Source organism: Cyphomyrmex costatus, unplaced genomic scaffold (assembly GCF_001594065.2).
Source record: "Cyphomyrmex costatus isolate MS0001 unplaced genomic scaffold, Ccosl1.0 scaffold26, whole genome shotgun sequence".
Classification (NCBI taxonomy): Eukaryota; Metazoa; Arthropoda; class Insecta; order Hymenoptera; family Formicidae; genus Cyphomyrmex; species Cyphomyrmex costatus.
This window is the reverse complement of record NW_017276692.1, coordinates 701,231-773,319: the sequence shown is the minus strand read 5'-3', so window position 1 is coordinate 773,319 and position 72,089 is coordinate 701,231. Positions and strand designations below refer to the sequence as shown.

Sequence of the window (72,089 nt, the reverse complement as noted above, 5' to 3'; positions counted from 1 at the left end):
TGCGACCCGCAAATATGCGTCATTTCAAACCTACGAGTTGGAATTTATGCATGCGTATCATGTGTTTCACGCAATTTCAATTAATTTAATTAAATTCTCTTTATACGCTCTTCCTCGGAGGACGTTCTATAGAGGTAAACAATGTAAACGTAAGCACGTGCCGGTCGATATTTCAACGAGCACAATTTGTTTTCGATGTCGGGACTTGTTTCATCTTTAATCTCCTGCGATTAATCATATTTACCGACTGTGAAAATAATTGCCGCCGTTGCAAACAAGCAACGGGCCGCACGATATGCGGCCTCCTCCTGTCTTTTCTTGGCCAAGATAGAAACTTCTCCGGGTGTAATTAATGTAAATAAGAAACCCAGGTGACTACGGATGAGATGCCTCATTTCTCTCTGCCTACCTTCGTTTCTTTTACCTCACGATCCCGCGGAAAGAGAGCCAACACCTGCGGCACTCGGCATGTGAAATGGCCGTATCTCGCGTTAAATTTTTGAAGGATTTACGAGCGACATCGAGTCTGAACGTAGAGTACGCAGAACATTTTATTTGCGCTCTTGCACAAAGCGGAAAACTTTCATTCTTGAAGAGAACATACATTTCAACGCCTGGTACTCAAGAAATAGCGCGATCACTTTTGTAATACTAAAAGTAGTACCGAGAAACTCGCAATGTTATTTAAATATCTGCAGTTGATTAGGGTTTTCTAACGTTGCTAAGTGAAATTTAATACTCTTGTTACATAAATTATCAATTGTTTTTTTCATTACGCAATTATTTTAATATTATACATGTCGCAGTATTTCAATTTCTTGGAAACTGTTAAATATTCAAATGCAATAAAGTGTCACGTGAAATATGATACTTTATGTATTTGTTAAACTCTATATTATAACTATATTGCATCTTTCCGTTACTTTTGTATTATATTATAAAACGATGATTGACAGATAAATGAAACAAAAGTAATAGAGAACTCGGAAATTTTTACATCAAATTAGGTATATTAGGTAGATGATTTATAAATTGATTTATTGTAATATATTTTGTACGCGATTTATGCAAAATAAAATATTAAAATGTTTTACAATAAATTGTCACGTAAAAATGTGACACTTATATATTTATTAAACTTTATATTAAATATATTGCAATTTTCCATTCCTTTTGTACAATATATATTATAGAAACGATGATTGATAGATAAATAAAAGCAGTAAAAAAAAAACTCGGAAATTTTTGCGTCGTATGATTGGGCAAACCGTTTACAAATTAATTTATCATATATTATGCATACAATTTATGAAAAATAAAATTTGTTTTAATGTAACAGTGCAATAAATTAATTTCGCCTTTTGACTAAATGGTTGGAGTTTACGTATATCAATAGATCCATAGAATTGTCAGGCACGAACGTGTATGATTAACAAAATTAGTTTACTAATTAATATTTCGTGAATACGTATTCCATATTCATAAGCTTCCACTAGTGAACTTCCAATGTTCGATAGTATTTGCCGAAGCAAACAGACGTACTTCCAAATGATAATTAGGAATCTACCGTATATATTATATAGAAAAGAGTATGGAAATTTCCAAATTGAAATATGTTTAATACATATTTGCCTGTAAATAGTCCATTTATAAAATTCTGAATTACATGCTTACATTCAGTGCATTCACAAAATTTAACAATTAAAAAAAGAATGAGGGGGAAACTGTAAATATTTTTTAATATAAAAATGAATTTTCATAATAAAAACTTTATACATTGTTTTCTTAATATATGTATATTTTATTATTAAAGTTTAATATAAAAATTTTATAAGTACTATTTTTTCTCCCTTTTACCTTTCTAGTTATTTAATAAAATATTGATAATAAATGCAACATGCTTTAACATCAGCTTTTGTTAAATAAATGTACATTTATTGTGTGTATACGTAACTTTTATTGTTAAATTATTATTAATTAAAATCTTGTAGAAAATGTGTGTGTTCTTTTAATTTACAAATTAAAAAAATTTTTTTAATTGTCAAGTTATATATACATTATTTATATAGCGTGTAATAAATGTCAAATAGATTTAAAAAATTAGATAAATTATTTTAATCTACGATATTATTACAATTTTGACAGATCGTTCTTCAAAGTGAAGTATATAAAAAAAGTTATTGTCCAATTTAACAATTATACAATACTCATTCAAATGTAAATTACATTTATATTCGCGGGGATTGAATTATTTAGTCAATTAAATGGAATAATAAATTTATTTAACGAGTTAGTGGCTGCGCAGCGAAAAGTGTAGAAATATGAATGCACTAAATTTAATGTCAAACTCCGAAGCGGCCTGGTAATTTCTTTCTTTTAATACACGCTTTCGCTCGAGAGGTGTGGCCGTTTTATCCCGAAAGCATAAAGTATAGCAAAAACTGCAATTTGCTTGATTTACTCGCGGAAATGTACGGTATCACGATACGATGGTGCCGTTAGTGCAATGTGAAACATAATGGAAGAAAATCGTAAAATGTTGGAAAAGGAAAACGTGATACATAACGAGATGAAGATACATAGAACAAGACAGGAAAAGAAGAAATAAAGAATAGATTGCTCGTAACTGACAAGCACGAAGCTAATAAAAACGACCAAAGCAATATTGCGCTATTAAGAAAGCTTTCGAGCGATATGAGTATCGTGCACCACAGAATTGTGCCTTGAGAACTCACTTTTGCAAATGCGGGAGCGTGTGGTTGCGGTAATTTTGGCGAAGTTAAACCCGCTTTCACTATCCCAGGTTCTATCGGTCTCATGGCAGGATTACCCGTATGTAAAGTGTAATTTATCCCCCCGAAACCTTCCAGTTGCAGCTGCAAACCTATAAAATACATTAATTGCATTATCCCTAACTGTGCACCAAAAAGTTGTTGCGAATAAACGAGTCTTTAAACATAATTGACAACTCGAATTGCTATCATATGCGTATAAATTCAATAAAAGGATAATAGCAATGGTAGCAACAATAATATTTTTACACAATAATTAGGTATAATGTCTTTTTATGTGGCGTAAAATTTAATTTCAGCTCGAATCAGCATCATGCAACATTTCCTATTTGCATCTCGTAATTTTCATATCAAGGTTTGAAGAATTTTACAGATAAATTCTTACCGAAATTGAAACGCGTTATATCACTCCGCTATTCCATTAAATTCCGGAGCGCTTTTAACGGATTACTGTACCTTCAGAGAAATTCCGGGGTGTTACGTTAAAATGTATGTTACGGTTGAAACCGAAGATAGAAAACTTACTTAGCGTATAGTGCTAGGATACCTGTGGGGTACCATGGATTTCTTGCCTCTTGAGTTGATCGTAATTGTTCCACATGATGTAAAGTTTGCCCAAAGTTCAAAGTTGGTATGTTCGCAGGTATGTCCATCGTCATGCCATCAGGTATGCTCGTTGATATGCCACCAGTTATGCTTCCAGATATACCATTGGGTGTATTTGAAGTCAGACTGTTTGGTATGCTTGCTGTGAAGTCCACAGGTAAGTCTATGTGTGTGCCTGTAGCAAAGTATAAATAAAAGATTGCAATATTCGCATTAATTATTAAAACGTTTCCCTCTAAAATATTAATATTTATATGATCTCACAAAATTGAAGAAATTGACAGAATAATTCCTTTGTGATAAATTTATAAAACCAATTAATAAAATGTCGCGATGATATAATAAGTTAGCTTTTTTTATATCGTTATCTCATATTTCAAAGAAAATGGATAAAGCTTTAGTTTATTATATACATTATTAAGATTTAATTATTACTTTTAATTATTTATATAAATAATTACAAGATATAATCATATCATACCTAGCAGAAACTTGTTCTTTGATCTCGCAGCGTTGGGCGTCATTATAGATTTTAATGGCAGCGTTGTGGAAACATCACTTTTAATTTCTATTGGCCAAGAAATGGGCGCAGTAGGTATATTCGATACAACGCGTTTTGTCTTTGTTTTTAAAAACAGCGGAGCATAACCGGAAGATGTTTCTGGTTTTGAGAATTGTTGCAAAGGCCAATGATGTTTAACTTTCACAGGCAGCGCGTAGTCCACTAAGGAGTTCTGAATATCCTTCAGTCCGGTCTTATGCTCTTCAGAGAGAATGTAGTTTAACGTGGAGCTTTGGGTTTCAACGTTCTTTGGTGCTTCTGGTTCTAGGAATTTAATGTTATGCTCGTTGATCTTGAGGCTCCTCGGCGTATGTGAAGGCATATAAGCGTGTATGTCGCTATTGTCACTCAGAGAAAGAGGATATGTAATAGCTCCATGTTTAGTAGTGTGAAAATAAATCGGTTGGAGGATACTAAATGAAAGAGAAATCAAATTTAAATATAATACAATTATTTTATAGATTAATTAGCACCGTTAGTTTTTTCTTAATATTCTCAACTTTGCGCATGACAATTCTACAATTATAAGAATTATTAAGAAAAATAAAATAAGTTGATAAAAAAATATGAGAGTTAATGTTCAGTTTATTCGCAAAGGTTATCAGTAAAAATACAGTTAAAAGGAAGAACGTTGGTATTCAATATTTTTTAATTTCACAGAAAATAAAAAAAGTGCATAAGCAACATTTTTCTATTATTTTTGATGAATGATAGAATATTTTTCCAAGACGTTCTTTAATCGAAGAATATATAAATTATTTAGAGTTATATAATTTTTTGCACTGATCTAATATTTTGAGTTCACAAATTTATACACTGTAGCAATAAAAAAGTATTAAACAAAATAGAATTAATTATGCTAAATAAATATTGCCTGAAATATGTATTGTTTGAAATTATATTAATTTTGCGCATAGCTTTGCAATGAAATAATGTGCCGCGATCGCCTCAGGTCCAACATGGTATGCGAATGACATTCTTGTTCAGCAATTGACTAACTTTACAAGTTTAGTTTACTGCATAGTTACAACGCTGTAACCAACGCGGCGGATAATAAAGCTTCGGTCAGCTATTACGTACTTTCCGGACGGCGCTATTGATGTTACCATGACAGGCGAACTGGGCTTGGTTGTTAAACTTGTTAAGATGTGACCTACAATCGAGGATTGGTTTGTTCTAACTGAGATTGATGGAACGGTTGTTGGTGAGCTGTCAACCGGCTAAAAGCAGTACAAACATTTATTAGTTCTGCGCGCTGCTGATTCGTACTGAAGGATTTTTTTTCAGTGCGTTCACTCTTGGTTATAATACTATACATTTTGTAATCTTCGATGTCCAATAGCATATTACAGTTACATACTGAAATTATTAATATAAAATTATATAAGAAAATTTGTTAGTCTTATGTTTATTCAGTACCTAGAAAATCGATACCCATATCGTTAACTTAATAATAGCTTTAATAATAAATGGGATGTAAAATATATGCATAAGATACACCAAGAAATAACATAATATGTAAATTTACATGCAATTGACATTATAATACATGTTTACGCAACATTGCAACGATTGACGTAAGCACAAAGTAAAATAAAATTGCATAAAATTGTATAATAATAAGTATAAAATTATATTTTTAAATGTCCATTTTACGCGAGTATTATTTTACGCAAGTAGATACGTAACACAAAACGTTTGACAGAACACGGTTTTCATTTACAATTGCAACTATATTCATTGCAAAAATAGATAAGTAAAATTTTCGCCGAAATAGATTTTGCCTTTGGCTAGGTATCAGATTCAACAGACAGGATTAAATTTTAATTATATAACAACTCTTGCTTTGTAAAATCGAAATATCAGCTGTCATAGGTTTTACTCACCGCATTACAGTTGCTGACCGATGTTAGCAAGTTCCATTTCGGATCGAGTTCTATCTTGGAAGCTTCTGAGGAATGAGCTTCGTCCATATCAGAGGAAGCAGAAGATATAGCAGAATTACGTCCATGCACGATAACAGGCACTGACGATGGTATCGTGGGCGTCTCGGCGTTCAACGGAAGATACTCAGAAGACGGAACTATCAGCATCGAAGACAGTTTAGGCGTGTGATTATCTATGAAAAACATTATTATCATACAAATGGCGCAGGTTACAATTTACTGTAAAAAAAAGTTCCAAAGGCATCAACGAAACGGTGATATCCTGAACGAGTGAGGGAAACAAAGTTGTCCCCTAAGGGATAATTCATTATTTTCGAGAGTTGATGTTATATGCAAGTATTAGTAAAAATTTAACGTGATAGAGCTGAAATAGCTGAAAATATTCTGTAATAATTAACGCGATGCAATCAAGTTAAAATTCCGAGGGGACAAGTTCGTTTAACGCCTCAATTAACAAATTGTTTAATAATTTAGTAGAAAATTCAATATTGAATTGTTCGCAAAACAATTTGCGCGAGTTAAATTAGAAAATAGAAGGGAAAAACAAATTGAATTGTACCTATCTTATCGGAGAAAAATTTACTCTCTGATGTAATGTTACTCTGGTAAAAACTTTTCTCAAAATTTTTTATTTAAAATTTTCAGAACTTTTTATATTAGGATCTTTAGAATTTGTAAATAAATTAAAAAATTTTTTTAGATTTTATAACTTTAAAACAATTTTTTTAATTTAATATTAATTAACATTTTTCCAGAAGTGCCGTGCGCGAAAACTAAGAAGTCTATATGTTCTCTTAGAATTCTTCATATATCTGAATTCTGAACTATTTTAAGAAATAGAAGATTTCTCGTTTTATAATTTCTGATTAAATCTTATAAAATCTTTCTAGAAATTATAAAATGAGGAATCTGAGAAATCTTAAAATGTTTCATAATTTATATATACATGAAAAATTTTAAGAAAAGTTTTACGCTTTCTCAGTATTTCTGAAAAATATTCCAGACCATATCAAATTTTCATCAAAATACATAAGAGTTCCTATTATATGTCTTCAAAAGTGTAAAAATATCTGTGAACTCACCGTACTTTGTATATATCAAAGAATTGCCGTCAAACGAAGTCAGTATATTTTTATATCGCTCGTACGAATCGATTGGTTTAATGTAGGAGTTATCTCGATAGAACTTGATCGAGTTGGAGATGGATGGAGATTCGAAAGTCTCTTGCTTCTGAAGCGTTGTTTGTTCAGTCGAGGATGATTGTCCGCGAAATAAGTTTTTAAACGGCGCGGGCGTTTCAGTTGTAAACAACTGTTCTTTGAACGGTACTTGGCTACCGTATGTCGACGATTGTCCCTTGAAAATTTCTTCCGGTGTAATCGATTGTGCTTCAGAAGAATTGTCTGTGAGGACAGCCCGTTCCCCACGCAATTCTCGATTCTTTAGTATCGCGTCTTTGTACAACAGTTTATTTCTAACTGGTATTATCTTAAAGGAATTTTGTTTGATCGGTTGATGATGAAAAATCGCTAAGCTGGTTGGATAAATGGTTCGATCCTTTAAGGGGGCATCGCGAAGGGCTCGCTGACCAGTAGTTTGATCTCTGACTGGTGCAGCGGCCGAAATTTGCAGACCAATCATTTTGTCGATAAATGGTTGATTCAAAAAGAAATTCCGCGGATGTGGTTCACGATAAGACATGACGTCCACATTGGAAAAACTGTCTCTTTTCATCTCATACGCTCCTACAGATATTAATGTCATAGCAATGACAACAGTCTGAAGACAGATAAAGACACTCACATTTAGAAATATCATGATCACGCTGACAATTTTCACGACGATTTTTTAAAAGCTCACCAAAACTTGCATTTGGTACGTGTGTTTTAAAATTAAAGAATTGGCCTATTAACTTGCAATACCCACAAATTTGACGGCGACATTGAAGATCGAACGTAATGACTACAAGTGTAAGTGATCGAGATCGACAGTCTTATATAGGATTGATGACATCTCTTTCTTTTCCAGTTTTTCACCCTTCCTTTACCAGACTGTAGGACTGGTCTGGTAAAACACGTCTAACACAAACACTTGTGTGTGCGGCACATTTTTCTTCTAATACAGTATTCGAACTTATGAGTTTTCTATGTATATGAGATACGATTTAAACCATAATTTTATAAATTGTGTATTTTATGGAAAAGATGTTAATCTCAATATGGATTACTGCTTTGATTGCTTTATTATTTTATTAGAGAGAGAGAGAAAGGAATAATATTATTTTATATCACTTTTAAGATTTAGATTTTAAATCTCAAAAAAAATCTAAAGTATTTAATAAAGCATATAGCCTACTTTAGTTTTAAATACATAAAAATACAATATTTCTAAAAAATAAAGTGATTTGAATGACTATTCTTAAAGAATTTTATGGAAAAAAAAATCTTGTATAATTAATTTTAAATTTATGTATTTTAAGAGTATCAAGATTATCATAATACGATTATATACCGATATATTTTTTTAATGTCACTATATAACTACTTGAATATTAAAAGGAATGAATATACTATCTTCTCTGTAAATCATTTTTATTTTTTCTTGAAACTGTATCGAACTTTTGCTAAGAATATAAGAATCTGAAATAGCTAAGAAATTTCTTCCATCGTACGGATCGAAAAGAGAAATAAAGATACACTAAAAGAAGAATTGCGCTCACTACTCCGCGTTTTAAGTGCAAGAAGGAGCTACTACGTCCGCCTCGAGGTTCTTCGAGGGAAATTGCTCGCAATAGATGCGGCCAATTGCAAAGGTTGCTCTTTACGCACAGATGAATGAATTTACTTTAGGAATATATCATTTCAAAGAAACTCGTTTTCCGCTAGCTCTTTCGACTTTCACCTGGAAGACAAATCGGGAAAACCAAGAGGATGGAGTTTACTGAACTTCTGCTTCAAGTCCGAGATTGGAGAATGAGAAACAAACGAAAGAAAAAAGATAAAGAATGTCTTCTTCCAAGTAGCATGCTGCGCGAAAAAACCATCTGTGTTTCAACGTTCACGTGTAAAGTTTACTTCACTTTGCGTCTTACAGATGCGGATCCGCCGCTTTCTTCGTGGCGAATAGACAAGGCAATAATCGACGAGCTAGAAGAACGAGATTAACTTCTTCTATCAGTTCAATCATTCTTGAAAAGTATATTTTTCTTTCATTATGTCACTCTAATCAAGAATATATGTTCACTTAATCATATTAAATAAATAAAATTAAAGGACTCTTATTTATTTAGAAATAAATAATATTATAAATAAATAATATACAATAGTAGAGGGCAAGTAAGAGTCAAATTAAAAAATTTTATCATGTATGATATAAAACGTTTAATATGCATATTTAAGATTAAAGATGTAAATTTAATAACACTAGTTTACAAAAAATTTTTTTTTTCAATTACTTTGGACCGATTTACATGTATCTTATAGATTTTTGGATGCTGAAAACTTGTGTAATTAATCGAATTATTACCAAGTAAAAATTATGAAGAAAAAATGTTACTTAATTTATTATTTTATTAATATAATGTAAGATTTTCCAAATATTTAATGTCAATTTAATTATCATTTTGAAAATAAAATTTGTTATTACCAATAGAAAATTATAAAAATTTATAAATAAATATTACTTTAAAAAAATATAATATGTAAATATTATACTTATATATATATTTTTTTTATAATTATACATAATTTTTTATTTTATATATAACTATAGTATTAAGTATATAATAATACATATTTATATTCAATTATATATATACCTATCATATATTAAGTACATACAATAATAACATTTTATTTAATAAATGTATAGAACTATGGTATTATATAGAATTAAAACAACAATAATAACAGAATTTATCAATGTTTAAACACATTCGAACTGTTAATGAATTTTTCATGGTTTTTAAAAATTCCTTTCAAATATTCCAAATATTATATGATTTTTAAATATTCCTTTTAAAATATTAAAAATGGTATAAAGGTATAAAAAACTGCGCAACAGTATCGAATTTTTTTAATGAATTATTTATTTTATATAAGAGATGGTCGTAATTCGCCCACTTAGTAATTTACCCGTATACAAACTCGAGGGCTAAGCTGGCGGTATAATTTTTATTACTTCCTTACTGTCGCCTCTTTAAAACTCCGGACGTTCGGCCATCCCTCCGACACCGCGGAAACTTTAAGACGATCGTATTTCACGCGTTCATGAGAGCTGCTTGGGGATACTAAAACATTACTGTTTATCGAAGGTCGATTTAAGAGCGGTGCTATGAAAATTATTACGAGACGTCTTTCGAAACGTTCAAGCTGTAAAGGTAAGCAAGGGCATCCGATGTATTAGAGTGTCACGAAGTTTTTCCACTAATGCATATAGAGAAGGGAAACTTCAAAGATTTGTATTAAAGGTAACGATACATAAAAAAAAAATGTGCGTGCAATAGAAGTGGAAAAACGAGGAATCGACCAATCATAGTGTAATTGAAGTTTCAAATAGCAGACATTCTCAGGAATGCTCACAATCTTGATCATTTGAGTCGCTGCATTGCTTGCGTTTCTTTCTATGATCTGTATCATTTCGCGAATCATTTGTAGTTTCTGAACGATATAAAACAATCAGAGCTAATCTATCACATAGTGATAGCGCATACTGTGGTACTCTTAAACAGAACACGCGAGCTACCTAGCACGCTAATGAGTTTCTGCGAATCCTCCCATAAGCACGAAACATTTAATACGCCGCACGTGATTCGATGCATTTGTCGATTAATACATACAAAAGTATTTTAGAACGCATATACAGAAACTTTAATTTGCTACAAAACAAACGTGCATTTTTAATATGTCGAAAGTAAATTTTTAAAGATACAATATAAGAATCGCAAAAGATATTGTGATATCAAAATTATAATGTAATAATACAATGATTATTAATTATAAATGTCACTGAATAAATATTTTATACCGCAAGTTAATCCGATTGCAATAGCGTTCTGACTTTAGCAAAGTGCTGGTATTGTATGTATTAAAAAATATCGAACTTCTCGGAAAAATTCATTGCTTTATGTACAACTGTCAAAGAGAAATTTAATGGGCGTATTGATATCATATAGGTAAGTTAATATTCACGCTGTAGAAAATCCAGTATCACATTTTAGAAAATATTCTGTATACCCATATAAATCTGAATATAATGGAAAAATAAGGATCGAGTTAGAAAAGCGTCTGCATAAAATATTAATAGCATATACGAGCTAAGGCAAAGTGGAATTTATTTATTTACACAAAAGGCATGATATTTAATTTCTCTATTATTCTGTATGTTATTGTTAATTAATAATTAACTAGATATTGTACTAAAATCTTTTAATTTTTATTTTACTAATGAATTTTTTAACATTAAATGAAGCTTTGAAATTTTATTAAATGAAGTTTATATTTATTATTTTTTTTATTCTTAAAATTCTACATGTATGCATTTAAATTAACATTTAAGTTAAACTATCATGTCTAAAAACATTCACTAAAGAAAGAAAACTGAACTTCAAGATCCATCAATCTAACCATTATCATTAAATTACGTTGTCACAAGTTATAAGATACGTGATAAATTATAACTAACTAATGAATAATTATAATTATTTATACGTAAATATAATTCATATGCATTCTATAACGAGTACATTTTTCATAGGTAGGTGCTTTATAGGCTCATTTAAATTGGTATGAAAATTTACCATAAAAGCTTTTAACAGAATTGCAACTGTGGACTACGCACCATTTGTTTATGAAATTCATATACAGCAGTGAGATGAAATAAGGTCTTTAGTATTATTGCTTTCATGTACAGTACCATTAGAAACATCATTTTTTAAATCATATATTAATGATACATCTTCTTGAAAAGCTTGACAATGAAATAACATCTCAATGATAATATTCTTATCTTATTGTTAGAGAACAATATTCAAGGAATCACATTTTAATATCTTAATTTAATTTAATTTTTTTATTTTATAAGCTCATGATAGAATTATCTAGTTGTTTACTAACTAAACAAAATAAATAGATAATAAAAATTTTAATTCTCTCAAAAGTGTCTAATGATTCTATTAAATGTTTACTATTTAATCAAAATAATAAATAATGAAGGAATTAAACGTCTATAACGGTCAAAGCTGGATCAAAGTGCTAATAATAAAAGGGGGGGCTACATATGTGGTATATAAGAATTCACTCATACTTATTATTAGCACTTTGATCCAGCTTTGACCGTTATAGGCGTTTAATTCCTTCATTGTTTGTAGACAATTTACGGTCGGTACAAAAATTATAGTTAGTTTAAAATAATAGATGATAAAATTTTAATAACTATTTCATAAGTATTGAAAGATCAATGTTTTTTTATATTTCTTTTAATAACTATTTCATAAGTATTGAAAGATCAATGTTTTTTCATATTTCTCGAAGTAATTATATGATATTAAAATATGTATAGATATTTAGAAAAGTTTTCTTTATTTTAAGCTGTATAGATAAATATAAATAAGTTTAGATAAAATTTGATAATTTATCATAAAATTCTAAGGTAAGATTATTAGAGCAGGAGGATGAGAAGAGGAGAGAGTTATAAAATAGCTCAATGATTTATTATGTGTATTTACCTTTCCCACTCAAATTATATATTAAAACAGTAAAATCCTCCTATTTATCTTTTGCCTGTATTTTTTCAATACTTTGCGTTCAATAGAACTGCCCGACTAATTCTAGTCGAAGAATTCATAAAAACTTTCTTTCACTTTAGAAATCCGCTGAGTCGTTGATTTAGATCTTGGAGCCTTTAGCTTCACACAACTTTAGTTTCGGAACAGGTATTTACTTAGGTACTCGAAGCAATTTGTTATCCAACCAATTCGCAAGCAAATGCTAGCTTTCAGCAGACAAGGGCGGCACGAAGATTCATCAGCAAAGGCATCATTCAGCTGTTTTATGTAATTTTCGTTAGTTATCACATAAGCATGGTAAGTGATAATAAAATAATTTATTCATACATAAAATATTCTTGCAAAGCAATATGAGTATAAAAAGTATTATTTTACACATTCACATTTTATACTGTAAGAATATATTTTTCAAATAAAATTTTGATTTTATGTATTATTTAGTATAATTATTTTCGAAGAGGAAAATTCTTTAAGTATATTTTATAACTTTTTAATAAAGAATTTAATAGAATAAAGTATATTTGTCAAGAAAGGATGCTTTTACGTAATTACGTTATCTTGTTATATTCATAATGTAAAACTCAAATTTATACCTGAATTTATACCCGGCGTCCGATTTTATTTAAAATATATGGCGTATACATATTTCATCGAAATCTGTTTCATAATACGTCACGTGTGTTCATTATGTACTAAATATTAATGTCCGCTATCTGTGTCATAACTTACGAGTATTTAACAAACATTGACGCATTTTTGTTTGATTCATCGTATTCCGATATCCGCTAGCGGAAAATTTAATTTAGTTCAGCGATATTGAAACCCGAATTGAATCAATTGGCGACCGAATTGGCGACAGAAAGCCGAAATAAATTATAGAGGATTAATTCGTCCAATCAGAATTTATCCGTCGCATCATCTACAAAGAAAAAATTCTCAAAAGCATAATACAGTATACATGGTACAGAACATATATTAAATTAAGTAATCAATTGCATGATATTGCGATTGCGCCATAAATTGTATAACAAATTATTTAATTTATAACTTTATCTTTATTGTAACTTAAGAAATAAAATGTATTTATTATACTATGTATTAGGAATATAGTTAATCGTTAATTACATATTCCAATTTATAATTTTTTATATATTAGTTATATATAATTATAATAATAGTATATTATTATACAAATGACAAAATTTTGTAACATAATTCCATAAAGGTTTGTTCAAATGTTTATATTAAGTACAATGTAAAAGGAATATATACGGATTGGATTGATATTCAAGACTCGACATTCCCTAAGCGTATCGGATAGGAGAAAAACACAGAGTCAATCCTGTTACCCGCACTTTCACACCAAATAAGCTTGCACTAGTCCCGCCTTGCACACTAGAAATTGCTAATTTTATCGCCGATCTGTGCCTACGTCACGTGACAATGGTGATTTACGGACCATTTAATTGAACGTTTTGGCCAGACCCGAAATTGGTTGGTAGCTGCGTCATTATTCGTACCGTAAGCCTCTGTTCAGCGAATGCAATCTGCCGTATCTTCTAATTAATGTTGCAGAATCACGTGGACCGCACGTGTGACATTTATCAGAAAAAATGATATAATATAGTAACAAGTACAAAGTAAAACGAAAATGCATTTTTTAATTATACATATGATAGACATTGACATTGTGACATCTTTTGTTTCAGGAACTCCTGCGGCGTAACGTACAAAGAATATTAAATAAAATTTCTCTTATGCACTGAAAAACAATTACTTTCTTTTGTCTATAGTATATGTACGTCTTACATCTTTTAAATTAGTTTTAAGAAAGTGTATCTGTAGAGAGAATGGGAGAGATCCAGTTTTATTAGATATTACTTTGAATGAAAATATGATTTATGAAATAAGATAAATGTGTTTTGTAAAATCTTTCAAAAACTATTCAGAAGGAAATAAAACAATGTCTTTCATGATATTCAGTTTTAAGCTTACAATGGGATTATCATTTAATTTATGATCTGAAGCTGAAAGCAATCAAGTAATGAAAAATACGAACAATAACATGCGCATTAATGGACAATATTCATCAAGTAAAACCGATCTCTTTTCCAACTTTTCTTTCATTTAAATTGTCATGATACATACTAAATATACTCTTAACGAAATTATTATATTTAACCAACAGAATTTTTAATACAAGTGTATAAAAGCATAGTTTATAATATATAATCTATAAATTTAGACAATTAATTTTGTCAATTTCAGATATAATTATTGTATTTAAAATAATATAATGTATTTACAATGTTAATTTTATTTTAATTTATTATTATGTAATTATCGTCTTCATTCTGAAATTAAGCGTACCTGTATTAATATTTCATAAAAGTATCGTTTATTTACAAGTTGAATATTTTCGTAATTAAAAAAATTTATACGCTATTCCACAAACGCTTTAAAAAAGTAAATTATTGACAACATGACATACTAGTGTCAGTGTTTCACATTAATACGCATCAACTTGTGAACGAGTTTACGAACAGTTGCACGATTTACATTCCGCTTTGGAAAGTCGTTCCATCTTGAGCGATCTTGAACTTGTCTGATGAGAATCCAACGCTTACAGATAGTAGTAACGAAACAGCTATCTCGTTTTTCAATCGAGTTCGATTCCTCTTATCTATCTTTCACGAAATATTTCATGCGTGTAACATCTGATCGAGAAAAGGAAAAATATTATTCCTGAAACTGTCCTATTAAAGCTTTATCTGTTTCGTTACTTGTAATCTTGTTTAATAAACTTAAAAAGAATCTGAATAATTAATTTAAAAAATTGCACAGTCGCAAATGTGTAAAGAAAATATTAACTAAATATAATGAATAAATAATAAAAATTCTTTGTATAGTTTTATAACTAATTTTTCTTTAACAAAACTTTAATTTTATAATGTAAGACATTCAATTCTATATTAAGAATTTTTGTAAATTATTCAATAAAGATATTTCTGTAAGAAAATAAAGCAAAATACAAGAAAAATTATTATTTGTATTTAAAAAGGGCCGTTTATTTTAACATACTAATTGAATAATAGTTAATTATGTGACATAAACATATGAATTTTTTTTGCTTTTGCAAATATTATATTATTATCCACTATTTTACTATATTACTATATCTATTACTTTTCAATTACATATCTTTTATTTAATTTGATAATAATTTTTTAATGGTTGATGTTTCGATGATTCTGAGAAATTGACGTTTAAAAGTAAAAACATATTTTAAAAAGTTAAAAATTGTAAGCACTTTTTTTGATATGTTTTTTGTATTAATCTATTGTCAAATGAAAAAGAGCAAAAAATTATTATAATAATAAAAATTAAAATGTTAAAATATAATAAAAAATATCTCTTCTTATAAAACGTATATAAACATTATTTAAACATTATTAAATAATATTAATTGCAAATATCAGTATTTTTATTTTGATACAATATTTTCTTCTTATACACACATAAGCATCAACATAAATAAATAAAGTAATAAGGATTACCAAAGTTAAACAGAAATGGAAAAATATCAGTTATGTCGAAAGAGTTCTATTTGTGTACTGAACAATAGACTGTAAACCTATTTATTAATGTACTACGAGCTTGAAGCGGAATGAATCATAAAGCTATCGGTATAATAAATTACACGGAAATAGGTTTGCGACAAGGTAACCTCGCAGAGATGAATTTCTTTTTATTTTAAGCAAAAGCAACAGACAATATAAATTCTCTTCATTAGTCACGATAATATTGACTAGTTTATGATTTACTAACATGATATTTGTCTTGTTCTTGAAAACTGCTTCTCTTTTTTTATTACGAATGCTGTGTCAATTTAAATTAATTTTACATTGTTTGTTCCTACTTTTTTTCAAACATTGTGTAATTTTTTGAGAAATATATAAGATGAAAAGATACTTTAGAGATATAAATTAACAAAAGTGTAATTATGACATACTAGAATTATCACACATTTGTAAGGAAAATTTTTTGGCAATTAAATATTCAATAAAATATAAAATCTTATAAAAAAATTATTATTATTTGTAATATATATTTAAATGCTATGTGTAGTCATTATTTTCGTAAAACATCATTTATGAATAGAAATATCTTGTTACATGATGTCGATAGAAACTCCAAAAGAGATTTTTTCGGTTTTATAAATATCAGTTAATACTATATAATTGAAATGTAGCTTTTTGTATTTTTTGTTATTTAACTAAAAAATATTAAAAAAACAAAGGTATAATAGCCGAAGTTAACATAAATGCTATACGTTGAAAATCAACAATCATCAAAGCCGTAATGGACGTGCAATCATTGTGGATATTAATAACGAGGCAAACGAAGCGTTGCATCTCTGTAAATTGATATGCAATGGATATGAAAGCACATCACGAAAAACGCGTAATCGAAATCGCGAAAACGAGAGAACCGTGCATCTACGTTACTTGCATACAAATATGTAAGTTGCTGCATATAGAAACAACAATAGCAGTTCTATATACGTATTTTTGCACAAACATAATTAAATAAATTTCTGGTAACAATAATTTCAAAAATTTCAAAAATAAATTTATATTGATACATGAGTGAATATGACGTTGAGTTTGGCATTTGTTTCTGTTAAACTTTTAATCTATAAAGCAAAAAAGTGGCCTAGTTTAAAAAAATTTTTTTAACAATTGTTATGCATATTACCATGAATTTTGCAAATTTATTTACAAAAATAAATAAAAAATTTGTGTAAACTTTTATATTATATATATACGACAAAATATATAATATATCTCTTGCATAATTTAAAATATCATTGTCAAAAAAGATGTTGATTCATAATTGCAGCACAATTCTTTATTTTCAATTAATTCAGAATGTCGTATGTTTAATTATCACGAAAAGATATTTGTCATTAGTTTCTATTCAACTTCTGATTAAGTTTCTACAGTAAATCGGCTATATTGCTGTTTATTGTAATTATTACATAAAAGCAATTTAATTAAGTATTAATTATAATTTAGGATATTACGATAGAGATTTGTATTATCAGCAAATTCGTCAATAGTTAAAGTCATATCTTTAATCTTTGTGAGACACATTACATTATTTCGTAGAAAACTGTATGTACGTATAAAACCAGCCACAATATGATAACGTAAGTAATGCGTGTGCAGGCATGTGCAACGGATCTCACTAATAGAAACGCACCAGCTTGAGGTTTGTCAAGCTTTTAGGTTTGTGATAATTTCTTTAGCAAGATTGCAACCAATTAAGCAGCTGTGCGAACAGTGTGCTTCTAGAATTACATCTTTTGAATACAAATTACTAACATAGCGAGAATTCGTGTAAATTTTCGCATAAAGTTTAATACTTTTCTCTCTTTCCGATTATATTATTCGTTAATATTATTGGATATTAACTACCTAATGAAAAAAGAAATTATATTTTTATCCGAATTATTATTATTTAAATGGAAAATTATGTATTATAGAAAATTGTATTTCTATTCAAATAAGTTATCATTATCCAAATGAAAAATTATATTTTTAATTATAAGATTTTATGCACAAGCAATTTAATTAAACGTGATGTAGAGTGCATCGCAAATTATTCATAACGCGATGCAAACCGCCAAGTCATGTAGCTTCAAGAATGAGGAAAAAAACTTTTACTTACGGACACAAGATCTCCGTAATATTAATTTGTTAGTTGCTAGCACTATTTTTGTTTACATACTCTGGATAATAATAATGGTAGCTGCATGCTTGCATTTCTCTCGTACCTCAGTTGGAAAATGAATACATGTTGTTTTTTACTGTGTGAATAAATTCCGTAATATAAAGTATTTCCTGTATTTATAATATAACGTTTGAATGTAAGACGATTTAGATGTAAAGTACACAGATCACAGATAAAATGTCCCTCTTTCCGCGACCGTATAAAAGATTCATTCAAAAATATACAGGCATTCGGCATAATGCCGAACATACACTGCAATTCAACAACCGAGCATATTTTTAACATTGGTATTCGAATTTAAATATTATTCAAAAATGTATTCCAATATGATTTTCTGAAACTTCTGCATTGTATGTTTAAAAAAAGTGTTTCTTTTTAAACAATGAAAAATTCTTAAAGCATTATGTATCTAAAAATTAATAAAACGTTAATCATTCAAACAATACAAATATTCAAATGCGTTATATAAACGTATTTAATAAACAAATATAAAAATTATAAACTTGTTAAAATTTACATATAATTATAAAAATAAGGTATGAATGTATACGCTTATTATAATGATATATTTTATGTATTATTTTATTACTTTAACTGTAATATAATGAAAAAACAAAGAAATAATTCCAATTTGATTTGATCAAATAGATTTGAAACAAAATTTGTCGTAAATTATTATAGATTATTATTATATAGACTATCAAATATCGTATTGTATGTGTAATTATTCTCGTATTGCACATCCATTAAATTTTTCGTATAATTATAAATTGTTATTTCGTGTAATTATTAATGAATCAATTACAACAGTTTGCAATTGTTACAAATAATAATATATGTGGAACTATTTCATATCTATAATACTTATTTTGTTTAAAATTTTATGCTTGATTTAGAATCAAAAATTGTTAAGTGTTTATAAATATTGTTTTATATAAATATCTTAAGCAAACAACTTTTTGCATAGAACTTGTTGAAAGATAATCACGTTTGAGTTTAAAGACGCGCAGAAAAACTTAAACAGTAAATAAGTTAACATGTTAAATTTACTACTACTTATATTATGGTCTTACGATCTGTACTATGATTGGCTAATTTACTTGTCATTTCTATTTTACTGCTTAAGTTTTTTTGTGTTCCTTGACCCGCTCAGTATAACAGTTTAAAACTGCCAACATCGATATTACTGGCAGTAACTAAACGATCTTTTTTCTTCCGGCGGCCATCATATCAATGAGTTCACATGTAGACTTACATTTGAATTTATAGAAAAAGATGTATATATGACACTAAAATTTATAAATTTTATTGATTTGCTTTATCAATCTGTTATAAGTCTAACATTAAGTGTTCATAGATCTTTAGATAAAAATTTCGCTACTTTCACTTTAATTTAAAGGAAAATATAATGTATATAAATAAATTTTTTAATAAATGCGTTTTTTCATATCTATGTTCTTTTTAAGTAAAAATGTGATTTCTACATAACTTGTTTATTATTGAAAATAGAGTATCGCAGTAAAATTAATGTAAATTGAATAATTTACACAAGTTATGGTATATTTTCTTAAAATAAATTTTGATACCTATACAGTAAATAAAACATTTTGTAATATATATGTTTTTTTGTTAGTTTTAATATTTTTATTCATAAAAATGTAACACATAGATAGATATATATGTATAGACAGTACACAATCATAATTATATGTAAGAGAATATAATTATTTTGTTAATTACATACATATTTTTTCTACTTATTTTCTTTATTATATCGAAAAAAAAAAAATATATATATAACACATAAAACATAATAATAATTAATTATTAAATTTTCAGGCTTTGATAATTACTTGTACAATATATAGTATATATATATATATATATATAATATTTAGTTAGAATATAATATAAGTATTTAATTTAAGAAAAATAACACAAAATAATTTTATTTTTTAAAAAATATAAATCTTTAAATTTCTAATTATTTATATAAAATAATATAGTCTAATAAGTTTATAAATTTTGCAAATGTTCAAATATATATTTAGTTGCATAAGTTGAAAATAAATTGTCGCAAACTTTATAAACTTGAACATACTATGTTACCGACCTAATGTATCTGCTAATTTTCACAGAAAGCCTCATAGAGAGCGTGGATATGTTATTCCTCTCCAAGTGCAGTTTCATATGAGTAACAAGTGTGACAAGATAAATAATACTAAATTTTACTTTCTCTGATTTTATTATCCTTTTAATATGCTATTTTATAGAGATAAATATAAAAATATAATATTGTCTCTATCTCTCATATATTACAGAGAGCAAATTTTAACTTTTTTAAATTTCCTTTATTATTTTTTTATATATCAACTATTATATACACAAAACTTTTTTATAATTATTTTCCAAATAATTATAAACATTTATTAAATAATGAAATTAATATGTTTCAATATTGTCTTTTAAAATAGTGTATAATAATATTATTATCAATGTATTATCAGCAATACCAAAATACAAAATAAAAATATACTATACAAAGCTTTATAGTTTCTGCTTATTAATTCCAATATGTAGAACTGTTGCATTATAAAAATAATTTTTTTAATAAAGGATAAAATGTTTTAATTTGTACAAAATTAGATATGGTTATATAAATTTTTAATCTCACATAAATTATATTGTATAATAATTACACAATAAATTTAATCTTCAATCTGGTTTTTTATATAGAAACAATTAAATGTCAATTTTATTTATTATATAAAACATTTTGTATAATAATAATTAAAGTTTGAAAAGGAAGTAATATATAAAGAAAAAATTTTTTACTTTGCAATTCTTTTTATCTTACCGACAGAATAAATTAGATATAAAATACAATCAACAGCATGGTGGCTAATCTTAAAGAAGATGGCAGAAGAATACACAACTGCAATTCATTAATAATTTTTATCAAAGAGATGAACAAAAAACATCGTACACACACACATTGCTGTTGCTTCCGGTTTCACTTTCTTTTGATAAAAATCTGTCACGTTTGGTTCCAAGCAATAGTATTGTATGATACATTACTGCTATTATTTTCATTGTTAGTGCAGCTTTAAGATAAGACTTGCTTGTTTATTTACATACGATTCGTTTGCGTCGTGCAAGTGTGATATTTCTATCCGATGACTCACGAGTTCATTCTACATTGGAATTTGCGATTGAGACATGTTCACACTGAAACACGCGCCTGCACTTATTTCCGACTACACTTATATCACAATACATGATGAAGTTTGCTTATCAGAAAATTAACGTTGGATCAGTGATTATAACCGACACTCACGTTTGTTTTCTAATCATTGTGCTCTTTTTACCGATTTGTCTTATAATCGAACTTTATTCCGTTCTGTTTTCATCATGTGTGTGTTTACGAAGTAAATAAAAGTTTATTGCAGCTTAATCTGATTAAATTGACTACGTGGTATAAATCGAAATGGATACGTTAGCAATAGTTTCATGAGATGCAATGAAGATTAAACTAAACATTTTTTATTTAAACTTTGCACTTTTATAAATGATTCTCTTCGATAATTAGTGAGAAGTGATTAATTTCGTCTTTCTGAACGTATCTTAGAAAGTCTGATTAATGATATTATTTGTATCTCTAATGCTGATATACGATATTATTTATTACAAAATTACCTTTCCCTATTATTATGATTTATTAGGTCTATCTGAATTGAGGTGATAAATTGAAGTAAAAAATTTCTTCTTTAAATGTTGTGACTCTGAAAAATGAATATATTATTCCATCAACATAATGCTATAAATAAATAAACGCGATCAGTGTTAGTTAAAATTAAAAAGATAAGACTTACTTATCGACGAATGTGCTTATCTATTCTGATAAGCTGTAGAACTTATCAAAATTTAATTTGCACAAAATACAATAAAAAGGAAATAATATCTGATATGCATAAGTTGAGAAAAAGGTATTTAAAAATCTATAGGCAGAATGTAATGTTTATTTTATTGAAATAAACACTGTTAAATTTATAGTATCAAATTTAACCTAATTTAAGTCGCCATAGCTCCACAAGAGCTCTAGCTCAATATATTGTTATTTTTTTTTTATACTAAAATAGTGGTTAAATTATAATTTAAATTTAAACTATATATGGATTTACAGTGAATCTTTATTTGGATAGAAAACAATTTTGTTCCTCTGGTAAACAAACCTATCTATTTTATTTTTTAAATAATTAATGAGAAAAATAAAATGTATTTTATAGAAATATATGTATATTCTGTCTTTATATTATAGTTAATATTTTCTATAACCATAAATATTAGAAATCACGTAAGTAATATTTGTTTTTAAAAATATTTCAATTTTTTTCAGTATATATATTAATGCAAATACGTAAAATCAATTTCTGTTCGGTGAAAAGATGAAATAAAAAATTTAATTCTTCAAATTTAGATTTAGATACAATGAATTGATCCAATTTTAGTACAGTTTTCAATTAATTCAAAAATAAAACAATATTCTGATAAAGTTTAAGTATAATAAATGGTCACGTAAAGGTATTATTCCGAACACATATAATTCTACAACAGATAAAAATAATCAACTTTAGTTTTTCCGTTTTTATGACATAACTTTTATCTTTACTTTTTTATTTTATTTTAAGAGTGCGAGTTTGAAAATTTTAAATCTTTTAGACTTTTAAATTTGTATTGTATAAATTTTGACGATCTTGAGAACAATTTAAAAATTAGTGTTTCTCGAAAGAAATTCGAAACGCATATTATGTTTAACAAAATTTAGAAGCAATAAATTTTATTGATAACATTTTATTTGTATTTTTCAAATAACGTTACAGCATATATATATATATATATATTCAAAATAATAATTACAATTGAAAAATTATTAAAGAAAATAAATAAGAAAAATTAATAGGCTTCAAAAACCTATACACATTCATTTAGCGTCACAAAAAGTATACGATCCTGTTATGGATCAATTCGCAAGTCGAAAGTCTTCAAGTTAGAGTAGGAAGTTCGAAGCGTTCAAGTACGTTCGATCGCCGGAATATTCCGAGCATTACTTCCGACGTGGATTACGTTCCACGCTCGTGATGCAATAGCCTCGGAACGAGCAGATCTCGTTCTTGCCGACAAGATGTAGTGGAAACTGAATGACGGTCACGAGCGGCACATGCGCGCAGGGGAAAAAGACGGTATCGAGCCAGACGGCTGGTGGTTAACAGATACGGTGCGGCAGCGTCAGTTTCTTCCATCGCGCCCGGAGGACGTCCGGCGCCGGAGCGTAATTTCACGCGTACGAGACATTCCGCGTCTGGCCCTTTATCTTCCGTTTCCACTTCGAAAATTTTCACCGTTCGCGGGTGCCCGCCGCGGAGCCGATGTGCGCGCGGAGCTCTGTCGGAGGATGAGATCGCCGCCGTCACCGCTGCCGCTTTCGTCGTTCGACGGATAATCACACGCGCGGGCGGGGAAAACCGACCCAGCGGTAAGACCGAGGAATTCGCACTGTCAATTTTTTTTAGACAATTCTATGAGACTACGCATGTACAGCTGACGTTGTCGACGTATACGCTTCAGTACGCGGTCATGAGACATGTCACGCGTGCCGCGCTCTTGCACGCGCGCATACACGGTGCACCGGTTGAAACTCCGTTTCTGTATTTTCGATTTCGTGCACGAAGTGCGTACATCCGTATTTTCTTCTGCGAACGACAGTTGTTTGCCATCCTCGTTCCTGCACCACGCATTTTTTTTTTCTTCACGTAAATCCTCACAGAAATTTTAACACTGAAAAGAGATAATTAATTACCTATTTTGAATAATAAAAACACTATTGTTTAGTTCCCTTAATATTTAAAATAAGTAATTTTCAGTATTAAATTAGCCAGTATTAAATAGATTAATTTTTATAAGTGAATCTGTCTATAATTATTCTTATATTTAAAAAATTTTGCCGACTTCAGTTCGAACGTTGCTAAATATAATTATTTGTTTTTTTTTTAATTACTTTACTTAATATAATAAAATATCGAAGCATTTGCCTTTAATGTTAAATATAGATCATTAAGAGTATGGACTAATATTTCCGTTTATCATAATCAGTGAGCGCTTCGAATTGCTTTGGCGCTCTGCGTGTAATTAATTTGCATATAAAGGGCGTACCATCATGATCGAACCGGACGGCAATGTACCAAATGCATTATCGCTTCCTATTTGCGCAGTATTAACCACTAATTACTCAGACCATTAGTAAGACGAGGACAACCACGGTTATAATTTACTTTCTAAGGTCATAATGAATTAAAACGTTTCACTTGATACTATCAATTATTAAGAGTACATTCCGAACGATGCGTTAGTTTGGCTTTTTTCTTCTATAGATGTTGGTTACTCATTTAAATTAGAAAATGTTTCAAATTAATCATATCTGCAAATAACTCATTATTGTATGCATGTATGAATAACTGGTACAGTATCAGTAAAATTAAAGAAAAAAGTGTAGAGATGTTTAATTTGAAAATCCCCCCAAAACTGCAATAATAAAAAAATGTGATTTATTGATTTTTATAGATTGTATTAGGAACACTTTTTAGTTTAGTTAAGTGGTTGTCAGTCTCTAAAAAAAAAAAGTCAGCTAAACTAACACCGTTCGGAATATATGATATATCCTAAAGGGATTCCCTTTACGGGAGATATATTGTTTGATGAAAGAATGGGTCCAATCGACACGGCAACCATTAACCAAACGCACTGTACGTGCGTATACTCGCACGCCACGCGGTACTAGCTCGCACTCCCGCTCTCGCTCCGCCTCTGTCTTTCTCTTTCTCTCATTACACTTTTCCACCTTCTCTCGCTACTCTGACGGTCGCGTATCGTATGCGTGATATCACGCGCGCAATATACGCGCATTGAGCGCCATCCGGCCGCACGCACACACTCGCGCTAGGAAGCGAGCGGCGACGAAGACTTACTAATTAACAGCGGCGTGCTATCGCTGGGAGGAGATAAACCACGAATAAGGCGCGAGATAGGTGCGCGGAATAGAGGCCGCGATGGATATTGGGACGCGACCCTGACAGCAGGCTTCCCGAGGGATTTTCGAGGTCAAGGGAACTCGGAGGCGCCGCGCCGTCGTCGTGCGCGAATGTTACGACATTCCCTCGCGAGGTCAGGCCGGGTCGACCGTCGTCGGTCCGACACCTGATCCCTCGGATTTCTCATCCGTCATCAGCCAACCGTCGTCGGCTTCGTATTCGCCGAGTCGAGACGTGTCGCGAATACCACGTATACCTGAGCTCCTCGTTATCTTGGCGCGATTGCGAGGAAATTGAATGGTGCTATAGTGTATGTTACTTTAGTGCATGTCTCAAATAGACGCCAATCTCGCAGACGCGTTTTAAATTGAAAAATAGAGCGACTGAGCTCTCTAGCAAGACATTCGGTTTTTTTTTTAATTAACAAGTATATTTTCGAACGAAGCAATTGACAGATATCAATCACGCTGAAAAAATGTTCTGTGATTAAAACAACAAAAATGGCTGCGTTTAGCAGAAAAAGGCAGTTTTGCAATTGTAAAATTCTTTAATATGATTGGTTTTATCCTTATAGTTTCTCATTAGATATAACTATTCAGTAATAAACTGACTTTATTTGCTGTCATTTTAATGTTAAAATAATATCTTTATTGTCATTTTTATGTTAAAATGATGATAAATGATAGCAAGTTGCTACCTGATTGTATAAAACTATAAACCAATCATATTAAAGAATCTTACAACAGTTGCGGGACTACTTTTTCTATTGAACGCAGCCAATGACACTTTAGTGAGAAGTTGAGAACAAACAGAAAATTTGGTTACGATAACAAAAAATTCCGTTGAATTTCACCAAAATGTCATTCCTGTTAAGTATTTTTGTTGGTTTAATCAGAACATTTTTCTCAGTATACGCACAGAATATTATTTATATTTTTTATCTTTAATGTGGCTTTCTCATTCCTTACTTGATAATATTGGAGATATATGAAGCATTTCGTTTCTGGAGCTTGATAATTTAAATAATAATATCAGAATATTCTTCTGCTATCGGTTGCTCTTAAAAATTATCATTATCTTTTTCTCATTCCTTATGCGTAATGTTGAAAATACACAAAGCGTTCCTTTTTAAAACTTCATAATTTAAATAATTATATCAGAACATTTTTCTGCTATCTTTACTCTCAAAAGATATTATTATCTTTCGTTCCCTTTGTACATAGCAACAAAAACGCGACACGATGTTTCTCGGAAAAATATTGCCGCAAAAATGCAATAATAGCTTAGAGGAAACTTTAATTGCGCAATTGTTCAATTGGATGGTGATCTCACAAGAAACTTTATTACGATGCAAGTTTTATCCTTGTCAGATAAAATGCGAACTTGTTGGTCCGCATAATAATGCAAAATATCTGCATGTAAATACTACAGTTGCAAAGTGCAAGACCTTTTTGGAAACACGGATCTGCATCTTAAAATAATTTCTAATCTTTCGGCAAATTCCGCATCGTGAGAGAAATACGCTCATAAATTTTAACGATAATATGGATGTCGAATCATCGGTTTTTCTCGCCTTAACCACACAGAATGCAAACACGAGAAGTGAGTAAATTACGACCACAAACATATTGCATAACATATTTTTTATTACATAACGCGAACTATCTGTACACTTGGTATCATTATACAGTCGATAACGATAAAAGACATAACATAACTTATAACAATTATAATAATAAAAAGCTCATGTGACATTATATAAAAAAACGCATACTAAAATAATATGTATATATTTAGAATTATATATCTAATTAATAATTAGAAATAATAAAGAGAAATTAAAAATATAATTTTCTTATCTATTTCTGTAAATATCATGCCATTAGTTATTAAATATATCTATGTTAATACAATTTCTTACTTTAACGTTGCAAATGTCAATGTCGCGACGGTGTAATTCAACCTCGAAAGATCCGGAAATTATATAATTAACTCTTTTAATAAATGTACAAATTTTTTAATTTCTTACAGATCTCAAGCATTTTTCGTATACTAAAAACTATGATAAAATATTAATTAATACGTTGAGAATGGCGAATAAGAGTCAATCTAAATCTGATAATTTATTAAAATATTAATATATTAATATATTAATTTTTTTAATGTTATACATTTATCTGTTTTGTAAACTTCAAGTGATTATAATTTTAGGTATATTAAATTTGATTTATTCTTTTTCTTTCTTTCTCTTTAAATAAACATCTACAAATATACCTAATCTCGACTTAAAATTTATGTATTAACGTTTTTTTTTTAATTAAATTGAATATTAGTACTAAATTTAATAGTTAATGATATAAGTCTCATGCAGGAGTATCTATGAAACTTAGCACGTGTGCAATGTAAGTTACGTAATAAAAATATGTCTACTATAAAACAGAGGCTATCAGGTCATAAGCCTCATTTGTTTCCATTCTTCCTAAAGTGGCCATTAGGTGTATTAAGCGATTGAGCGGTCAATGTCGCGACGGTGTAATTCAACCTCGAAAGATCCGGAAATTATATAATTATTGATCCGCACTAGGTAATTGAATCACGGTCTTTTAGTAATTGATTTTTTGCAGCAGACGTTGTTTAATACTCTTAAGATTTCTTCACAAATTATGTAACGTTTTAGTTGGATGGTTCCACTGTATTATTATACTTTTTTGTGCTTCGTTAATCATTTCGCGGCGGAAGCATCTTAATTTAGTAGTTTTCATATTACTTAAATCAATTAAACTTGTTTCAATTATAAATTAATTTTGATTTTAACAGACGATTAGATAACTTCGTGCGTAATCACTGAAAGTGAAAATACTACAACTATAAAACATTATTTGTCATTGATTATTAGTTGCATAAATAACTTTATCATACTACAAAAAATTGGAAACATTTACAGAATAATACTGTTATGTATACGATAATTTTATAACAAATGATAATTGTAGCGACAGAAATTATTTATATTATATATAATAAAAAGATTTATTTATATACGTAAAAAGATATTTATATTCTAGTATAATGAACGCAGGTTTATCTACATGGAAAAAACACTAAAATACAATAAATAATAATAAATGTGGAAATAAATTTATAAATAAATTACTTATGCATACGCGCATAGAAGACCATTAAATTTTTTGCAAATTTGCGTGTTCACAATTACATCAAATTTTTGGAAGTCAAAGCTTTTGTGTTAATTATTCTGTAATTATGAGTAATAAAGCGTTATATTTTGTTGAAAATTTCTTGTGCTTACAAATTCTCGATAAAACGAAAGTTACGAACGTGTGCAGTAACATATATAGAGCATACTAAATAAAATACGTGGGACGCATTCGACAAAATCATGTTTGATATAGATACAAAGATCAACAGATACACGATGATGTAAAATTAATCTTATAAAAAAGTAAATTAGATACATGTGAAAATGAGAAGAGATTAAATGTAAGAGAAGTTAGTATTTCTATATTTGGCCGTGTGAGAGTATGATCCAACATAAATTTCTTGCTAGATTATGCTACATAATTTCTCTATCGCAGTACTAAATAAATCACCTCGATCCAAAGATAAACTATTTATAAAGCATGCTTCTCTAAACTGTATACGTGTAAGTACAAAAATATCTTCTAAAACTAAATTCAAGGTTTTCAACCAAATAAAAACGCTGCATTATTGAAAATTTAATCTCTATTTGTGTATAATTCTATAATTAATTGATAATCTATAATAATTTAATTTCTGTTTTTTGCAGAGATTTCTGCAGATTTTTATATCATGTCATTTTCAAATTAAATGTTAAGCAATGATATATTCTGAAGCAATTATGTATTATTAATATCAATGGTTATCAATGACTAATCGGAACACAATACAGATTATCTTACAAACCGATTTCTTATCTTCAGTTTTACTTTCACCCGCCATCTTGGTGCTCTTAATGCTGCATTAACAAGTCGCAATGCGGTACGATGGGGATCACGATAGTCATAAATTATGACACATCGTTAATGCGGTTGGCTCATGGGAATATGTAGGTTGCTGAGCTCTAAGGACGTTTTCATAGTTTGCCGAAGAGAAGAGGTACAGCGGCACGAGTCACACGTTGTATGTATCTTCGTAACGCTTGTCTGTTTATACGCTTCGTAAACATTCCGTTTATATAGACACGCGTTGTATACTCGCATGTATCTATGAGATATACATCGGTGTATCGGCCGATTACAAATCCTCGCATTAATGGTAGACATTTGCTCTCGCATTCGACGCTCATCGTACGTTTCATGTACAAAAGGAACGGCTTTGATAAAGTTTGTAAAAATTTAACTAGACACAAATCTGAAAAAAAATTTTGATAAATTATTAAAATAATTACGTAGTACGCACAAGTTGATTGCTAAAATGTCAAAACTTTTTGAAACATCGTTCATTATTAAATGAGAATATGGATCGAGTAATGTTCAATGCAACTGAATGAATATTCACGATCAATGTGTGTATGTGTGTGTGTGTGTGTGTGTGTGTGTGTGTGTGTGTGTGTGTGTGTGTGTGCGCGCGTGTGTGCATGCTGTGTGGGTCTTGCTGCCTAATATTTTTGTGTAAATTTTTACAATTTTTAATTCAATTGGAAATGATAAAAGTTTATACAATTACTTGAATTGAAAATGTCAAAATTTCGTACAAAAATAAAATTTAAAAGACGGCTCTTATTAATTTATAGTCAAGATAGGTTTTGCTGCCTAATAATATTTTTATGTAAATTGTTACAATTTCCTATTTAGCTGAATATAGTTTTTTTCATTCATTTGTATTGCTTATGATATGCTTTAAGTGTCCTCCATCATAATTTTGATAATTTGACAAAATTATTTTCAGATATATATCTAGTTAAACTTTTAGATACTTTAACAAAATCATTCCCTGTATATATCGGATATATCCGATGCAAACGCACAAGCATTGCATCATCTCTACCTGCATTGTAATATTCTCTGCAATATTTCATAAAAATCATTTTGCCCACGATAAACGTATTACACGTGAAACTGTAGCGTTAGCTAATCGTTTGACAAATCGACAGCAATTGGAATTCCTTCTCTGTAAAATTTACTATATATACAACAATAAACTGCATTGCTGCAAGTAGAAAACATCCGAGAGGATGTGGCAATTTCTCGGAAGTTGTGGCTACCGATGTCGTAAATGGCGAGTTTTGGCGAGATTAAATATTTGCTTTTGGAATCTCTACGTTTATTCGTTTCGAAAACTTGTTCTATAATCCTATTTCTCTCCTCCCACCCCTCCCTCTTCCTCCCCTCCCTCTCTCTCTCTCTCTCTCTCTCTCTTGATTCTCCATCAAATTATAGGTCAAGGTAGTTAAGAGTTCCATATATTTATATACTTGTCAAAACTGATTTATACATTAAACAAAGACAACTGTATTATATATATTCTTATGATAGGATTATTTAAATTATTATAATTTATTTTAAATATAATTTTTACAGAAACAATTTTATTATTTTGTTCACTTGCTATTTAAATAATTTTTTAATTTTTAATTTAAATATAATTTTTCATATAATATATTGTATATATATGCACTAAGTTTATTAATTACCTTTTTAGTAACAGCAGTAACGTGTATAATATATCAACAAATATACCTTGCTAAATGCAAAAAGTTATATAATTTCTATTCTGGTTGACCTTAACCATGAAGTATGCGAGTTATCATTACAAACTTTTTCATATACAAGTATTTAATTTATTAATATAATATTTACTCATTCTCCCTCCCTTTCTCTCTCTCTCTTTCTTCCTCTCTCTCTCTCTCTCTCTCTCTTATAATTTTATAGTCCGCTGCCATATCTACATTATTGCCAATGTACTCTCAGCTAACATTTATAATCTTCCCGCACATATTTTTACACTTAAATCATTTTTAATTCTGAACTTCGCTTAAAATTCTTACTGCAGTCTTAACATCGTCGCATTATAACTACTAAAATTCTCAAGGATAACTTCATCGTGAAGTATCTTTAGATTTACAAATCGAAAATCATAGGTCAATATCTAATAATAGATCAAAATGCGAACATGCTTCATTTCTGGATTCCGAAAACGCAGTGACAATTTATTTCTACACAAACACATGACACTATTAAAATTTTTGAAAATATAGATATAATTTTATTTAAATGTATGATATGATTTAAAATATTTTGTGTAAAAGAAATGCTAAAATTCGATAAAGGTAATAGTTATAATATTTGTCCAAAATACAACAACACTAAATAGAAATAAATAAATTTATAAACATAAATTTGTCCTATTATAATAAATTTGTAATGTAGATTTAAATTTAATTTTTTTAACAAAATTAATAATATTGTAGAACTTAAAACTCTTGAGTTACAATAACGTTTTTCGAAAGGTTAGGTATTTTTTGTGTGCGAGCAGGAATTGGTTTGCTGCAAATGTTTTTACAGCCATATTAAAAAATGTGTATTCAATCGTGAGTGCCTTCTCGTGTTGGTATACGGTACGTAGGTACGGAATATGGCGTCCGGCAGCTTCCATTTCCTGATGCAGCAATTAAGATAAGTCGCGATAGAGCATGGGATATCCGTTGACGATATACATATTGATACCAATATCTATGATAACATTTTTAATAAAATATAGCGTTATACTATATAAAAATTAAATTTTAAATTAAACAGCAAAAAGTGTACGATAAATTATATTAAGTATTTGTACAAAAGCAGGAAAAATTAATAATTTTTATAGAAATGTATAGAGAATGGCGTTTAAAATATATTAAATTTTATGAATATAACATAACAATTAATATGTTGTATTTATAAAATTTAATATATTGCCATTCTCTACATTTCTATAAAAATTGTTAATTTTTTAAATAAGATTAAAAGTAATATCTTTTAAAATCTACAAGACTTCATACTCTATTAATTAAAAATGCTTTCCATTCTTAAAAAAATTATTAATATGTTTTCCTTATAATAATTAATTGATAGATAACTTCCCAAATTTCCAAATGCATATTTTATTAACTAAATATTTTCCATCATTAAAAAAATGTTTAAAAGATTAATATGTTCTTTCATACTTGTAATAATTCTAGCATTAAGAATGATTCTACAATTTATTAATTTATTCGAAAGATAAATTCCGTGTGAATTACTAAAGATATCGAGAAATGTGTGCTAGAGTTGCCTTTTACGTAAAGACAACGAAATGCCACGTTATCTATTAATAAAAATCTTGTAAGTGTGATACGTCAAGTTGTTGTTTTCTACCCTTCGCAATTACTTTGATGTATTTTTAATCTAGATAATAGAAGAAAACAATTTCATTATCGGCAAAGTAGTCTCATCGATAAACATTTTAATTAATGAAATATATTTTCAGAAAATATTTAAAGTAATTACAATAAAACATTTTCTGCGACTATATATTTAAAAAAATTTTAAATTACAATTATTTTCTAAACCTTTTTTGTCAGTCACGTGATTCGAAAACATTTTGTAACTCTAGTCGGCTGCACACATTTCCGTGTTTCTTTACATTTTACTTTTATTATTTAAAAAATGTGAGAAAGTATCTAGGAACAAAACTAATGCACAAATTGATTTACCTGATGCATTAAATACTTGATATTTAAATACCCTTTTCTTATATCGATATTACTTTTTTTTAAATTGTGAATAGTGAAAAAATGTAATACATAGGTATATACTATGATATCTGTATGGTATTACAATCGAAATACATCATTGACAGAATAGATTTAATGATGCAAAGGTTATTATCTAGATTTTATACGCTTCACTTAAACATACGTAACCTATTACGTAAGCTCATTGTAATTATACAGGGGTATCGATTGAGACACTTAATCGAAGAGTGAAACCTATTTCAGAAAAGCACGTGTTTGCCCGCAGATATAATTAACGCGCTGTTTAATAGGATGAGGGTGTGAGAGGTTCACTACGCGAAAAATAAATTAAAAAAGAGCTAGAAATTTTTAATTGGATGTTTTTTAATCTCGATATATGTATATAGTAAGAGAGATAAGAGAAAGATTTAAATATAAAGACAATGTATCTTTTGTCATGAAATAATTCTAGCGTATCGATCTCTACAGCATTTACTTTTTAAACGAACATATTTCACTGAAAATATTCTGGAAAGTAGTTTTTAATTATTAAAATTTACATTAAGATCCATTAAATATTTTGTTGCAGGTGCAACAGCGAGTTAAAATGAGCAAGTCAACTCGGAAGAGACGCTCTTAACATTGTAAGTACTTCTTACGACTTTACGATACTGTTGTAATAATATATAATAGAACTTTTTGATATTTTCACTCGGCAACATTTAAGTGTGCTTTGTCCTACATAGTGCAAGTTCGTATAAAGGTTAATCGGTGCAACGATGCTAAAAGGTTCTCTGTAGCATGATGAACTATCGATTATCAAAAATCCAAAAGTTTCAAGTGAAAAACGTACTCTAAATACAGATTTAATATTCGACCCTTAAATCACATAATTCATTATATGGTATACATTCCAATTATTGCATATACTGCAACATCAGAGATAAAAGAAAAGTTTATTTATATTGCCAAACTTTTAAATGATAATATTCATGTAATATGTTCTTCAAAATTTATATAGCGTAGCTATAGTGTATACTGCACGTCATGATACACAAAAGATATTTATTTATATCATCAGAAAGCGTTCCGTGACGTTACATTGTGTGTAAAAAAAAAAGAACTTAGCCATTTTCTTCGAACTATAGCTTCTGTATAACAAAGTCTGTGATGACGTCTTTTCTCACATCAGTGTCAGATTTTTCAATTTTTTATGCAAATTCTAAGGCTATTCATATATTGCAACGTATTCTATTCTAATTCCAATCCTTCAACTTCTGTAGGTAAAATTAAGTCTCTCAGAAGACTCGAAAATAAGAATAATAAATATTCTGAAAAAAGAACGAGAAAGAGGATTTGCTTTTTTAAAACTATTTAAGTCTTCGCGAAAAAAATGCTAAATAAGAATAACTGAAAAGTTGTATAATATATATAAAGAAAGAAAGCGAGGTATACTTGAAATTTGTAGATGAGATGCACATATTATGGCAAGATATTAAAAAATATTCAACGCTATTATACAGTGAAAATTTTTATTTTTATTTTCTACGTATAGAGAAAGAAATATTGAGCAGTGTGTTTAGACCGGAACCAGACTACGCACTAAAGTCGAGATTCAAGATTGAAAGATTGAAATTCGACCAATCAAAATAATAGGAGCTAATATTTATTTGTCCTTATTGGTTAATTTTCAATTTTCAATCTTTATTTTCAATCGTTAATGCGTAGTCTAATTTCGGCTTTAAAACTGTGTGCAATCTTTTGTGAGGAAAAAATATTTTCAATAATCTGTTTTTAATGTTGAAATATGTAATATAATCTCATTTCTCTGTAAAAAAAATACAAAGAAAATGAAAAAAAGATAACAAAATAAAGATAATTAGGCACAAACGATAACGAGTATTATTAAAAGAGATAACAGAAATAGTAATGCATAATTAATTTTTTTGTCTTTCAATAACAATTTTTTTCTCGTATATCTATTAAATTTTGAAGCAAGACAAACATTGTAATTTTTAAAAATATTTTTCGCATTATAATATAGTGATGAAGCATTAAACATAAAAATGTAATCAAGATATTATTGATGTCGCGTATTATTTATTGGAATTTTTTTGCACAGAATTCTTTAAAAAAATGATTTTAATATTGGAGTTTGCTTATATGTGGTAACCGATAGGTTAAAGGTCAAGAAACTTTGATACTTTATTTTATAAAGGGGTTAATGTCCGATTAAGGTTCAGAAGGCTCTATTGAGATATTACGTTTATGTATTACTTATCGGAGGCCATGCAGGTCGTAGTTAATAATTAATTAATTAAATATCCGATTAAACGAGTTCTAAACAAGCAGATTGCATGTCAGAACGAAGTCCACCTGAATGTCAGCGTTATTGCGTGTTTCGCCAATCATCGCCATCTTATACAAGTAATAATGGTAATTTCTACCTGTTATATGTTACGCTTTCGTACCTCCACGATATAAACTATCCACGGAATAAATGTTGATTTCGTTAGATATACGTGCAAAATATAAACTCTCCGAGATTTACGCTCATTGCACACAAACTCACTTGCGGGTATACTGTGCAATCCTAATTTATTACAACAATTTACGGACGAGTACGAGGAATGCGAAATATAAATGTCGAACTTCAAAGTCACGGACGTAAAGCAGATACTCAATTCGACACATTTGACGGCGACCGGCACAGGAAAGATGCTCGATGGAGATGCTTTTAACGACACGCCGTTGATCCTTGTTGACAGAACCGGAAGACGCCGTATCTAGGCTGACTTTGCCGGAAGTTGGTAGAACGACGCGGAGATGACGAAGAGATTCGAGTTCAACTGGCAGATTGAGGTGCCGGAAGCACTCCGCACCGGCTGCGTCTTCGATCGTTGGACGGAGGAGAAGGATAACACTGAAATTGAGCTAAATTGTCTGTTTAAAGTCGACGAGTATGGTTTCTTTATCTATTGGCAGAGCGAGGGAAAGGTGAGGATTTTTGTTTGCCCTTTTGTTCCTGCCCTTTCGTCCCTCTCGATAAAGGAGTAAGCTACATTCTCGCAAGTTCTGAATATATACGGTTATTTTTATCCTATCTCTTCTCCTTGCAGGACGGCGATGTTATAGAGTTATGTCAAGTGAGTGACATTAGAGCCGGAGGCGTTCCTAAGGTAAAACAATTGTTCTATCGTATCAAAATATGATGATAAATCAAATTTGTTAAAGTTACGATAATCGCTCGGATTTACTGGAAAAAAAGTTTACCGATTAAATTGATAAAAAATAATTTAGGATTTTTCGAGACCATATAGCTGTGATCGGCGCACAGTTATATTTGAAGTACTGAAGGATGCATTTAAAAATTTACACAGAAATATCGAGAGATTTAGCCTCGATACTGTTTGGCGCTTCAATTAATTAATTTAGCAGTCTAGTTTAATTTATTATTAAAAAAATATATAAGAAAATACGCGGTAACGTTTTATAGCTAATAAAACCGACGCATTTTAAGCAGGACCCCAAGTTATTTGACAAGCTGCTTAGCAAGCATGGCGAACAGTTGGAAGAGAAAAGTCTGACCATCTGTTCTGGCGCAGATTACACAAATATCAACTATCAGCACGTCGTATGTCCGGATCCTGTTACAGCCAAGGTAACACACGTGTCGCACACTAATCCTGATAACGGCGGAAGCACGGCATCGATTATGCCATTCGATTTATCGGTCAAATGAACTATTATTAGCGGAGTGATACAATACCGATGTAGCGTCCAGGATCGCTATCATTTTATGAAATTGTTGTTTTCTCATAGTTTATTGTGGATATAAATAGTAAAGTGTCATTACATAATAAGTATCATTATACGTTGACGACATTATTAGATTGCAATATGCTCTATTATCAATTCTTAATACTTTTTCGTAACAGCTTCTGCGAAACGTAACATGCGATGCGACATAAATGTGTAATCGCGATTATGCTAAATTTCTCGATCGATTTGCTTTATACTGCTCCTTTATTTCTCTCAGTTACGTGTTTCCGTGTCGTTTTCAAGAGAATCGCTAGTTTCTATCGTGATGGAGAGGAAATAGCGTGAATGTGCCATACACGGTTCTGTATATCGTGTTACGATCGATTTCTTATCGCGTACCGTACGTGCTATGCTAAACAACTTGACAATTCCATTGAAATGAATTATGACTAATTATCATGTGTTTCTTAAGTAACAAAGTGACGTTTTAATGACGTCTTATTGACGTTAAAGGCATCGTTATGGCATTATTAAGTTATCATTGGACACCTTTCTTGGGTTGAAATATTATCAGGCAGTACATCTATCATCAACTGTTTACTTGAAGCTCGTTAATTTCACGTATTTTTTATATATTTTAATACTATTGAAAATCAATGATATTTAAGAAAGTTGCTATTCAAATTGCTTTTGTATCAAATATTTAAATTAGCAACAGTTTTGCCGAGACAGCAAGATTATTTCTCTCTCTCCAGTTATAAATAGCTTATCTTATACCTACATTCAAACGTATAAATTAATAGTACATCATGTTATAACAACTGATAAAGTTACCTTAACGCTACTTTTAAATTTATGTCTCTATCGTAACAGACTCAATATACTCTTTTCATTAAAAAAAAAAATGAACAAACTGATGTTACTTTATTCGTATATGTCGTCATAGGTATGGTTGGACGGCGTTCGATCGATTACGCATAACGTCAAAGCGAATAACGTTTGCCCGCTTACGTGTCTGAAGAAACAGTAAGTTTACATATGCATTTATATACACTTACACTAACGCGTCCGTAAACATCATACTGTTTACCTTTGTGAAATAATTAGCCCTAAATGTGTTTTACAACAGATGTATGTAATATAACTTCGTGTTCTTTTAATTCCTTTCTGACGCAGAAGAATATTTAATTTGCAATAAGCAAATTCGATTTAAACAGACATTATAAAGCTTTTAAATTTTCTTTCCTTTTTCCACTTACATTTATTGAATTACTTTTCTGTCTTTTTTTTTTTTAAATGAAGTTATATTAGATTTTATGATAGGAGGGACTTGACGAAAACCCGAAAGTTAACAAAAATACTTTATGTATTTATCAAACTGAACATGATTTTCCCATTTTTTAAAAAAGCAATAGAATCGCAAATAAAACAGCGTATATTTTGCACAATTTTAGTTGGATGCGACTCAGAATGTTGGTGGATCCTAATGGAAAAGTTCCAGTGAAAGTAGTTGCGAGAACTTTCGCGTCTGGTAAAACAGAAAAGCTCGTTTACCAGTGTCTCTCTGAATTAGGCCTACCTAGTGGAAAGGTATCTTAATGATTATTACAATAAATAATCGATTTCACTTTTATATCTCGCGGAATTATTACATAAAAACTTTTGTTTGTGTTTAGAACGACGTGATAGAACCTGACGATTTTACCTTTGATGCATTTTACGCGCTTTATCACAAAATATGTCCGAGGAATGACATAGAAGAATTATTTCAATCGATGTGAGTACCTTTCTGCATAAAATTTAATCTTAAAAAATATATCAAATACATTTTTTGTTTAAAAATAATTAACACATTTTTTTAACGACTATTACTAATTACAAATTTTAATTATCTCATATTATACGCAACAGTAATAAAAAAAATATGTATGGAAAGTTATGTGTATATATGTTACACATATATATATATATATATATATATATATCTTTAAATATACGTTTTAATATATTTTATTTTTTTTTATACTTTATGGTTTGAGTTTATTTTAGCGTGACATAAGCAAAATTATTAAAATAAACGAATTTTAATTATTTTACGTCATTTATATGCGTTGGTAGTAAAAAATAAACATGGGAAATTGTATATTTTATACATGTTTATACATTTTTATACATACATTTTATTTTTTGCAATATTTCATGGTTTTTCATTTTAACATGATACAGGCAGACATAGTTGTTTTATGATAAGCATCACGATTTTATGATAAGCATTAATTTATCTCGAAAATTTTAGAACGCAGGGCAAGGCCGATACAATTAACTTGGAACAACTGATTACCTTTCTTAATGAAAAGCAAAGGGATCCGACTCTGAACGAAATTCTGTATCCATTCTATGACGAGAAACGTGCGCTGGAAATCATTAATGATTACGAGCAGAACGAAGTTACCCGTAATGAAAGTAAGAGCTTGATAAACAAATCATGTATCCTCGAAATGTTTTTCTCGAACAGTTCTCTCGAATCTATCTAAAATTAGATCGTTCGCATCTCTAAAGCCCGAGATATTGATTTCTGTCGTAAATATTTCATTTATCTTTCTTTACGTACTAGTTATATTAGGGTATTAAGCTGTCAAAGATATCAAATACGGAGTAAACTTTAATGAGCCTGCAAAATTAAATCGGCAAAATTCAATCGACTGTCATTTGGCTTAGCCGTGACTGAAGAATTAATGAACCGCCTTGTAGCTTCAAATCAACTTTCTTTTATACATAATTGCGTGCTTCCAGGAACGATGACGAAGGACGGCTTCATAAGGTACCTGATGTCTGATGAGAACGCGCCAGTTTTCCTCGATAGACTAGACGTTTATATGGATATGGACCAATCTCTTGCGCATTATTACATCAATTCGAGCCATAATACATACCTGAGCGGACGTCAATTTGGTGGAAGGAGCAGCGTCGAAATGTACAGACAAGTTCTATTGGCTGGATGCAGGTAACAAACGCTACATAAATATGAAAGTAATTATTATTCCCTGTTTGCAACTGTAGCGATTTTCAATATCCGACGCATTTATAGCTGTATCGATTGCGTCAGATTATCAATGTATCTGATTGAATATATAATATTATACATTAGAGAAATTACATTGATATATTCACATATTTATCTATATTTTAGAATAATATAAGACAATCTAGCTCATCATTTATTATTTTTAAAATAAATTATAACATAGTTTTAAAAGAATTAATTTAATAAATATTTATTTCTTCTAATTATTATTTATGTGCCTCGAAATTGTTATAATTAAGTAGATCCTTGTGACACTTGGAATAATTTTAATTTATTAATTTGTTATTTTATTAATTGATACGAGAAAAGTATAATATTTATATTAGTAAACAATCATTTGTATAAAGTTATTCCGTAATAAAATAACGAATAATTGATAATTACAAAGATTAGAAATTTTTCAAGTTTCTCTTTTTTAAATCCAAATTTATAGGTGCGTCGAATTGGATTGTTGGGACGGCAAAGGGGAAGATGAGGAACCGATAATCACTCATGGCAAAGCCATGTGCACCGACATTCTATTCAAGGACGTTATATACGCAGTCAGAGACACGGCCTTCGTTACATCGGAATATCCAGTGATTCTCAGCTTCGAAAATCATTGTAGCAAAAAGCAGCAATACAAACTTGCCAAATACTGTGATGAAATTTTGGGAGACCTGTTGTTGAAAGAACCTCTGAAAGAATATCCTGTAAGTTTCTTTGCGTGTCGATTAATCACAGATATTATAAAATGTTTCGTAGTAATAGCTTCTGAACATATATGAATTTGCTCCAATAAATATTTTCAGTTATTATTAAGATACATAATTACAATAAACTTTATAATTCTAACCGATAACATACAAATGTGAGCAAAATTTCTTGTGCTCTTGCGTTTCTTTTTAAATTTCTTACATAAAATTTGCATTTATGATTAATTAATTACTTAAAATTTGGTAGCTTTTTTTGTATTATAGCTTTAAGTGCACTTAAAGATAAAACATTATTAACAGTTGGAGCCAGGAGCACCATTGCCACCACCTAGTGTACTAAAACGTAAGATTCTCATTAAGAACAAGCGCCTAACGCCCGAAGTCGAGAAGCAAGAACTGGAGCTCTTCAAGCAAGGTCAATTTGTGATCGAGGACGAGATCAAGGAAGACGCCAGTGCGCCGCCGACGGTCGCAGTCGCTGTGGACCAGCCATCGGTAAAAGTAACAGTCATTATGATCCTCAGGTGGAGCATGATAGTGCCCCTTCACTTTAACCGAATTAAGCGATCAAAGTTTTGTTTGATAAAATATCTTCTCGATTATAGGAAGATAATTCTGAGTCCATAACGTCAGCGGGCATTCAGCAACAGCAATCTGGCACTGGTTCGGTGGGATTTGGAGAAAGCATAGAGTTGGCAGTGGCTCAGAATTATATCGGAAGTACTACCAATGTACATCCATGGCTGTCCTCTATGGTCAACTATGCGCAACCTATAAAGTTTGTCAGTTTCGATGAGGCCGAAGGTAAGTGAAATTTTTGCATCTTTAAGAAAAAATTATATTTTATATAGAATTATAATTATTCTGCAGAATTATAAGTGTTCTTCAGTTATTCTGCAATATTCTGTAATGAGTAATTCTTCAATGAATTCTCTCAATTATAGAAACTATGACTGATGACGTGTATTAATCAGTAAGTTACGACTAAGAGCGAAATATTGTTTCAGAAAAGAACATTCATCACAATATGTCTTCCTTTTCGGAAACGGCTGGCTTGAACTATTTGAAAACTTCTGCCATTGAATTTGTAAATTACAACAAGCGGCAGATGAGCCGGATTTATCCGAAAGGTACACGAGCCGACTCTTCCAACTATATGCCACAGGTAAAGCACAAACTTATAGAGTGCAATTTGCGCAACGGGAAACACGAAGAAAAGTCATTCAATGATCGATCGTCGCGAAATAGGTCTTCTGGAACGCTGGTTGCCAAATGGTGTCGCTGAACTTTCAAACCGCGGATCTACCCATGCAATTGAATCAAGGCAAATTCGAGTACAACGGATCTTCGGGCTATTTATTAAAGCCGGATTTTATGAGACGTGCTGATAGGAGCTTCGATCCTTTTGCTGAGAGCCCTGTGGATGGAGTAATCGCTACACAGTGTAGCGTTCAGGTATGTTTCATTCCTCTGAATGATAATTCAAGTCACTTTTGAAAATAGATTCATCTCACTTAAAAAAACAAATAATTTGCCTAAAACTGATTTTTGTAGCATTCTCGTTTTTATTATATGCATTATCAAATTTATATGTGGCATTTTTTTTTAAATTTAATTTTTCCATATAATATTTAGTAAAATTATATTGGTGAAATATAACATTAATTTTTTTATTGATTTCTTAATACATATTAGGAGACGCGGTAGTGTCTCCAGCCATGTTCAAAAACTGAAAGACACTAAGCCTTATTATTATTACTCTTTATATGAAATTACTAAATCGTTATCTTATCAACAATAATATATATTAAGTAAATATTATTATACTATTCTTTTGTATAAAAATCTAATTTTATTTATTGCAGTAATAATATTAAATTTATAATTATGAAAAGCAAAAATCGTTATTCTTGATAATAATAACTATAAAATTTTACAACAGTAGGAAGAAATAGATTGATATATAACACAAATAAATAAAAAAGTTTTATAAACTTTTATATATAAGTTATGTAATTGCAATTTAAAAAAATAATAGGAATACAAAATGCATTGTAATTACTAATAGTTCTTTGTATTGATATAGGATAATAAAAAATACAATATAAAGATACAAATTTAAAAAAATTTGTTAAAAATGAAAAATACTTTTACGATGTTTTATTATTGATTTGTTATTACATCATACCAGGTAATAGCTGGTCAGTTTTTATCCGATAAAAAAGTCGGGACGTACGTTGAAGTCGAAATGTATGGCCTACCAACCGATACGATACGCAAGGAATTTCGTACAAGAGTGGTTCCTGCCAACGGTTTGAACCCCGTTTACAATGAAGAGCCCTTCCTCTTCAGAAAAGTCGTTCTACCAGATTTGGCCGCTTTGAGATTCGCGGTATATGATGAATCGAACGGCAAACTGCTAGGACAAAGAATCGTTCCTTTGGACGGTTTGCAAGCTGGATATCGGCATATTGCGTTGCGAACTGAAGCCAACTTTCCTATGTCTTTGCCTATGTTATTTTGTAACATTGATATAAAAATCTATGTGCCAGATGGTTTTGAAGGTACATTTGATACTAGCTAGTCTTATAATCACATAATAAATTTTCGCTATTATTTATTTTTGTATTTGTATAATTATAATTTTAATAGAATATATAATTTTACTCAAATTATGTATTTCGTGTTAATTTTGTTAAATTGAATATTTCATATATCTTATTTTTTTATTTGTTTATATTATCATTTCATTAATAAGATTATCTTTTATTTAAAACATTCTTTTTTATAAAAAAAAATTTACATAATTGATTAATGCTATACTTAAAACTTTTTATAATTCTTTTAGAATTTATGGATGCCTTGACGGCGCCGCGAGCATTTAGAAAATCTGAAAGCATGTCGCAAACTAAAATGCGGGGTCTGGGAATTGAAGAGAGTGATAGTAAAAATAATATGGACAACAAAAATAATATATTATCTCATCTTCAAGATGCAGCAAAACCAAGAGGTATAAAATACAAGATAGAATTGCCAATTGTGAGCAATGAATCTATATTTATTTTATTTCTACAGAGGAAATGAAGTTCGATCCAATCACTCTCGAGACCTTGAGACACGAAAAGGGTTATCAAAAAGTATTACGAAAACAGCAAAAAGAATTGGAGTCTTTGAAGAAGAGGCATCATAAGGAGAAAGTCACTGTGCAGAAGCAACATTGTATAGCAATAGAGAAGATTTTTAAGGGAAAAAAGTTAGTCATTTTTATTCAATTTACATTCTTTTAAAATTTTAATTTTAAATATATTTATATTTAAAATTAAAATTTAAAAAATTTAAAAAAAAATTTACAATTTTAAAATATAGTGTAAAAAATTTGAAGATAATAAAATAAACTGAATTTGAAATATAAACAAAAAATTAAAGTATAATTCTTTTTTCAAAGAAATAAATACTAACAAAACTTGCGCGCGATTAAAATAAAATCATTTGAGCTTGTAGAACTGATAATTTAAAATTTGTAGAATTAAGAATTGAAAATATATATCAAACAAATGATTAAAATAATAGCAGAATAAATCCTTATAAAACAAAATAAGAGAGAGACATACAATGACTAAATTTTACAAAAAGTGGTAAAAATTTTAGCAAAGCGGAACTTTCGAGGGACCCCATCGTTCGTCGCGCAGTTTCTGAACAGACGACCCAGTGGTCGCGTCTCGCCGACAGACAGCGTCGGGAGGAACGCGATCTGATTCGTGGACATTTGGAAGAACGACGGACGCAGCTGTGCAAATTATGCATGACCGCGCAGCTGGCGCAACAGAAACAGCAGACCGCACGTCACGATCGCGAGATGAAAGAAATAACATCACGACAGGCGAAACTGTCGGTGGAGAGCGCAAGGGAAGTAATGAATGACAAGACCTTGAAGACACGCGGGATCAAGGAAGGCAGACTCAGGGAAAAGCAGCAGAATAATACAAAAAAATTTATGGAGGAGCGCAAAATCGCTCAAATGGTACAGAACAGGGAGAAAGAGAAACTTAAGGTGGTCCACGAAAAGCAATTGGAAGAGTTGCAAAAGGATATGAACGCGGTAAGACAACAGACTCTCGCTAGGCTAGAAGTTTTCCCGATAGTATAGTTTTGCACATTCATTGCGTTTACACGTAGAAAACCGAAGGGATAATCACTAACTGAAATATTATCTCACAAGTTACATGATTTTATTTGATTTACATAATTTATCTGATTATAAATAATTTTCTTTACTATATATAAAGTAATTTAGTAAACGATTTTATTTAATATTACACAATGTTTTCTTGTGGTTGAACATGTAATTATTGGATTATACGTAGAAATTTTATATGTATTTTATAATGATTTCGGGGACTCTGTTCACGATATATTGCATTAAGTGATTACTCCCTCGGAAACAATATATCTAATATGTTTATATAACTTGTAATCGTAAGTAATTTATACAATCTGATATTAAACTCTTAAATGTTTATTTTAACATTCCGTTGAGAGAATAGAAAGTTTTTATAATATTTTTTAAGTTTTTTATGTTTATGTATTTATTTTAATAAAATAAATGTTGAGATGTGATATTTACAGCGAATTTGATAAGAGAAAAGATTGTTGAAAAATCTAATTTATTGTACGTTTTTGTTTCATAATTAAGCTAAATTCTATTTATTAAATGTTAAATTTAATTTTGTTATTGTACTTCTTCCTTATGTTGCTTTAATTATTGCACTTGATTTAATATTTTATTTAATATAATTCTTTATTTCCTTAATATAATTATCTTTTCTTAAAATTTTTTTATTGTATTTCTCTTATTATTTATGATATTCTATATTGTACAACAAAATAAATAATAAGTTATAGGTAATATATTGCGATAAAGTTTCTTTAATCCGAAATAAGCAGGACTGTAACAGATTTAAAATATCAAAAATGTAAATTATTCTGAAATTATTGATTTTTGATATGAATTTTTTTATTTGTACATGTTTTTTTTATTTTTATTATAATTTATGTATAAAAGTCTTTAAGAAACGTATTGAAAATATATTATACTCTATACTTAATATACACTAATATTTTTATAATATGGATAACTTTTCCAAAATTTTTTGTTTGTTAATATAATTACTCTTACACATATTAACTTATCTTGTAGTACTAAATTTTTTCTTTTGAAAATTAAATTTTCCAATATCATACTAGCCAGAATGATTTGATCATGAAGCCTTTTTCAAAATTTCAGTATAATTTTTAAAAAAAAACTTTAATTTAAAAAATAATTTATTTTTTACTATAAGTGATTGCAATAATTTTTATTGTATACATTGTGAAGTCTATTATAAAATAAAAAGATCTAATAATATAATAAAACAATAACTTAATAAAAGCTAATTAGATTTTGCTCGCTTTTTACAATGCAAAGTATAAAGAATTTTATTTATATAAAAAATACTAACAACTTTATCATCCAATGTTGGAACCTGTTGTTTGAAAAGCAGATCTTTTTGAAAAGCAATTTGTGTTCAAATAGAAATAATCGAGGAAATAATTAAAATAAAATAAAATAAAATGTTTTAATAATATTTTAGCATTAATAATTATTTAAAAAAATTTGTTAATACATATTTTGTTAATATATTTCATTTTATTTTATTTAATATAATTTGTTATGAATCTGTTAATTAGATAATGTATGAATTTATGTTTCTTTCAAAAAATTATAATTTCTTTAATTACAAAAAAATTGAAGTCTTTTATAATAGTTCACATAAAAAATTAATTAATTAACATAAACGTATACAATAATAATAGATATTTATGTATAATAACATTTAATGTAATTGAACATAATGTATTCCATTTATACATTTATTTATTTAAAATATCAAGTCCATTTTCCTCAAAATAATTGGTTTAGTCATACAAACGACTTTTCCAGATCATGGATATGTACAAGAATGAGGATATGGACTACGAACCGGCTAAGATGCTGGCTGAATTCTACGTGTGATGAGTGCCAGCCAAGTTTCTCCGCAAATTTTCTCCGTAGCGAGAAATACGTTGCGAAAGGGAGGACTGTTTTCAAACAATTTACTACTATCGTTAATTATACTTGAAATTGGGATCAAATTTCATTAGATGTCGTTCTCGTGTCTACAAATGTCGCATATTGTGAGAGAGAAAGAAAATAAGCAACTACATTAACGTTTCTAATTCATTCAGCCAAGTATTTTTTTATAAGCAGACATTTTATGTCTCCATAGTCTCCGAGTACCTAGACTAACGAGGGAGTCAATACAACTAAAGTGATCTAGTCAAGTATTAAATATATATTATACTTATATACAAAACGTATATCATGTCGTGGCTGATGTGAAACGAATGATGCATCGCGCGATTCGTCGAAGTGAATATTTTTCGATTGTTAACGCTATTGTCGAAGTCTATCAGAGTGGAAAACATGTATGTGTGTGGGCGTGTGTGAAATTTGTCTGTATTCGTGAATCGATGCCTAATATTGGGAGGAACTTTCTCTGTTATCGTGATGATTCCTAGACCATACATACCTTAAGTTGAGAGACGCTCTCATGGTCGGACCTAGCCGATAATTCTCGTGATTGCTGGTAATGACTAGAGTATTAAGTATAGAGTGTTTGAGAATCTCGAGACCGCGCAATTTACAATCGCGGACTACAATTTATAGATCGAAGGAAGCGCCTCTTACATGGCCCTTACATGAATGGTCATATAGGATTGTAAATAAACTTCAAACAAGAGCCTAGTATAATGATTACTACGTTGTTGTTTTCATTATAATATAATGTTATTTACATAAATTATTATATCATCCTATACATATATATTGGATATAAAGGACGAAATAAAAAAATTAAACAAATCACATTGTAATTATTTCCGTCTGTTGCGAGTAATTATTTTTACAAGAGCGAATATTTGTAAATTGATAAAAACTACAATGCGAAATAGTTATGCTATAAAAATAATATTCTCTAACTACTTTTGTTTAACTATTAAGCAGTCCAATGCGTCTGATAAATATATTTGAGCCTCAGAAATTTTCGCAGATAAAGATTGCATTTTAATTATTCAAATACTATTTTCTAAATCATTTTTACAAATAAAGATTATAATGATGTTTCATAATGATCGTGATCGAGATAATGATCGAGTATATCAGACTTGACATCATCGATACCAAATTCTTCATATGGAACTGAAACAAATTAATATAACAAATTAATCTCTGTTTGTCTATACAAAACATAATTGCGATATATATCTTCTTATCATTTCAAAATAATACCATAAATAATCTCTAAAAATACTATTTTTAAATTACCACGCGATGTTTCTAACTTAAATTGTTAGTATATTTAAGCAGAACAAGTTACGATAACATTAAAATAACATTGAAATAAATCATAGCTGATTAAAAAGTAACTTTTAGTAATAATTTTGAAGCTATTTTGATGTTTTGATGTCTTGTGTGATACTTGGAGTATTTTTTCAGACATTTCCATATTGTTGCAAAAAATCACATTAATTTTTTACAAACATTGAATAATGAGAATTCATGTTTTTATTTACCGGAATGGGACACAATGTGATCTACATCATTGTCTGATTCCACAATTGGAATGATTCGCTCGTGATCGTGCTCCACATCAATCTCCTGAATTTCTGCAGGATCTCCATAGTTCACGGGTACCTCTATAGCATCGTGATTACCAAGTTGAACATTTTGATAACTGGTAGCGCCATAACCATGATAAACCGCATGGTGCGAATGATCCCCACTTGTTATTATGCCCGCCTCACAAACGGCAATTAGCACCAGAGAAAGAAACAACTGTATAATAATACGACAAATTTAAAATATTATGGTTGCATTCCATTAAACGCTCATGAAATCATTTTATCCTTGTTGTTTATCAAACGTTAAACAAGGAAAAACATTACTCGTGAGCTTTACGAGCGTTAAGTGGAATGTAGCCTATGACTAAAAAGACGTAGTAAATTATTTTAATTTTTTATGTTAATTTTACTAAAGTATGTCGACGATCCTTAATTTGTACAATTTTTCGAGTCAAGTTAAAGTTAAATATTTATATATATTTGCTAAGTATTAATATTAATTTTAATTAATATTAATATTAACACAATTCTAAGTGATAATTCATTATAGAGTTTATATAAAAAAATAGGGCATTTTTGGATTTAATTAGTCGATCTTTCCAATTATTCGTTGCAACCATTCTTATGTGATATGAAGGCAAATTATATATATGATTCTTTTATGCACGTCATACTTAAACGATGAATGAAAAGACATTGTAAAATTAAGTTCCTTTACATCACTCTTATATAGTTTCCACTATTTTCTTAATAACTTCTTCAACGTTCACTTACATAGCAACTCATAATGAATTCACTTCTCGGACAGCTCTGGTAGACTCTATTATACTGAAAGCATCTTCTCATGGATGTCTATTTTATACAACGGTGGCCGCGTGATATTGCGTAAGTTTTATGTGAATATTACGCATTATGGACGGATGTTTACAATTCGTGCTTCATGGCGTGGATTCACGTGGACGCAAATCCATACATAGCACGTTTGTACATGGGTATGGGAAAACCGGCCGGTTACACCCGCAAACTTGCATGTGTAGGCCATTTCAAAACGCCGAGATAGTTCACCGTTTCATTGCCGAGTTATGCAATCCCGGCCGAGCGGTGTTGCGCGTAAGTGAATGACGAAATCGTGCGATTCTTCGAAATTCTCGGGAATAAGTAGAAAGCTCACCAAGCGCGGCGCTATTAATTCCAATTGCACCAAGTATCAATTTTATGCAATCGATTTCTGATGCGACAAAGCGGGAAGAAAAGTTCTCCCGGCGATCTGCGACAAAGAGAGACTGTACAAGCAGTCTCATTTTTTCTTTCAAACACAGAAAGAATGTAAAAAAAAGCCAGATTTTTAAATAATTTAAATTATCAAAATAATTATGTAAAAAATTCAAGTATGATGAGAAATGTTGCAAAAAGTTTTAACGTTCTAACAATCAGCTCGCGCGCTTTACATAATTATTTTGATATTCAATAAAATTATTTTTTATCTATAATATATCTAGCTAAATTTTTAGATATTTGTACTTTTCAGTTCTTTTTGTGTAGAAGTTTTGTGACAAATTTTTACCACGATCTTTGAACTATACATTAATAATTAAATACCTTGTTAACTAAAATTAAAATTATGCATAATTGTATATTTGTATTTTGTAATTATGATCTAAACTCTGTAATTACGATGTGTAATGTTTAATGATGCGATTCAATTCCTGAGAACAATTGAAGAAGAATTAAGTTTTATTATATTTCGACGCAATCTAGATAAGCGGAAGATGTTCGCAACTTCATAACGTAACAATTGTATGCTTATGAAATTCCTATGCATAACTGCTTCTCTAGATGAAAGTTTGAAAAAGTAGCGATATTTTACGGTTGGAAAGTTTTGGCACTAAGATCGTTCAGTGTTTATAATCTTTATTTGAATCTTATCAAGAAAGAATCAAGACATTCACAGAATAAAAATTCACGTTTTGAAACATTAAGATAGACATCGTTCTTTTATTAAAAATTAATTAAATTTCCTTAATTAAAAAGCAAGGTAATTGTTCACGTAAATTGAGAGTTTAAATAACACAGAATGTAAGAAAGTACATTATATAATACAAATTACATGTTTATATTATTAAGTATTATTTATTAAAAGCGCAATTGTTTTCATACTTTTAATTATAATTTATAAGCACGTAAATTTTGTTTTTATATTGAGAAAATATGTATCAAATTTTAATTAATATATTCATAGAGAATAGTGTGCCAATTAAACATCCACTTATAGTAAAAGAATATTTACATAATCGAAAATGATTATTAAATTGAATTAATGATTCTTGTACCAAATAAGATATCTTTACATTTAACAAATATTTAGTCGATACTTTTCAAACAAAAAATTTATTAAAATTTAGAATGTATCTTTTTTCAGTGTATTACGGACTAAAGAGTCTCCATTAGATTGAAGCATCAAGAAAATTTATTGCAAAATATAAAAATTTAATAAAGAATTAACAAGAAGGAATGAGATAAAGAAAATCATTTTATTGCACTCTCCAAATCAAAATTGTATCTGTTTCAAAACAATTCGGTTTCTTTCATTTTGACAACTAGTAGCATTTCCTGGTCCTTAACACTATAAACGCATATTGCATTGCTCTCATTTCATACATAATTGTACAATTTACAATTTTTCATTGCATTTTAAATACAAGCTCCAAATTTTTAATTTACAAAACGCAGGTCAATGTGAGCAGACATGAAATCATCAGTCGATTATTTAATAAGCGCATTTAGAAATTTTCTCATTTCGCGCAGCTTGACATAATATCGATCGTTCGATCAAGCATTCTACGCACAATGAGGCTTAACTATAATGGAGTCATGAATCGGTTGTGGGGCGTACACAGGTGGCGGTGCATGGACCATAGGTTTCACGTAGGACACCTGCGGTGCCTGCACATGCACCACTTTCGGCGTTGAGTACTGAATGGCGGGCGCATGGACCAGCGGTTTCTGGTACAGTATCTGAGCAGCGGGTGCCTCGTACTTCTTTAGGAGGAGCTTCGGCATCACATCGTCGTATATAGGGCTCTGGTACGTAGGTGCGTAATGCAGCGGCTTTTGGTAAATCGGCGCGTAAGACGGCATGGGACTCTGATAGAAGGGCATCACGGGTTTGATGTATTGCAACGACTGATGCTGTGCGTGGTAGTTCACCACTGGAGTAGCCGGTTTCACGTACGTGATGGCCGGTTTCTGCATCACGGAGGGATAGGCTTGCGGTTGTTGGATGTATTGCAGGTGAGCTAAGGGTGCTATGCCCAGCTCTTTCTTCAAGTAGGCTGGTTGGACCAGGGGCTTAACGTAGACTGGCGGTGGTGAGTAAGCGGGAATATGTGGATAGAGCGGTTGTTGGATGGGTTCGCAAGGTTGGTGGATGGAATCTCTCTTTGCCTTCAGCATTGAGGCGTCCGACGTTTTGTCCAGCGACTCGACCGGCATGTCCATGTGCATTCCGGTTTCCGAGCGCACCGTTGACAGCCACAATAGGCATGGTATCTAGGAATTAGAGTCAAATTGTTACGAATGATGTAGAAAAGAACTTGTTGAAAAATCTATACACCAAGTATATAGGATGTGTAAAAAGAAATATTTATTATTATATTTTATATGAAAGTATATTTGAAAAAACCATGTTATTTTAATTTTGTAAAGAATAATGTGCGTTTGCAAGTATATTATTATTGCATATTTTTTAACTATAAATGTTTTGTTTGACAATTAGTATATATATTAAGTGCTATTTATAAATTGAGTTGAGCTCTCTGGAAACTCTCTTAAAATTAATTCTCTGGGAATCTGTTTTTATTATCAATCTGGAAGCTATAAAATGAAAAGCACACTGAATTCTTCAATGGCACTCTCTATTTAGAATTGTTTTTCAGGTATCAATCATACGGATATTGTATAAGAATATAAAAATTATATATTAAATGGACGTATTGTAACATTTTTTTTAAAATTGAAACAGATATTAAGAAAGATAATAGTAACAAATAAAATTAAGTATCTCTCTCTATTAATAAAAAAGTTGTAACATAGTAAAGTAAAAAGAATCTCGGGAATGTCATACTCGAGTGGCATCGAAGGGTTAAATCCAGCACAGAGCAGCGCTACATCGGTATGCTTACCAATAGCCTGAACATGATTTCGCTTCTGTTTCTGTTGAATTGCACGATGACCAATAGATCGGGAGTTCTGGACCAAACTAGAAGCGCGCTCGCAGTCGTCGGTTTTATAAACTTTTGCTCCATTTAGAGAGGGCAAGTTTCTTACTAAAGTCGAATGTGATTCCCTTAAGTGGCGTAAAAAGCGGTCGCTAGATCCATGATGCAATCGTACGCGCCCCGGTATTTCCTGAATAAATTCTGTGACGACGTGAGTGAGTGACCACCTCGGGCATGGCGACACATTGCGTCGTTGACATTATTCGTCGTCGTTTATCCACGCGGTGGACACGCCAATCTGCCGTACAACCCGAACAGTGAAATATCGCCCGAAGTGCTGCCTGTAGGAAAACAGTGACGTATATAATTTATAATAATTACGGATGCATTTCACGTTTTAACATAAAGTCAGGCACACCTGAGGTATTTATTGCATGCAACCCTATGTCGCCGGGAGCGTTGAAATCTCAGAAATTATAAATTTTTCAAAAAATGAGTGTACAAAGACTTAACAAAGATACTAGTATAATTACGTATAATGCACATGCATATTATAATATATTATATACATTATATTTTTAATTTAATATATTTAATGTATATACCAGAATTATACAAATGTATAGTAATATATTTTTTTGTTATCAAAATTATTTTTAGATCTGTATTTGACTAAATTTTTTAATACTACAGAATCGTTCTTTCCATAAAATGAAATCTATATGTAACTAATTTTTCTGTGATTCTATACTTAAATAATATTATTTACAAAAAGTTACTGGTCGAAACTATTTAAAAAATAATACCAGAGTTATAAGAAGAAACAATTTATTTAACAAATGCTACATTTTTAACAGTAAACTATGTACATCACAACGCTCACGACCTAATATTGTTCGTGTAACGCTTGTCGCTATTTTTGGCATAAAGATACTGGAAAGAATTTTCCAAAATGAATCAATGCTTCTTCCAGTGTCTTGAGCCATGTCCAGAGCCGTGTCCCGAGCCGTGTCCTGAACCATGTCCTGAGCTCTTATGATGAAAAACGTGCTTGTACACTGGCACGTGAACTGGATACGGTTTAGGTATTGGCACTGGAAAGTGCTTTTCCACTGTCACTGGGTACGGCTTCTCGACAACATACGGTACCTGCAACGCAATATGTTTATAGATATTTACAAAATTTAAATATAAAGAATATTATCAAAAGCAACAAAACATTTTATAAATTATTCATCTGTTTTAGTATCACGATACTTTATATGCATTATCAGTATTTTGAATTTTAAAAATATAATTAAACTTAAATAATACAAAAAATATAACATTTTTATAATATTATTAATTTTTATAATATTTAAATGATATAACATTTCCTACAATCTTGTTTCTTATTACTTGTATAAGAAAATAATAAGACACTTATAATATCCCAAAATAAAAATTATATTGTACTCTAGATTCGTGTCTAACATTTTCCTTTACAAATGATTTAATACAACTTTATATAATCTTTTAAAAATATTTATCAATACCAACCTTTTTCTCCACGACGTACGGTTCCGGTTTTTCTATAGGTATCTCAACGTGTTTAATAACTTCTATAGGTACTGGATGCGGAACTGCAACTTCGACCTGATAGGGTTGAGGTATCGGAATCTTAATTTGCTGAGGAACTGGAACGGCGACCGGGTGCGGAATTGGTATCGCGTATTTCTTGTAGATAGGTATCTCGACTGGCTTAGAAGTTTCGTGATAGGTAGTACTACCGTGCTCCTCCTCGTAAGAAGCCCACACTGCGGCCACCATTGTGGCAAGTACCTACAAGTGAGTCATTAATATCACCGAGTTTCGAAGTAGAATGTCGCCAAGATTGTTATTCGTAACCGCTTTCTAGTCGCGATACCCGCGATAGTAAACTCTTCTTCTGGACAGTTTCACGAGATAACTGTATCTAGTTGAACGCGCAGATCGCTCGTTTTTCTAATCGCCTTACCAAACCATATTCGTAATGGTGTCACGCAGAGTGCAGTAATTTCGTAAGAAATAACTAATTGCAACCTTGTCTCGTTTATCGACTTAATTACTCTTCGTGAGAAAAGTAAGATTTGTTTTTCTGCTTTCCTTTTATACAATAAATTGATGGTTGCCTAACATTTATGAAAAAAAAAGTTAAAATTAAATAGTTGAGTGTCGATGTTATTTGCAAAAAATACTAATATAATGTAGAAAGAATATATCAACAAGAACGTATCTAAATCAAAAGAGATTTGGCTCTTCTTTAATTCATTAGTAAAAAAATTATTTAAAACATAATTATAAATTAATATTTACATACATAGATATTTTTATTATATATTATATTCTAAACTAATATCATCTGCTAATAATGACAAGTATAAATAATTTAATTTTATGTATAACCAATAATTACTCTCCCCTAGAAATGTAATATTAAGATAAATAACACAATTTAAAAAACAGTATAATATTTAATCTGATAACGAAAGAAGTACTTACAAAAAGTCTCATCATTTACGAAATCACGTGCCGAAGACACCGTCGAGACAATTGATTCTGCGATACTCGTCCGTGGAAACGCGCAATAGACTCTACGATGCTTTCAAAGTCATGGCCAACTCTTTATATACCAGCACTACTTTCTCCCTTCTCTTTATTACGTTGATTCTAACAATCCGCTATATTTAAGTGCACTCTTGCATGTGCAAATATGCCAGCTGCATCTGTCTGCACGAATATAACGATAAATACCGAAAGTGTAATCCCGACCCTAACGTTCTTCACGTTCACCAACTTTGAAATGCATGAAGTAAATTATCAAAACTTTATGTTAGCTATGTAATTTGCGATATACCTAGGATTTCTGAGTAGATAATAAGCTATTCGTCCGCATATTAATTACCTCTTCATACTTAAAATTATTAAACATGTATATAAACGTATTTTGACAATGGTAGAATGTAACAAGACTATAACAAGTAATACTTTCTAACTATTTTATTAATTAAAACCATTGTCTTGAATCTAAATACTATAATGAAGCGATTTGATGAAAAGGAATCTTTAACAGTTATCGCATATTTTAAAACATATATATGTATTTTATTGGTTTTATTAGACATTTGTAGCAAATCTTCTTTAGCAAAGTTGAAACTGATCCTTTTATCAATCACTAGAGTATTATATCGAAAATTATATGTATAATACTTAATTGTACTTTTTGTTTTCTTTATTTTCTGTAAATAAGTATTATATATAAGTATTATATGTAACATAATTTTTATTATGCAGAATCTCTAGATAAGACAAAGATTATCCATTTAAATCGTTAACAAATTAATAGTTAATCTTGTGTTAAAGTAAAACAAGATAATGTGTAATAATGTTAGTAGCTTGTTGCACGCATCATTACACTAAATACGTGAATAGTAATTTTAAATTGCACATTATGTAAAAAATATTATAAATTCTATACTATTAAATTCACTTGTATTAATATAATCTTTATGTAATTACATATAAAAAATTTTCATAAAATTGGAGAAAAGACTATTTTCTTCTATTTCGAATGACTGATGTTAATAAAACTTAAAGATAATAAAGAGAGAGAGTGATCATTATTGACATTAACAAAAAGTTATACGATTGCGTATAAAACTTTTCATCTGTTTACTGGCTGTTATATTGTAGCTTTTAGAACCGGGAATTATCATAAATTAAAGTCAGGGCTAATGACTTTAGCAGGCAAACATCAGGGGTCTTTATGCTATTTTCAGTGCTTCAACGCTATTTTCACTAATGATGAGAGAAGATAAAAGGGGCAGATATAAACGCACTGTATATAATGACAATCTGTACGCTTTATCATTTTTACTGTCACTTCCACTGCTTTCAACAAATTATTCTTCCAGTGATAAATCAGGTAATAAAGTAATTCTCACAATCAGACACAAGGAGAGAGTCTCTCTGGTGCAGTTACATGCAATTGTTTTTCAGATGCGCTATTCTTTCATGCTCGCAGTTGCGTGCGTCAGCTCGTGAGACGAAGATCAACGTAAATGTGGTAATGTCATGGTCTAGTTTACTTGTGCAACAATCTGTGAATAAACATTTCATGATTGCAATTCACCAAAATGCAGATGTTCACGCAACAAGCAGAATGCTGTGGGAGTACATCTTATTATTTCACTGAATGGATTATTTACACGCCTAATGTTGCATAACTAATACTTTCTTCTTTGAATAAAATTTAAATCTAATTAAACAGTTTAATGTGCCATTCATAGATTTTAATATGTCATTCAGAATTATGTCATTTAATTTAGAATTAAATATGTCATTAAGATCCAAGATGCAATGAACATCAAAAATTGTTAGATTGTTAGTCGATTTAACTCGTGATAGTACTGCGGTGATTTATTAGTTTGCGTTGTAAGTCTGAAAAAAATTTCGGCGCTCATTTAAGGATCTACATACGTAGTGTATAAATTCACACAAAATTATATTAGAAACATCCAAGATCCAGCTTGACCGTAAATGGCTTATTCTCGTCGATATGTAGTTTAAACAGTTTTGGTCTAGTAAAATTAGTCTCCCCTCATATACAACAATCTATGTTGGTATATGTTTGAGAGCTAATAGAAAACTAAAAACATTACGTTAATTTTTAAAAACGTCTGTTATTAACATATGAAATAAATTTGCTGGAGTATCTAAAAATTTAACTAGATACAAATCTAAAAATAATTCTGTTGGACCATCAAAATAATTATGTAAGAAACTTAAGCATGATAAACAACGCTGCAAAAAGTTAATATTCTAACAACCAGTTCGAGTGTTCTACATATAAATTATTTGGTAGTTCAACAAAATTATCGTTAAATTTGTATCTAACTACGTTTTTGATACTTTAGCAACCGTTTCTATCATGTAATAGATCCATTTTTTAAAAACATTTTGCTCTGTTACATAAAATATCTGTTACTCTTCTAATAACAAAATAATTTTTTGAGCAAGTAAAAAGCATTTAGTATTTTTCTAACGGTAGTGGACCATAAATCGTAGTACATATGTATAACATCGCAAGTGATAAAGTGATAAAACGGCTAAAGGCGTTATAGCATGGCTACATCAGGTCGACGTAGATAATCGATGCAGATCTCTTGCTGGTAATGATTTATGAAAGGCACCAACCAACGCCGAGGGTGTGGTCGCGCGACAGCGAGAGGGGATTAAGATCTGAAGATTTGAATCATGTACGATGCTATCGTTGAGCGGAACAGTGAAAGTGCATCTCAAGTAAAAGTGGTTTCGCACGTCGATGTAAGAACGTGCGCCACGCTCATTATGGTGAATCGGGATCGTACGCGAGCCTCCCTCACGGTTATTGCAGCCAGTTTCTTTCTAGGCGATCTTAATCAAACAGTCAGCGAGGAAACGAAATAGTAGATTATATATTTTTACAAATTATATTTTGTAGATTACATTTATGTTGCACGGAAATTTATTATATCGGACAAGAAAGCGAGTATGATAATCCGACTTTTTATCGAGTATCCAATATTAAATAACAATTAGAATATTAATTTATTATTAAAATAATAAATAATAAAGTAATAATGTAAAAGTAAATAGTAATATTGATTTAGAAATAAATTATATTTTAAAAATCAAACTCAAGTTTTATTTACTTGGAATGAAATACTTTACCTTGGTTTTTTAAATACAGTATGGAAAATATATTAATTATTGTGGGTGGGACTACAGATTTAAATCATCTTGTTTAACCGAAAGTTAATGTTTAAATTAACAGGTAATAAAACACTTTATGTTGTCAACATTTATTAACAAATATTAAAAAATTTATATGTATATTTTATATTAATAAAAACTTAACAACATGTAACATGTAACAAATCATGTAAAAAAACATGTAATAAACTTATATCTATAGAAAAGATTGCCAGGTTAAAAAAACCCTACAATAATAAATTCTATAACATAATATGTGTTATAGAATTTAACATTTCTTTCTAATTTTAATCAACAATAAATATAAATATCAAGAGAAAATCTACATATAATTATTAATAATAAATTCAAATTAAAAAATTCTCAAGATATCACAAAAAATTTGCATTAATACAATCGTTGAACTGGCTGAAATTGAAAAGAATTTTTCCGTACGACAAATTCTTTGATCGAATGCGATTATAAGTTAATACGTAATATTCGTGAATTCTATTTCCATCCTTTACCCTTGGAAGACGTATAATGGACCACATGTTTGTAGATCGGGATATGAACAGCATATGGTTTCGCCACTGGCACGGGGAACTTCTTCTCCACATAAACGGCATATGGTTTTTCCACAACATAAGGAACCTGAGAAAAAAATATAGTAACGAATATAAGATATATTCGAAATATAACCAATATAACTTCGAAATACAACCAATTTGGAATTTTCTAATAATCGCGCGCGTGAAGAATAAAATAATAATAATAATAAGAGAGAGGAAATGCTTATTAGATTAAAAACGTTTACTCAAATTTCGTACTGATTATAAGTTAGAAAACATAAATAGCTTAAAAGTATCAGAAATCGGGAATTAAACTTACATGCTTTTCAATAATAACAGGCTCTGGTTTTTCAATGGGTATCTCGACGTGTTTAATGACTTCCACTGGATATGGGTGAGGGATTTCGATTGGCACCTTATATGGTTGAGGCACTGGTATTTTAATTTCCTTGGGCACTTCAACAGGTACAGGATGCGGAATAGGTATAGCTGAAACAAAACAATTATGCAATTGCATTTACAATATTATGCATATATTCTTCATCAAACTTATTAACCACTTCTATCCTCTGTCTTAAGAATGATTAATTGTATTATGATAATCTAATAAGATTAGAAATTTAAATTAATATTATTGAAGAATAAATTTACCAAATTTTTTAATAATTGGAATTTCCACAGCTTTCGTTTTCTCTTCATACGTTGTACTACCATGATCCTCAGCCAAATGGCTAGCCAACACCATGTTGCCAAACAAAGCGAGACACAAGAAAACCTGCAATTTTACATAACTTATATTTAATAAAAATTTGGAAAAAATATTACAAAATTGTATTATTTTATTAATTATTTTATTTTTAAGAATAATTTTAATAATTACTATATATTAAGCATAATATTATTACACAATATGTAAGAATTCTCTCTTTTTTTATAATAAACTTCCACTTTTTTCTTTTAATATATATATCAATTAGCACTGTTTAACACATTAAACACACAGTTATTGCACAATATGCAAACGAATCTTACAATTTTATTCATGTTGATTATTTTATGGGGCTGGTAATGTGAACACGAGAAATCAAGCGTTGAATGACTATGTCCTCCAAAGACCGACTTTATATACGACTTCGATTCCACCACCTTTCACTAAAATCCTGATAGAGTTCCAATTGCCCAGGATATATCACGTGGCATTTTGCATCGTGCAAGAATATTTATCGTATCAGAAATGACTCTATCCTATTAACAAGATAAATATGAAGATTGTCATGCGGACACACATGAGAGACTATCTTCTTTCTTTGGAGACGTATCGGTCCATTGCAATGCGACATGCGTTTTTCACATAAATTACACTATGATTATGCATATATATTACAAAACGTTGAGAATAGAGAAAGTGTAGACGATAAGCAATTCGTGACTTGGTTGCGCCACTTTATAAAAACTACTTTTTATAGAAATTAAGAAACAAGCGCATAGCCAATTAATTATAAGTTTTTTTCCATTTGTACAGATTTTTTTATGATAAAGATAAAATATCAGCTTATTTTAGATAAATTACGATTTAGATCAGAATTCAAGATAAAATTTAATCTTAATTCTGATGTAAATTGAAAGACATATTAATTACTTATTTGGAGTACTAAAAGACACACAACAACGATAATTTTGATACTTAAAATAAATGATTATTTATTGTCTTTCAGTATTACATTGATGAATATTAAATTTGCCAGAATTACATTTTTTTATGTATTTTTTTATCATTGTTTAATTATAAAGTTTCAAATGTCCTATAGTATTAATATATTCTATAATTTTATATGTAATGTGTTGTATTTTAGAAATAGTTACAATATTCCAACTTTATTATTCAATAATGTATAATAATAAGCTATTATTTGGGATGTGATCATTTAATTAAGTTAATGTAAGCATTACATAATTATCACGGGTTTAACCCAATTATCCAAGAAAATACAACCGACAGATGTGTAAATGTTAAGATATTCCGTGAGAGGACAATTACGGAGATATCTTTAGGCAAATGTAAATGCTCCCCATTGTTATACGTTTACCGGAAGTGAAGGTACCACATGTACAATCTTCGAGACTTTTCGATTTCTGTGGAATGTATTAAATTATGTTAAATCACTATATGTTGGCTATGAATGGGTCTAAATTTACTAGCAAACAACGAAACGTCTCGGTTGTTACTCGATATAATTACTAATTTTCTTGAGACAAATGACTAGAATAACTAACTAGAAATATTTTTTACTGCAATGATTTGGCTTGATAAACACAAGAATTTGATTTCCGTTCACTTACATAAATGGAAACCTTCCGGGAATCACGCAGCAAGGTAGGTCCCTCTGTATGTTGTTCTTAGATTCAACTAGGAAGTGAACGCAAAGCATACTCCTGCTTAGAGAGACGTTTCCAGACGATACATTTTTTGATACATCAGAATGAAAGTATGAAACACAACGCCCCGTGAAAGGGTTCCGGCTGGAACACCGATCGAAAGACATTCGACATTCAACTGTGAAAGGCGACGTGAAATAATTTTTAAAAATGGATTAATAGTACTCGAAGATATTCTATACCCGATAATTGATATCGGATAAAATAAAAAATTACGATCTCTACAGTAAGGAGTTTGTTGCATTTGCAATATTGACGTCGAAAGAAAGTTTTTGTAAAATTCAGGTTGAATAAATTTACAATTGTATACATGTAAATGCATATCTTATCTTATCTTTAAAATCTTATCCTCAATCCTCTAAAACGAATGTAAATATTAATGCCAGTAAGGAAGACACAAATTAACAATATTTTTATGTTTAAAAATATATTTAAATATATATATATAATATTCTTCAAAAATATATATATATATTGAAATGATATTAGATGAAAATGGATAAAAAAATATTCAATACAAATAAATACTTTATTTAGTTAAAACGAGTTTTTGTGTTTGATAATATTTTTTGTGTAATTCTTTTTGTATTTTCCGATTCTCAAGTAAATTGCCGTTTATTTGTTGGTAGAACACATTATTCTTGAAACACAATCTAGACTAAAACTGGAGTATGAATATTACAAATTATAAATTGACAAGCAATTTAATATTATATTGATAACTAAAAATACATTTTAATAATTTAATTATAGTATAATATTATGTAATTATTTATTAATAGTGTATAATTATTTCAGCGTTTATTATTTATCAACGTTTTACAATTATTTACTTATATACTTTTATTGTTGCTTATTAAATACATCGAAGTGGTAAGTGTGCAATATTTTGCGAAAAGAAAACCGTAAATTAAAAAATAAAAATTACATTAACTATCAAAAATATTTAATAACAAAAATCATTAGCAATTTAATGTTCCAGTTTTTACACAGTCATGAAATTCTACTTTCCGGTTAATTATTCACGTGGCAGGTTTATCATACACGGAAGGAAATGTGTTCCTAATGCGTGGAGAAACTTCGAGGCGACTTTGAAACGAAGAGTGAAGATCCCCTCAATTAATGTCCACGATAGAATAATATCGCTAATTCGCTCTCATGGAAAATTGGACGAACTTATGATCGCTGAAACTCACGATCTGTCACTCACGGTAGTTTAAGTCCGCGCTCTAATTCAATCTCAATTAGCCATCGGTATGTACTAATGTCGCAACAGACGAGCACTGACCTACAACCTCTGACATTGGAGAAAGTATAAATTTGGTCGTGCTTCTTAAACATGACAGAAATTATATCGTTGAAGTCAATCAATCTCTACGTACATTTTTTGTTATTGCTTCAAATAATGAAACCTGAAGTCTCTTTGTATTCATTATTATTACGTAATATATGTTTACGTAATATTAATTTATTAGTTAAAAATTTGTGACACAGAATATGGTAAGAAATAGTACAGTTTGTATAATATAAGACTCCTTGTGAAAAAAGATTGAATTAGTATTTAATTTATAAAAATTGAGAAATACATTTATACTGATATATGATAGAAATTTTTAATTAAACAAGTTAAATACTCTTTTTGAATAGAGAGGTAATGCACCAGAAGATTTCTCATAATGTTAGAGAAAGAAAGAGAGAAAGAGAGGGAGAGGGAAAGAAGGAAAGAGAACATTACCACGGATTCATAATTCTTCTTCAACGCATTTAAATAACGAGCATGAGTCAAGGAATCCGCCGGAAACGTTGAAAAAGGAAGCTAGCAAAGGTAGTTCGCGCGACGGGAGGGAAAAAAGACTTACAGCGAAAGTAAAGTTCAAAGTCGATTTGCTCCGCCGACAATCACCACGATCGTGCCGTGCCGCAAAAAGAGGAACCGCCCGTTGGTGATTGTATATTAAAACGTTCCTTCCTGATTCATACTAGCCCCAGGTTACCTACTCATGCGGATATAATGCGTGTATCTACAGATGTACTTACTCGATCGGCTTTCCTATAATTGAAGGGAGTCGATTTCTTCCCACGTCATAGAGTAATCGCATGCAATTATAATGTTACAAGCTGCTCATAGTTTACTTTAAAATAATACATTTACGAAGCTGTATTTGTAAGGCGATCACAAAAGTCCAAGTAGAATGAAGTTATATCTAGAATCTTTTTTGTTCATGCAGCCTTTTTTTGCTCTTTAGAATTTTCATGTTATTAAGGTATACACATTAAGATGGTTTAACGGATATTACAGCTTAATCTGAGATTACAGCTTAATCTGACGGTACGGAAATGGAATGATAAGGTTTGCGCGACCGCAATCACTTCAAGTATTACCCAGACATCAAAGCGCTATGAGTGGTATGACGTTTTTTGTTACGTGTCGCGATAGATCACTCTTCCTCCTTTTACAACGATCAACACCACCACCATGATCGGAGAAAGACTAAATCTACAAGACTTCCCTTTCGCTGCTACTTTAAAGTACTGTTGTGCGTTCTCCATCGTTGTTTTGATGTGTACAGAAAAAAGGCATTGTTGTTACATAATTTTTTAAATTTAAAATTCGCTTCGATTTCACATGTTTGCCGTCTATCTCTGCTTTGAGTGGGGTGTCTTGTAATTAAAATATATTTTCTATCACGCGCCGAGGTCTTTCCACTTGCAGCTACCTTAAAGAAATGAAAGATGGAATTTGCACTTCACTTTCGCCATGTTGGTTTCGCCCACTCGAGGTGCTCTGTTATTTCCGCTTTGTTTTTGCAAAAACATAATATTGCACAAAAGTATTGTATAAATTTAAATAAAATTATTAAGAAAATATTAGGAAAAGTAGAAAGTGCATGTGTGTGGAGAAATGTAAGGAAAAATATGAAATGCAACATGACATACAAAATGATATTTTTTTAACAATTTTACTAAACGTTTGCGTCTAGTAAGCATTGAGTATCTACGAAACATTAAGATCCAATCAATTCTTAATTAACTTGACTAAATTACTTTACATTAACTACTTTACACTCGGACTTCATGTTTCAGACTCAACAGATTATTTTTATGAAAATATTCTTTTATTTGGTTTCCAACCAGTATAAGTTATTCAGAATTGCTTGAATAAAAACGTCTTTTTGACAAGATATATAGGCAGTTGTGGAAAAAGGAATAAATCGCGAATTTCCGTTCTCGCAACATTTCATTTTCACATTAGATGGAATCAATCAAGCTACTTTTCCGAACAGTGTGTTTAGCATATACATAATTATACATATAGACTTAACATCCAGCGAGAATTATTCGAACGGTGAAACTTTTTGTGTCACTTATTATTGCACTTGAGAGAGAGAGGGAGAAGGAGAGGGAGAGAGAGAGAGACTAACTGCGTTCGGTAGCATGCAACGAATCATTTGACAAATTAGTCTTTTCATAACGTAGCTTTATTTAATGATAGATACTTAATGCTTATAACACGCAAACGTTTAGTAAAATTGTTTGAAGATATAATTTAAGTATAAATATCTTTCTTACAATACTTGAAAAATTCATGGCCATAAATATTCTATAAAAATAACAAGCATGATATTCTTGAAGCTTCACGTCGTTAATATTTTATTAAAATTTAGCACGAGATTTTAAATAGTAGAGGTCTCGAATTATCATGGTATTATTTAAATTATGTCCTACAATTTTTTATTCGTTGGTTTTGCTTTTCATAAAACAACTAACACGTTAATTGAAAATTTAAGATATAATTTATATTGCCTTTAGTAAATTCAATATCTGCCGAGCACTATAATTATACAAAAATTTGCATATATAAAAATTTGTTTAATAAAATCTAATAAAATAAGTAACAGATACAATTCGGAGGTAATAAAATAGAACAAGGTTTTTAATCTTTTAATGTAAATATTTTAATAAATAATTTCACTGTGTTGCAATATTGAAAAATATTCATCTTCCCATACCGTGTATACATTTTCTATTAAATATATTAAATAAATCAATATAACAAGGAGAAATTGTAAGGCAAAAAATCAATGCTTGATTTTATGCACGATGGTTTTGTAGATCGGAATCTTGATCGGTATTGGCTTTTCGACCGGTACTGGCACGTGTTTTACCACGTGAAATGGTACCGGCTTTTCGATTTTCACCGGAATTATTTTCTCAACAGGCGTCGGTATCTTCTTCTCTACGGTTTTAATCACCTGTTTCTCCACCTAAAAGACAAAAGACTACTTTCAGCAAGGGAAGTGATAAGAAAAGTGCAAATTTTAATGCAAAAATGAAGGTAATTATCGCGTGATTACCTGGAATGGTACAGGCTTCGGAACTACCACAGGAACAGGATAAGGCTGTGGGAATGTTTCCACCACCGGATGCGGTATACTAATTGGAATTGCCTGGACTGTCGGTATCCCTATATCACCATGGAAATTATACGACATAAAAATAAAACTAGTTACTTAAAATGCATTATTTATTAGTAACAAGTAGTTTTAAATATTAGTAACAAGTAGTTTTAAAGCAGTGATAAATAGTGCAAATCATTATTATATTACATATATAGATAAACAATTATATAATATAAATTCAATATATGATATGTTATAAATTTATTATTATATTACATATTTATTAATTTAAATTTATCATCAATCAATTAATATTGCTCTTTAGTTTTAGATGTAATAAAACTAATCTGTCAGTTTATCATATCTTGTATGAACATACAAGACATACGACACGTGTAAATATACTTTTATCTAAAATGTAGCAATATTTCAATAATTATTATTATACATAAATACAAAATTATAAAGGTCAAGTAAGCGAGTAGAAATCTATTTCAGTAGACAATTGTCAAATTAATAAGATGTACGAGTTATATACATTTAATGTATTTTAATCAGCGGAACGCTTCAACTGAACAATGTTCTCATCACCTTTTACACAAATTTAACAATAAAAAAGAGGAAAATTTTTATTTTTGTTTGAATTTTTGTAGAAGTTGCTGGATTTTGTTAAACCGAAGCGTCTTATTGATCGAAATTTATTAAATATATGTATAATACAAACGTTTTTTTAACGTAATCTGCTCATATATCTACTTATTTACTTTGATCTTTTCAACTTTAAATACATTTGCATTTTAATACAAATTTTAATACATTTTTATTATTGATTATTATGCTTAATATTTACATTAATAAAGTTCATGCATTTTCTATTACCGATATGTTTAACAGTGGGAATGACATTGACTCCGTGAAGACCGCTGGTGGCCAAGTGCCAATCACTAATTTTTATTGGTAGGTGACCTCCCAATAAATCTAAGGAATGACTTTCTAAAATTCAAAACAATTTGTCAATCAATTTATTCATCAAATCGATACAAGGACACTTACGTGATAAGCTGCATGACATATGTTATAATTAATTACGATAAATCGATCCCTGGTTACTCTGTTATCGTTCATACAACTTTTATGCATTAGAAAATACATTTCAGAGATAATCGTGGAATTAATAGGCAACTAAAAATATATATGTTCACAAACCTGTTCCTCCCAAGTCATGATGGTCTAAAGAAATTTCTCCCAGTGTAAGCCCACCACCGCCATAACTTCCAAAGTCCCAATAGGAACTGTAGGAGCATGCGATGACTCCCAACAGTACAATCTTAAATATGAAAATATTACACAAAAACATGATATTTTTGCTATTACTTTTAAATTAAAAGAAATTATTATGTAACTGTTACACAAGTTGCACGAAACGCGTTTCATAAGATCACATAAGGTTCAAATAATTAAAAATATAATAATTGTTAAATACGAAATTGTTTATATTTTATTACATTTTATTACATAACGAAGATAGGCCTTTACGTACAATTTCTTTCATTTCTTATTTAAAGTATTTCTCTCGTCAATGAATAGATAGTCTACTCTCGGGACAGATTCTTTTGTCGTCACTTTATATACCGCCTACGGAAAGAAGCAACCCCACTATTCTTCGAAATGGCCCCACCGTAAATGTTATAAATCGCTCGATTGAGGAACTAATCATTTGCAGTCACTATTACGCGGAAATATTGCATAACGTTTAATACTTGCGATTCCGTTTATAATTGTTGCCTTATCTTTCCATTAACTCGTATTTTTTAATTCATAAATTTAATTTTTTGTCTTAATCTTGGATATTATGTTTTTGTGCACAGATTTTTTATAAAGAATAATTTTTCTTTAATTAATATTAAGCAAGATTAGTCCAAAATTAATCCAAAAAACTTCTTTAAAAAGTCAAAAGTATATTTTCTGGAGCTTTGAACAATTCTTTATTATTTTATAAAAACAAACAATTAAAAACGAAACGGCGACACAGCATTTTTTTAAACATATATTTTAAATAGTATTAAGTTAAAATATTAAGAAATTACAATCTTTTAACAATACTTTCATATTTTTTTAAAGGTATTTTTTATCCCGCAAACTCATGAATATTTCTTCCTTCATCGTCGTTTTCTCGGTTATTTTTTATTGTTGGAAACAGGAATTGACGGACTCATCTTGTTAGAAACAACGATGCTGCCGATGTCATGGATGATTTGTTCCATGCGACCACGATGATCCCGTACATTGCGGGCAAATCAATCTGTCTAACATCCACTTTCCACGGAATTCTCGTGCTTTTATCGAAAATCACAGTGAAAGCCTGTCACGAGCACTTCTCGCGCTCTACGCGACCTGCAAAACACATACGGATTGTAAGAGATGCTTGTTTGACTATTATTACTATTACCGACGCAAATTTGCTATGGATTACCTTCGTTAAAAAATGACTAAATTTTACAGTGAAAAATTACTTTGCATTACTCACAAGTTTAAAGAAACTTAAATCGCACTTTTAAAACTAATGGATACATAATTATTTAAAGAATAAATAATAAGTATTAAACAATTTTTAAAAAATAATATAAAAATAACAAGGATACAATAAATAAAAAATTAGAGTATAATTTTTTTATAATTCACAAACGTGTACTTATCAAAAAAGGAGAATAATTATTAAATAGATATTGAACGATCAGACGCTAATTAAAATGCATATTTAAACTGTTTATGTTATTATATGCAATAAATATATCGCATGATTTCGAACTCAATCGGATCGCTTATCATTATCGTAAGCAATAGGAGTAACAGTCTTTAATTATATTTATAGCGAAGCTCGTTATCTTAATTTTCCATCCCAGCACTTTCTGACGTACGTGCAGAGATAAAAAGCATATCGACGACATACTTTCACTTAATAAGAACAACAAAAGTACTTAGTTTTGTAAGCATTTTATTCAAAAACGTAACAGAACAAAACGTTAAAAAAGTAGCTTAACAACGCGCTAGTAGCACTGACGATTACAAATACGCGTATATACAAAAAAATAAAGCAGAGTTGAACTGCGCTCGACCAAGCGAACATGGGCTGTTTTTCGTGAACTTTCTCCTTATTGACGGCATGTAGTGCTATGAGGATTTTAGGATAGGCGAACGTATCAGTCAATTAGGATTCAAGTTAATTGATTCTCACAATTTCGTTCATCATGTTACCGTTTAAAATAAAATAAATTTTTAATAAACGGCCAGTAGCAAATGCAGCCGAATTAACTCTCAGCAATCCAAGCACTCAGTAAAATATTCAACTGTACGTAGCTATTTTTTAGAGACAGAGAGCATATTTCTTTTCAACAAACGTAGGACTGCTGTAACAGCGTCTTCGAGTAAAAAAGAAGATATTTTTATACAGAGTACACACCCTCTCGCTTCTCAGTCACTTAAACTAGTATTTTTAACGTACATGTTTCTGCGTGCTGTAATCGATGGGTGCGGTCCACTTAACGTTCTACAAATAGAAGTACTTCAAAGCATTTGATTGAACAATCAGAAGGAAGAATTTTACTAATTAATTAATAAGCAATTAACTAAGTACGAGAAGCACCATTTACGGTCAAAGTTGAATGTTAAACTAATACATGTATTTTAGATAAATTTGTCTCAAAATCAAAGAATGCTTCAAAGCATTTGCAGCATTAAGTGGACCGTAACCTATAAAATTAGCTCGGTTAAAAGATGAGGATTGCTAAGAGTTATTTCTAGAGTGTGGTTCACTTAACACTACAAATGCTCCGAAGCATTTGATTAACCAATCAAAAAAATGCTTCAAAACTTCTATAGTATCAAGTAGGCTATAGTTTTAGTCTGTGTTCCAAAATTCACTGTAAGCGTTAAAAATCTATAGTTTACATTATGTGCATAATAGATTTTCAGCACTGCCGAATTTTGGAACATAATCCTAGGCTATATGTACCACGTTCTTCTCTATCCATAGAAATCCTCCATGCCGTAGGCACACTTTAATGCTTCTTCGCATGATGATAAATAGTCTTGTAAACGGGAATCTTGATGGGATATGGCTTCACAACTGGGACGGGGATGTGTTTCTCGATTGTGATGGGAACTGGCTTCTCGATGGGTACCGGTATGTGCTTCTCTACGGGGTAAGGCACCTTTTTCTCTACCGGAATTGCTATCGTCTTTATGACTTGTATGGGAATATGCTTCGGTATGGGGATATGAACGGGATACGGTTGCGGAATGCCAACTGCTACTGGATGCGGCACAGGTATCGGCACTGATTTCGGGATCGGTACACCTGAAAGCAAATGATTCAAAAGAGATAAGAATGAGTCTTTAGACTATAAACGACAAAGCAAGCATAAAGAGTACTTGAATTTTGTTAAAATATTAAAATTTACGTTAATAAAAAAAAAATGTCGCGAATTTTTTTGGATACATAATAAGAGACTATAACACTAATTAAAAATTATATGTGCACATAGTCTTAAAAATAGTAGCAAATTATTAACTTTTGTCTACTGACAAATAACCAATATTAATAATAATAATAATAATTGTGGTCTTCTAACTGATTCTCTATAATTATTATATAGTAAAGAGATAACTTTTTATAAAGCTGTAATAATTCCTAATTCTATAACTTTCAAGTACAACTTGTAATTCAGGAAGGGTGTAATAGTACGTTACCAATGTGTTTGTAGACTGGTATAGCAACGGGCTTCGTCACTTCGACATGCTCTGAGACGGGGACACTGTGAACATAATTATGTCCACTGTCTAACGAGATTCCATGGCCACCATCTCCACCGCTGTGACCACCGTCGAATCCACCACCGCTAGAAGAGAAATCTTGATGACCACCCTCGAGACCACCACCGGATTCTAGATGTCCGCCAGAACTAGGTTCGAAACCACTACCCCCATGGCCACCCCCAACATCACCACCCCCATAACCACCTCCATAACCACCTCCATATCCACCTCCATAGTCACCCCCGCTACCGGAAGTACCGGAGATTTCCTGATCAGATCGGTCGATCGCATAGTGGCCGCTAAATAGTTGCAACATATAGTGCCTTCCATCTTGGTCCACGAGTACCGGCGTAGCCGCGGCCAAGGACACCAGAGAAAGCAGCACCTGTAAAAGATGCATTTAAAAAAATTGGAAAGTGCGATGATAAAAAATCCGCCAACAATACATATAAATGTGAAAATATATATAAATATGAAGAAATTAATTTTTCCCCCAATGAATTTATTCTTTGCACAAAATATAGATTCAATATATTGAGAATATTACGTATACTGTGATAAAATTAGCAAAGTCAAAGGACAAATTAATTAAACGTACGATAAGATTGACGTGATCTTGAGAAAATGTCTAACAGATTAATGGTCTAACTTCAATTCAGCATTTTAAACAGATATTTTAAATTATGTTATCTAGAAATCAGTATTTTACTCAGTACTTACTATTCCGCTCATGCTGCCACGTGTTTCTATTAGTGCGCTTCAAGTTGCAAGTAGCGCAAGTCTCTAGAACGACTGATACATCTTCGTCCATTTCCCATCTTAATATACCGCGAGGCCTTTCACTATAGACGATGTGATTTCGTCTCGCTTCGCACTGAGGCGAATTATACCCACCCGGTGCAATTGTTTCACTGCAGTCTACTCAGCGTGCGCGTGAAAATAATTGACCGTGTCCTCGCGGCCTTCACATTGACAACGAATCGGACATTTCCTATTCCGTTGTACAGGTGAGCGTCTACGAACGCGGATTTCCACGTTCACCTAGGTTTACTGTCTACCACTTCATCGTTACACCAACTTCTGATATGGAGAAGTTCGTTAAATTATATATGTATTCGTCATGGGGGATCGTCCATCACTTAATCATTCTAATTTCACGTATTAAAACGATCGTTTTTATTTTTTATCACGTTATTAAGTATGAAAAAAATGTCTTCCGCTATTGCCGGAACAGACATCTATTCTAATTGTTTAAGTAAACACTTAATTTTCCCATGAAATACGTGATTGCTACTTCTCATTGATTACTATTTAACAAACAGCTATAATGTGATTACGTGTTAGTATTATAATTA

The 72,089-nt window shown here is 30.2% G+C and overlaps 4 protein-coding genes across 7 annotated transcripts; 1 reads left to right on the top strand and 3 right to left on the bottom strand.

Moving 5' to 3' along the window:
• Nucleotides 1-23,781: 23,781 nt before the first annotated feature.
• LOC108774563 (1-phosphatidylinositol 4,5-bisphosphate phosphodiesterase) lies at nucleotides 23,782-47,677 on the top strand. 4 transcript variants are annotated; one of them, XM_018540704.1, is made up of 20 exons: nucleotides 23,782-24,019; nucleotides 33,893-33,947; nucleotides 36,072-36,300; nucleotides 36,423-36,482; nucleotides 36,827-36,964; nucleotides 38,012-38,091; nucleotides 38,520-38,655; nucleotides 38,742-38,842; nucleotides 39,362-39,528; nucleotides 39,859-40,069; nucleotides 40,584-40,842; nucleotides 41,146-41,340; nucleotides 41,451-41,649; nucleotides 41,853-42,010; nucleotides 42,094-42,300; nucleotides 43,037-43,409; nucleotides 43,694-43,855; nucleotides 43,921-44,098; nucleotides 44,494-44,944; nucleotides 46,826-47,677. In XM_018540704.1, exons 3-20 carry the CDS (start codon nucleotides 36,130-36,132, stop codon nucleotides 46,895-46,897), a joined length of 3,318 nt encoding a protein of 1,105 aa, XP_018396206.1. In that variant the 5' UTR covers nucleotides 23,782-24,019; nucleotides 33,893-33,947; nucleotides 36,072-36,129; the 3' UTR covers nucleotides 46,898-47,677. The 4 variants fall into 4 exon arrangements, with proteins under 4 accessions (XP_018396206.1, XP_018396204.1, XP_018396205.1 ...); XM_018540702.1 differs by having other exon boundaries at nucleotides 41,146-41,346; XM_018540703.1 differs by having other exon boundaries at nucleotides 36,824-36,964.
• A 3,704-nt stretch (nucleotides 47,678-51,381) lies between these two features.
• On the bottom strand, nucleotides 51,382-52,786 carry LOC108774529 (repetitive proline-rich cell wall protein). Its single transcript, XM_018540665.1, has 2 exons — nucleotides 52,725-52,786; nucleotides 51,382-52,092 (listed from the first exon to the last, which is right to left on the bottom strand). Exons 1-2 carry the CDS (start codon nucleotides 52,737-52,739, stop codon nucleotides 51,382-51,384), a joined length of 726 nt encoding a protein of 241 aa, XP_018396167.1. The 5' UTR covers nucleotides 52,740-52,786.
• A 931-nt stretch (nucleotides 52,787-53,717) lies between these two features.
• LOC108774528 (titin-like) lies at nucleotides 53,718-67,471 on the bottom strand. Its single transcript, XM_018540664.1, is given in 11 exon segments — nucleotides 53,718-53,909; nucleotides 54,300-54,653; nucleotides 59,025-59,165; nucleotides 59,403-59,572; nucleotides 59,735-59,858; nucleotides 60,116-60,182; nucleotides 65,606-65,784; nucleotides 65,875-65,984; nucleotides 66,799-66,912; nucleotides 67,126-67,246; nucleotides 67,460-67,471. Coding segments are annotated over 11 exon segments (1,584 nt in total).
• Nucleotides 67,472-69,977: 2,506 nt separating this feature from the next.
• Nucleotides 69,978-71,134, bottom strand: LOC108774556 (pupal cuticle protein 20-like). The gene is made up of 2 exons (XM_018540695.1): nucleotides 70,669-71,134; nucleotides 69,978-70,276 (listed from the first exon to the last, which is right to left on the bottom strand). The coding sequence occupies exons 1-2, from the start codon at nucleotides 71,132-71,134 to the stop codon at nucleotides 69,978-69,980; spliced, it is 765 nt and encodes a 254-aa protein (XP_018396197.1).
• Between the last annotated feature and the right edge of the window lie 955 nt (nucleotides 71,135-72,089).

Coding starts and splice junctions, on each gene's coding strand:
- LOC108774556 (XM_018540695.1), bottom strand. CDS start 71,134: ATGCATCTTTTACAGGTGCTGCTTTCTCTGGTGTCCTTGGCCGCGGCT. Junction 70,277..70,668: donor ACCAGTCTACAAACACATTG/GTAACGTACTAT, acceptor ATTTGCTTTCAG/GTGTACCGATCCCGAAATCA.
- LOC108774563 (XM_018540701.1), top strand. CDS start 36,130: ATGACGAAGAGATTCGAGTTCAACTGGCAGATTGAGGTGCCGGAAGCA. Junction 43,410..43,693: donor TGTGCCAGATGGTTTTGAAG/GTACATTTGATA, acceptor TAATTCTTTTAG/AATTTATGGATGCCTTGACG. Junction 44,945..46,825: donor TGCAAAAGGATATGAACGCG/GTAAGACAACAG, acceptor CGACTTTTCCAG/ATCATGGATATGTACAAGAA.